At 45.4% G+C, this 52253-nt stretch overlaps 1 protein-coding gene across 1 annotated transcript; it reads right to left on the reverse strand.

Annotated features, from left to right (window-relative positions):
• Positions 1-470: 470 nt before the first annotated feature.
• LOC132407056 (fatty acyl-CoA hydrolase precursor, medium chain-like) lies at positions 471-51198 on the reverse strand. The gene is made up of 13 exons (XM_059993302.1): positions 51048-51198; positions 46307-46511; positions 36299-36440; positions 28414-28547; positions 26834-26987; positions 24934-25038; positions 22891-22995; positions 20055-20189; positions 15508-15582; positions 12541-12685; positions 8546-8695; positions 4668-4740; positions 471-3614 (listed from the first exon to the last, which is right to left on the reverse strand). The coding sequence occupies exons 1-13, from the start codon at positions 51106-51108 to the stop codon at positions 3377-3379; spliced, it is 1722 nt and encodes a 573-aa protein (XP_059849285.1). The 5' UTR covers positions 51109-51198; the 3' UTR covers positions 471-3376.
• Between the last annotated feature and the right edge of the window lie 1055 nt (positions 51199-52253).

Below are 52253 nucleotides of genomic sequence, written 5' to 3' on the forward strand. Positions count from 1 at the left end.
CTTCTGCCCATTAGAGTTGTTCCTCCTTCGTAACTATTATCTGATTATGGTTAATGAATCACCTATGTTAAGTTAGTAAAAAGAATCATGATAAAAGAAACTGCAAAGGTGACGACAAACCCACAGATGGTTTCCAACACCAGCTTTGAAAGTAAGTCGGCAACAACACTGCAGAAGACATGAAGCTTCTAAAGCTCACTTGATCCAATTGGATCTATTTGGAAAATCTATTTGAAAAATTGCACAACTTTACACACTATTGAAGAAAATTGTTTGAGAGAGCAGACAACAGAGACTGGTAAGCTTGGTATCTGTGGTCAGGAAGTTGTTTATCAGACCTCCATGATGATTTTCAGGTGATCAGCGAGAGGCTACAGAGGTTGTTCTGCCTCAGTAAAGTTTTTGAAGAGATAACCAGAGCAGTGAATGATACTGTGGTGAGCATTTAGTCGATAATAACAGACAACGAATCTTGTTAAACTCAACAACTGTTTTATTGTGATAAATTGAAAACAGACTGAGCACCATGACCCAGAGAGAGAACAGCTCAGTCTAATACAGACAGGGGAGGTGTCCATCGCAAACCCCAGTTACATTTTGGGTGACCCACAAATACACAAGCAAATAACTGTATAACCCAAGCTAAAATGTAATAAATGAATTTGAACTTCACACCATAATCCCACAAAAGCATTTTAACATAACATTAAGCAGCACTGATCATTAGAAATGCAGGGGCAGGCTGTCAACCATACCTCTCCCGAAGCGTCACAATATTTAACGGACCTCCACTGGCACTTGATAAAGTCCCCCTCAAAAATGCTGTTTCTGTGACTTGCAGCAAATGAAAATTAATGCAAATTATTCACTTGGCTACTAAAATGGTGGAGGATCAGTTGTTTGTGGTGAGCATGCTGTGTTGCGACTGGAATTGTGGCGACACTTGCGGGCAGCCCCCAACACGTTTATTTACTTATTTATTGATTGATTGATTTGGCCCTTCAATCCGCACTGCCAGCACCCCACTGATCTATCCCCAGCCTAATCACAGGGTAATTTACAATGTCCAACTAATCTTCTAACTGATACGTCTTTGGACTGTGGGAGGAAACCAGAGCACTCTACATCGAGGATGTACAAACTCCTTACAGAGGACACCAGAATTGAAATCCGAAATGCACGCCCGAGCTGTAATAGGGTCGCACGAACCGCTACGCTACCATGGCGGCTCATCCTTAGATTGTGTTGGTTGTTAAATGATGCATTTCCCTGTGTGCTTCCATGTCCATATGATAAATAAATCTGAATCTGAAATACGGATTGGGATTGGTGAACGGGTCAATATTCAGGTTACAGTGACACCTTTAAATTATAAAGAAATATTTAAGCAAATAGAGGAACAATTATGGCAAACAGATATTAGTGTAGGAAAATTCAAGCCTGTTGAAGAATAGAACTTTGTACCTTACAATCAGTAAAAGGATAGCAGCAATTACACTGGAGACTCACTGGACCATGTACATAGACTATTAAACTCTGGAAAATTACAGAAAAACTGATGAAATGCTAGCCTTTACAGAGAGGACTGGAGTGGATAGGTTGGAGGGTGTGTCACACTAATATACACACTGGTTGGACCCTGCCCAATCAAGGAGAGACTGGCCTCTGTAGAAGTTCAGATTTATCCAAATGAAACTTTGACCTCAGGGACTACACGATAAGGAAACTGGAGTTTTGGCATTGGGGCTGATCTATGCAGGGTGTTGAAGGAAGTGACAGGTGTTATGAAGGTATCACAGCTCTGAGGGGCCGAAGGAGCGGGAGCAGCCCCCTCCTTCCGGAGAATCGCAAGATCGCTATTAATTCGGGACTTGGAAGCGAGAGACAATGCAACGGTTTTGACCATTGTTCGTAGGGGCACCTGTGTCACGTGCATGTCCCGGCTACGTGACAACTATCATGGGCATGAATACCCTCGAGCAATGTGGGGGTGGAGATTGCATCACCCTACTTTGATGGACAGCCACAACTCGGCAGGTAAAGATAAAAGGGGGCTGCAGGAGGCGGTACCCCAGAGAGAGAGACGCTCCCGAAGAACTCGATCGCTCAACGCTCCCAAGAGAGCTGGAAGCCGCGCAACGCCACGTGCGCTCCTAACTCCTTTGGCCTAGGGAGTGGGTGACTGATGATACCGAGAAAGACAACACACTAACAAAGGGGAAAACAACGCTCTCCTGATTTAACGGAGTGGCTGCGTAAAGACCCGGGCAAGTTCTCTTTTCGTTTTCACCGATCCCTCTAAAACACGTGAAACCCAGCCGGAGGGCAAAAGTCTGCAGACTTCTGAGTGACTTTTATATTTCCAACGGACAATATATTATCCCCTAGACAACAGTCGAGATTATTTCATAATGATGATTATTGCTATACCCACGTTTTAGATTGAGTTTTACTTACATATTCAATTTGAATGTTTGTATTAACCCTGTTTTTTGTGCTCCCCTTTTGAATAAAACGTTTGAAAATAGTGCCATCAGACTCCAATGGACCTCTCTATCTTTGCTGGTGAGTTATCTAGTTACAGGATACGTAACACAGAGTAAAGAGATGAAAGCTATCCTTGTGATGGACACCCTCATACTGAGGTGCAGAGATGAGAACCAGACCTTTCAAGAATCTAGTTAGGAAATGGATCCAGGAGGTGGTGGAGCTTGGATCTCTTCAACAGGGAAACAACTGTTGTGAAGTCAACTGTTAACTTTAGTTAGAGATGCAGTGTAGAACAGGCCCTTCTGCCACTAAGAGTTGCATCGCCCAGCAACCCACCTATTTTACCACTAGCCTAATCACAGGTCAATTTACAATGACCAATTAACCTCTTAACCAGTACTTAACCTCTTAATCGTTGGTTTGTAGGAGGAAACTGGACCAAACCAAGCACGTGTGAAGTCAGTCAGTAAGGCAGTGTCCCTGGAGAGAGAAACTGGAATGTTTCAGATCAGGTGACGCTTCCTCCAAACTGGGCAAGAAATCATCAATACCAGAGATTCCAGATTCTGTAGCATTCTAAGTGAAGGATCTCAGCCCAAAACTTTGACTGTTGTATTCCTTCCATAGATGCTGTCTGTCTGCAGAGTTCCTCCAGCACTTTGTGTAAGGGAAAGCAAGCTGTTGTCAACTGCCTATAGAGGTGATGGGTTGAAGAGAATTTGTTAGTGAATGAGTTGGGTTAGATCAGCTGAAAGGCTTCTGCACCCCTCATTTTGCTTAACCGGATTGGCGTAACCATTCCAGTGGCATTGAGGATACCCAGCTGGAAGCAGGCTCACAGAGTTAGTTCATTTAAGCCGGGGGTTTAACATGTGCTTGCTGGAGGCTACAGTTCTACTTTCTGGCCTTTATCACCTGTTGAGCTTTGCTCGGTCTCTGCCCCAGCAAGGTTCTCTGGGGTTTGTTTGATCTCGCTCCCAGCTTGGGGATTCCAGACTTTGGTCAGGATTTTCATTCGATGTTCCTTCAGCTTCATCCCAACCGTCGGCTTCAGGTTCAGCTGCAGGTAGCTCTCACTCTGATCATAGAGTGGCCACAGTGCCAGTCCCTCGCCATTGGGGTTCCTGCAAGCAGTAACCTACACATTAGGGGTATGGTTCACTCAAGATTCAACAGGTAGTCAGAACTTCCCAATGCATCACTGGCACCAGCCTAACCACCATCAAGGACATATATACAGAAAGGTGCTGGAAAAGGGCCAGTAACATCATGAAGGGCCCTACCCACCCTGCTCAAGGACTGTTAGTCCCACTCCCATCAGAGACGAGGCTACATAGCATCCACACCAGGATCACCAGACTCAAAAACAGTTACTTTCCTCAAGCAGTAAGGCTGATCAACACCTCCACCCGCTAACCCACCCCTCCACACCCCCCACCACCACTACTTTATCATTTCCAGTCAGTCACCTGATGTACAGACATTCCTGTGCCAAACATCACTTTATGGCCACGCAATTAATGTATATAAGCTGTCTAATGTATTCATATTTATTGTGTTTTTTTTATTGTTCTTTATTTAATTGTGTTTTTTTTTTGTGCTACATCAGATCTGGAGTAACAATTATTTCATTCTCCTGTACAATTTGTGTACTGGAAATGACACTGAACAATCTAAAATCATGAAGATTCAGTCATTTTCTTCTTCCACCTATCACCTCCCAGCTTCTCATTTCACAGCCTCTCCCATCCACTCCCCTTCCCCTTCACTAGCTCTGACCTATCACCTGGCAGCTAGTACTTCTTCCTTCTTCTCCACTACCCTCCCTGCTTATTCTGGCTTCTTCCCCCTTCCTTTCTAGTCCTGATGAAGGTTCTTGGCCCAAGAATGTTTATTCCTCTCCGTAGAGGTTGCCTGACCTGTGGAGTTCCTCCAACTTATTTTGTGTGATTTACTGTGAAGCACTCAACCACGGCAAACAGCTCAGGTTCCGCAGACGTTCCGCCACACTGCACACCCAACACTGCCTACAAAACGCACTGCGGTTTGCCACCCAGGGGACTCTGACAGTAGCTGCCCAATGAGAGGGGAGCTGAGAGCCTAGAGCACTGCAGTATAGAAAGAGACCCCAGGTTGTCCTTCCCTCCAAGCCCTCAAGAATCAAACATGTTGCTTACCCAGTCTTGGCAAAGTTGGCCCAGTATTTCATTATAGTTCTGCTCAATGCCATCTCCTCAGCAGTCATACTCCCTGGAAAAGTCACACCATCAATGAGATCTCTGAGGCTCGGGCAGAGCCTGACACTGAGAAACTGATAGCAATCGAGGTCAGTCACCTTTAAGCATATCCGCAGGGGATAACATTAACACAATGTGGGGATGCTAGGTCCCGCAAGTGAAGTTAGGGTAAACAAAGTCATGAGGGGTATAGATTGGGTAAATGCAAGCAGACTTTCTCCAGTCAGGATGGGTGAGACTAGTACTTGCTAAGAAAATTTTACAGTGGTGTCGCCAGGACTTGAGGACCCAAGTTATTGGGAAAGGCTAATTTGGTCTGGACATTATTTGTGGAAGAATGAGGGAGATTAGACAGAAATTATGTGGGTTATGTAGTAGAGAGGGTAAACGCAAGCAGGCTTTTCCACTGAGGAGAGTCTGAGGATGTGCTGGGGGCAGCCCGCAAGTATCATCATGCTCCCGGTGCTGATGTAGCATGCAAACAACTTATTCACCTTTACAAACCCGTACATCTTTGGAATGTGGGAAGAAACCGGATCACCTGGAGGGAACTCATACAAACTCCTTACAGACAGTGGTAGGAGTTGAACCTGGACGCTGGCACTATATAAGTGCCCCCCTCTTCTTCTTCTATTTCCCATTCTGGTTTCAGTAGACAATAGACAATAGGTGCAGAAGTGGACCATTCGGCCCCTTGAGTCTGCACCGCCATTCTGAGATCATGGCTGATCATTCACTATCAATACCCAGTCCCTGCCTTGTCCCCATATCCCTTGATTCCCCTATCCATCAGATATCTATCTAGCTCCTTCTTGAAAGCATCCAGAGAATTGGCCTCCACCATCTTCCGAGGCAGTGCATTCCACACCTCCACAACTCTCTGGGAGAAGAAGTTTTTCCTCAACTCTGTTTTAAATAACTGACCTCTTATTCTCAATCCATGCCCTCTGGTACTGGACTCTCCCAACATCTGGAACATATTTCCTGCCTCAATCCTATCAAATCCTTTAATTATCTTAAACGTTTCAATCAGATCCCTTCTCAATCTCCTCAATTCCAGTGCGTACAAGCCCAATCTCTCCAATCTCTCTGCATAAGACAGCCCTACCATCCCAGGAATCAACCTAGTGAATCTATGCTGCACTTCCTCAATTGCCAGAATGTCCTTCCTTAAACCTGGAGACCAAAACTGTACACAATATTCCAGGTGTGGTCTCACCAGGGCCCTGTACAAATGCAAAAGGACATCCTTGCTCTTGTATTCAATTCCCCTTGTAACAAAGGCCAACATTCCATTTGCCCTCTTCACTGCCTGTTGCACTTGCTCATTCACCTTCATTGACTGATGAACTAGGACTCCTAGGTCTCTTTGCATTTCTCTCTTACCTAACTCTACACCGTTCAGACAATACTCTGCCCTCTTGTTCCTGCTTCCAAAGTGGATAACTTCACATTTATTCACATTGAATGACATCTGCCAAGTATCTGCCCACTCACCCAGCCTATCCAAGTCTCCCTGTATTCTCCTAACGTCCTCTTCGCATGTCACACTGCCACCCAGTTTAGTATCGTCAGCAAACTTGCTGATAAAGTTTTCAATGCCCTCATCTAAATCGTTGACATAAATCGTAAAGAGCTGTGGTCCCAATACAGAGCCCTGTGGTACCCCACTAGTCACCTCCAGCCAGTCCGAGAAACACCCATTCACTGCTACCCTTTGCTTTCTATCTGCCAACCAGTTTTCTATCCATGTTGAAACCCTGCCCCCAATGCCATGAGCTCTGATTTTACTCACCAATCTCCTATGTGGCACCTTATCGAATGCCTTCTGAAAATCTAGGTACACAACATCCACTGGCTTACCCTCGTCTAACATCCTTGTTACACCCTCAAAAAACTCCAACAGATTAGTCAAGCATGATTTGCCCTTGGTAAATCCATGCTGGCTCGGCCTAATCCTATTACTGCCATCAAGATGTGCCACTATTTCATCCTTAATAATGGACTCAAGCATCTTCCCCACGACTGACGTTAGGCTAACAGGGCGATAGTTCTCCGTTTTCTCCTTCCCTCCCTTCTTGAAAAGTGGGATAACATTAGCCACTCTCCAATCTTCAGGAACTGATCCTGAATCTAAGGAACATTGGAAAATGATTACCAATGCATCCGCAATTTCCTGAGCCACCTCTTTTAGAACCCTCGGATGCAGACCATCTGGACCCAGGGATTTATTAGCCTTCAGTCCTACCAGTCTACTCATCACAGTTTCTTTCCTAATGTCAACCTATCTCAATTCCTCTGATTTCTTATGACCCTGGCCCATCCATACATCTGGGAGATTGCTTGTGTCCTCCCTGCTGAAGACAGATCTAAAGTACGCATTAAATTCTGTTGCCATTTCCCTGTTTCCCATAACAATTTCTCCCAATTCATTCTTCAAGGGGCCAACATTGTTCTTAACTATCTTCTTTCTCTTCACATAGCTAAAAAAGCTTTTGCTATCCCCTTTTATATTCCTGGCTAGACTGAGCTCATACCTGATTTTTTCTCTCCATATTGCTTTTTTAGTCAAGATCTGCTGTTCCTTAAAACTTTCCCAATCATCTGTATTCCCACTCAACTTAGTCCTGTCATACTTCTTTTTCTTTAATGCTATACAATCTCTGACTTCCTTTGTCAACCTCTGTGGCCCCTTCCCCCTCTTTGAATCCTTCCTTCTCATTGGAATGAACTGCTTTTGCATCTTTTGTATTATCCCCAAGAATATCTGCCACTGCTGATCCACTGTCTTTCCTGCCAGGGCATCCACCCATTTAACTTTGGCCAGCTCTTCCCTCATGGCTCCGTAGTCTCCTTTATTTAATTGCAACACTGACACCTCTGATCTGCCCTTATCCCTCTCAAATTGTAGAAAACTTATCATGTTATGATCACTACTTCCTAATGGCTCCTTTACTTCAAGATCACTTATCAATTCCTGTTCATTACACATCACCAAGTCCAAAATAGCCTCGTTCCTGGTTGGCTCAAGCACAAGCTGTTCCAAAAATACATCCCTTAGACACTCCACAAACTCCCTATCCTGGGGTCCAGCACCTACCTGATTCTCCCAGTTCACCTGCATGTTGAAATCTCCCATAATGACTGCATTACCTTTAGCACATGCCAATGTTAACTCCCTAATCAACTTGTACCCAATATCCACGCTACTGTTTGGGGGCCTGTACACAACACCATTAGGGTCTTTTTACTCTTACTGTTCCTCAGCTCAATCCACACAGACTCTACTTCCCCTGTTCCCAAGTCACCTCTTGCTAAGGACTGAATCTCATTCCTCACCAACAGGGCCACCCCACCCCCTCTTCCCATATTTCTATCTCTACGATAGCACGTATACCCTGGTACACTCAATTCCCAGGCCTGATCCCCTTGCAGCCATGTCTCCGTTATCCCAACAATATCGTAGTTCCCCATTTTGATCTTAGCTTCAAGCTCATCTGTCTTATTTCCCTCTTACACCTTCTCTTTTCCTTAATTGCCCATCACCTCCCACTGGTTCCCCTCCTCCTTCCCTTGATGCTCCTGCAAGCAAGTTTTTCTCTGTACCTGGATTTCACCGTACCTGTGCATGGCAATAAACTAGACCTCATCATTTATTTGTGAAATTATATATTAAAAATCCACAGGTACAAAGCAGTCTGCAAACTCTTTACAGACAGCGGCAGGTATTGAACTCACGTCGCTGGTGCTGTAAAGCGAATGTGCTAACCGCTACACCACCGTGCCATCCATTCAATGTCACTGAAGGGTTTTCTCACCGTTTATCAAAATGTCTCCATCCCAGAAAGCACTACCAAAGACATATCCAATCTCGTCTCCATGGTCAGCCTTCACAAAATCAGGGCGCTTCTTTCTAAGGGCACTCGTCCTGTGCTGGAACTCATACAGATAGACAGGACACCTTGCATCTGAGGAGGGAAGACAGGAAAGTTAGAGTGTTATTACAATCGCTCATTTCTCTCTGATACAGCAATCTTGCCCTCAGGTCCTCAGATGTTGTTCTCCAGTGACTGCGAATTTACTAACCAGATGCTGGGTAGAGGTTAGATCAGTGATTAAGAGATTCCCTCTGCTGTCACCAAGGAGTTTGTACGTTCTCCCCTTGCCTGTGCTTATTTCCTCTGGGTCCTCTTTACTATGGACAAGATAGTCATGGAGATATATAGCATAGAAACAAGCCCTTCTGCCAAACTAATCTGTGCTGACCGAGATGTCTCCCTTATCTGGTTTCATTTGTCTGCATTTGTCCCAAGACCCTCCAACCTTTCAGGTCCATGTGTGCCCATAGGGAATGGTCTGGTGGATGACCTGCTTCCTAGTCAATTTCATAAAATGATGTGTCACGGGAGACTGAAACGTCGAGATGACAGCAGGCCATGTGTTTGCTAATCGGCGGCTGCTGTTGGAAGAACTCCTCCCTCCTTCCCTCAAGATAAGGTCTTGGATAAGCAACAGGGAAGATTGTAACATTGGAGCAGCGACTGCTTGTCTCTGATCTCATTGGTGCAGAAGTAACCCCTCTCTCCCTTACTGGAGAGAGCCTGGCTGAGATACTGAAGTGCTGGGTTATGGACTGCAGTTTTGATGGGCTCTGGACCAAGATCTGTTTGGGGGCATTGGCTGCTGTTTGCATAGTGGGGGGGGGGGGGGTTGGGGGGGAGTGGTGCTTTTGCTGGTGTGTAGGGAGGAAGAGGGAGGAGTTGATGCTTGCTGCTGCTTCTGCAAAGGGTGGGGGGAGAGGGGTTTTAGGGCTTTGATGTTCTATCATTCATTGAGGGGGGTCTCTTGTTTCATTGATGTCTGTGAAGAGTACGAATTTCAGGTTGTGTACCGTATACATTCTCTGACATTAAATCTAAATCTAAACAGACAGATAATAATGAACTCTTGACCTCACAATATACTTTGTTGTGGCCCTTGTGCCAAGCATACTGCCCACCCTGTATTTTCTCTGTAACTGTGGCACTATATTGTGCATTCTCTTTTTAGAACTAGAAATTGTTATTACCCCTCAACCATCAGGCTCTTGAACCAAAGGGGATAATTTCACTCAACTTCACTTCATCATTGAACTGTTCTCACGAGCTATGGACTCACTTTCATTGACACCTCATCTCATGTTTTTGATATTTATTGCTCATTTATTTGTTAATATTCTTTCTTTATCTTTGAATGCACCATTTATCGCTTTTGTACACTCATTGATCGTCTAAGTTGGTGCAGCTGATTCTATTATGGTTATTATTCTATTATGGATTTATTAAGTATGCCCTGGGTTGTATATGTAGATACATTTATACTTTAATAAACTTACTTCGAACTTTAGATTTCTTTTTGTACTTCCTTGAGGTTCTTATGTTTTGAAATGATCGACAAGTGGAAAAGTTGACAAGTCACGTATAAAAGTTTGGTTAGGCCACACTTGGAGTACTGTGCACAGTTCCAATCATCTCATTACAAGAAGGAAGTGGAAGCTTTGGAGAGGATGCAGGAGAGGTTCACCAGGATGTTGCCCGGATTAAAGGGTATAAGTTGTGAGGAGAGGTTGAATAAATGTGGATAAAAATTCCTCTGAAGTGCCAGAGACTGAGTGGAGACACTCAGCTTAGTGTAATTAAATTACACGAGTGAAGTTTAAGAGACTACTAGACAGGTATATATAGACAGGAATTTAAGGTGGAGGTTACATGGGATGCAGGGTTTAAGGGTCAGCACAACATTGTGGGCCGAATGGCCTGTACTGTGCTGTATTGTTCTTTGTTCTTTGAGACAGTCAGTGCTTTTCCCAGGTTAAATTCCCAAACGTTAAATATTAGAGGTTTTAGGCTTCGGGTGAGAGGGGATAAGCTTCATGGAAGTGTCTGGGGTAAGTTTTTTTTTAATAAATACAGTGGATTCCAAATAATTAGCCATTGATTAATCAGGGCAACTGCTCATTTGGGAGAACTTTTAAAGAACAAACACAAATTGAGAAAATAGCCAGGATTCCCTTTGTTTATTTGGGACACTGTGCCACTGAATTGTGTCAGGAGTGTGTTGCTGAACAGTTTCTAACTACAGTCATTTGCATGTATTTGTGTGGCTGTTAGGTACTATGCTATACTTAGAGCAAACTGTTTAAAATATCAAAATAATACACAAAACATTGGAGGAACTCAGCAGGCCAGGTGGCATCTATGGAAAAGAGTTAACAAGCAACATTTTCAGCCGAGACCCTTCATCAGAACTGGAAAGGGAAGAGAAGAATTCAGAATGAGAAGGTGGGGCAAGAGGAGGAAGTAGTACAGGGTGGTAGCTGATAGGTAAAACTGGAAGAGGGGGAGGGTGTGAAGTAAAGAGCTGGGAAGTTGCTTGGTGAAAGAGGTAAAGGGGTGAATCTGATAGGAGGGGGTCGAAGACCATGGAAGAAAGGGAAGGGAGAGGTTCACCAGAGAGATGATAGACAGGTTAGGAGATCAGGTGAAAGGGGAAACAGGAATGGGGATTAACCCATTTCCATTGTATATGCAGAGAGTGGTGGATGCAGATATGATAGCAGTGTTTAAGAGGCATTTTGGAATTTTAAAAAAGTGTCAATTGTGTTCAAGAAAGAGTGATTTCTGTCACCAATAGCTGTTGAGAAATAAACAGACAGTCCATTCAGAACTGTTTTGCTCACTGTGGTTCCAAGCATTCAAGGTTAGAGATGCTGGAAAAGGCCAGGAGTGAAATTGAAATGATTTCACTACTTCAACAAGTTAGGAACTGGAAAATTTGAAGGTATTAAGAATTATCTTGAATGTTGCAATGAAAGTGAAGATTTGGAGGATGAAATCTTCGATAGCGTTGTATAAAGACAGTTGACTATCTATTTGATGTCTGCTCTGACTTAATTCATTTACATTCAAATCAAAAGAATAAGGCAGCATACACTGGATTAATTGCTCTATAACTATTAGGAACTAATGCAGTTTTATAGTACTACTGGTACTGTTCTAATTTATTCTGTATTTCATCTAAATACACAAGTTGTTACTCAGTTAAATAATAGCTTTTTTAAAATATCTTTTTAACTATTTCCATGAACCTTCAGCTAATCAGGCCAAAATGTGTTCCAATTAACCAGTATCCACTGTATACGCAGAGAGTGGTGGATGCCTGGAACACATTGCCAGAAGAGGCGGTTGAGACAGATATAAGAGCATTGTTTAAGAGGCATTTAGAAAGGCCCATGAACAGGTGAGGTATGGAGATATACAAGCCAAGTCCAGGCAGAGGGGACCAGTTTGGACTGTTAAATATACAATGTCACAGGTAATAAAATCTATAGGATGTCGAAGAGGATAAGCGCCATAGATCGCTTGGACAGCCAGAGACCTTTTTCTCAGGGTGGAAATGGCTAATATGGATTATAATTTTAAGGTGATGGGGGTGGGGTGACATTAGTTGTAAGTTTTTACTCAGAGAGGTAAGACAAGGTAATTTCAAGGGTGATATGAAGAGCGAGTTTTTTTTAAATATACAGAGAATGGTGCGTGCCTAGAATGCGCTGCCTGGGGTGGTGGCAGATACATTAGGGACATTAAGGAGACATTTTGTGTTAGGATGAATATGAGGAAAATGCAAGGATATGGACATTGTACAGACAGAAGATATTTAATGATTTACATAATTGGCTTGGCATAACATTGTGAGTCGAAGGGCTGTACTCTTTTGTGTTCTATGTATTCACAGTGCGAGACTTAAAGACAGGATACTTGTTTGGATCTTTTACCTCTGAAATATCTTGCAGCTCGGATTGTAGGCTCTAACATAAGCACATCTCCCAGCAACTCAAGGTGTAGATCTCTGATCTCTATCCTGTCCTGTGTGTCTCCCATGTACTCTTCCTGGACTCGTTGCACCTCCTCGTCTGTCAGCTGCCCTCAGAAAGGGAACAATACAGCCACAGTTAATTCTAGCAGAGCAAATTCACAAAACAATAGTGTACATACAGCTGAACTGCCATCGTACAGCAGAACTTTGTAAATCTCAGTCTCCTAACAGACTGGAGCACAGACGGGCTGGATGCATGGCCTTTCTCCCAGCGAAAGAGAACCAAAAACTAGAGGGTGTGATTTAAGAAGGGATGAAGATTGAAAGAAGACCTGACGGGCAACTGGGTGCCACGGTGGCGAAGTGGCTGGTGCAACTCCGGAGTTCGGAGTTTAATTCCAGCCCCATCTGTAAGGAGTTTCTACGTTCTCCCTGTCACTCTGTCGGTCTTCCTCTGGCTGCTCCTTTTCCCTTCCACAGTTCAGAGACGATTAGTAGGTTAACTGGTCATTGCAAATTGTCCTGTGAGTATGCTAGGGTTAATAGAGGTGGGCTGCTGAGCAGTGAAGCTCATTGGGACAGAAGGGGCTGTTCCTCTCTGTATCTCTAAATAAATAAACAAACTTCTTCATGCAGTAAATTTATGATCAAAGTATGTACATGTTTCCAAATACCTCCTTGAGATTCACTTCCTTACAGGCATTTATGGGAAAATTAAAGACAATAGAATTTATGAAAAACTGAACATATATAGTATAGTTAAGGTTTTGGACATTTTATTTAAGAAAAAATGTGCTGGCTCTGGAGAGGTTCAAGAGGAGTTTAATGAGAAATACCCTGGGACTGAAAGGGTTAACATGTGAGGAGCAGTTGATGGCTTTGGAGTTTAAAAGAATGAGGGGGAATCTCACTGAAACCTATCAAATATTGAAAGGTCTGGATTGAGTGGTCATGGAGAGATCTCACTGAAACTATAGAGTCATATGGAAGTAAACCAGAGAAACAGACCCTTTGGCCCATCTAGTCCATGCTGAAACCATTTAAACTGTCTACTCCCATGAACCTGCAGCAGGACAATAGCTGTCCATATCCCTACTATCAGTGTATCTATCCAAATTTCTCTTAAACATTGAAATTGAGCTTGTGTGCACCACTTGTGCAGGCAGCTCATTCCACACTAGCACGCCCTACAGAGTGAAGATGGGTTTCCCCTCATGTTCCCCTTAAATGTCTCACCTTTCACCCTTAAACCATAATCTCTGGTTGTAGTCCCACCCAAACTCAGTGGAAAAAGCCTGCCTGTATTTACCCTATTTATACCCCTCATAATTTTGTACACCTCTATCCAATCTTCTCTCAGTCTTCTATGTTCTAAGGAATACACTCCAAACTTATTCAATCTTTTTTTATAACTCAGACAACTCCAGACCCAGCAACATCCTTGTAAATTTTCTCTGTACTCTTTCAACCTTGTTTACAACCACACATAATACTCCAAATTTGACATCACCAATGCCTTATACAACTTCACCATAACATCCCATCTCCTATACTCAATACATTGATTTTTGAAGGCCAATGTATCAAAAGCTTTATTTACAACCCAATCTACCACACTCCTTAGTGCCCTTCTGTTCACTGTGTAAGATATACAAACGTACTTGCACTTGTAAAACCTTATACTTGTCAGCATTAAATTCCATCTGCCATTTATCAGCCCATTTTTCCAGTTGATGCAGATCCCTCTGCAAGCCATGATAACCTTCCTTAATGTCCACTACACCTAGAATCTTGTGTCAACTGGAAATTTGCTGATCCAGTTAACCACATTAACTGGTCATTAATACAGATGACAAACAACGAAGGACAGCATCAATCCCTGTGGCACATTACTAGTCACAGGCCTCCAGTCAGAGAGGGAACCCTCCACTACCACTCTCTGGTCTCAACACAAGGTTGATGTCCAATCCGCTTTACTGTTAGAAGCTGCAGTTGCATGCACTTCTTTCAGCTGTAGTCACCACATCCCGCAAGAGGAGCATTCAACTGTCCTGCTTGGCATCTTTACTGTCCAAACTGAGCAGATATAAAGAAGGGAAGGAAAATAAAACAAGGTCGAGTTTTTCTATACTTTGCTTTCTCTGACTGAAGCCCCTTTTTGCAGAAGCCTCGAAGATCTGATGCCTCAAGATCACCACTGTGACTCTGTCCACTCAGGTGATGGCCGCTGTGCTTGATTCTGCATTCCTTAAATTTCCTCCTGCTAATCAATCCCAAACATGTTTTGGTCATTGGCAAAAGCTCTATTACGCTGGCATGATCCACTGCTGCCTTTTACTGCTCAAGCAATGGAAATGAGTGAAATTCCCTTCTCTCAAACTTCTAATGTCTGATCAGTTGCTGGTGAAAGTTCCATTACAACCAATGAGAGATCTCGCTGAAGCCTAGTGAGTATTGAAAGGCCTAGTTAGAATGGACACGGAGGGGATGTTTCCTATAGTAGGGGGAGTCTAGGACTAATAGGTATAGCCTCAAACTAGTGGGAGGTCCTTTTAGAATGGAATTCATTGCCACAGACAGCTGTGGAGGCCACGTCATTGGGTATGTTTAAAGTGGAGGTCAATAGATCCTTGATTCATCAGGATGTCAAAGGTACGAGGAGAAGACGGGAGAATAGGATTGAAAGTGATAATAAATCAGCTATGATGGAATGGTGGAGCAAACTTTACGGGCTGAATGGCCTAATTTGCTCCTACACCTTATGCTTGAAACAAAGACTGACATACTAACTTTGTGCAAAACACGACAAATTGCACAAATAGAAAAAAATACTGAGAAGGTGAGTTCCAAGTGAGTTTGTAGGTTATGGAATCTGTTCAGAATTGAGGTGAGTGAAGTCCAGAGATGAGATTGGATAGAAGCTCACAAAATTTGTTGCATTTATGATCATTCTGGAGGTCTCCCTGTCCAGTCCGTCCTCCCAGCCTGGTGGATTCAGCATCTGTAAGGAGAGAACGGTGAAAATTGATGACCAGTGTGTACATTGCTAACTTCAACATTCAAGGATTGTTTAATGTCATTTCCTGGACAGAAGTGCAAGGAGAACAAAATAATTTTTACTCCAGAACTGATGAAGCACAAAAAAAAACAAAAATAAGATTAAAATACGATAATAAAAAAACACAATAAATATCAATACATCAGATAGCTTATGCACATAGACTAAGTACAGGAGTACATAAGGTGACTGACAGGAAATGATAAAGTAGTGGTTGTTGGGGTGTGGAGGGGTGGGTCAGTGGGTGGAGGTGTTGATCAGCCTTACTGCTTGGGGAAAGTAACCATTTTGAGATTGGTGGTCCTGGTGGGCATAGATGACAGAATGCCGCCGGTGATCAAGGACAGTGGCTTGATCCAAAGCTGGCTAAGTTTCACTGCCTCAGCCGATGAAAGAACTGTGGGGTGGGAATCACAGCTGGGCTCTCAGGAAAGATTCAGCAACAAACAAAGAATTCCTGATGAAAACTGCAACAAAATTCCCAATAAACTCAGATTCAAATTTATTTATCACATGTACATTGAAACATACAGTGAAATGCACCATTTGCATTAGCAACCAACACTACTAAGGATAAGAACATAAGAAATAGGAGCAACATGCACAACATGCTGGAGGAACTCAGCAGGTCAGGCAGCATCTGTGGAAACGAGCAGACAACATTTTGGGCCGAGACCCTTCGTCGGGACTGAAGAGGGAGGGGGCAGGGGCCCTATAAAGAAGGTGGGGGGAGGGTGGGAAGGAGACAGTTGGTTTTTCCACCTGGCACTTACCAATTAGGAAAGATCAAGGGGTGGGGGAGGGGAAGCAGAGATGGGATAGGCAGGAGAGGTGAAGAAGGAACGTAAGGGGAAAGCACTATGGGTAGCAGAAGAAAGCGGAACCATGTGGGAGGTGATAGGCAGCTGGAGGAGGAGGCAGAGTGAAACTGGGATGGGGGAAGGGAGGGGGAGGGAATTTCCAGAAGTTGGAGAATTCGATGTTCATACCAAGGGGCTGGAGGCTACCCAGACGGTATATGAGGTGTTGCTCATCCAACCTGAGTTTGGCCTCATCATGGCAGAAGAGGAGGCCATGTATGCACATATCCAAATGTGAATGTGAAGCAGAGATGAAGTGGGTGGCAGATGGACCAGAGGTGCTTGACAAAGCGGTCTCCCAATCTGCATTGGCTCTCGCCGATATAGAGGCCGCACTGGGAGCACCAGATGCAATAGATAACCCCAACAGTCTCACAGGTGAAGTGTTGTCTCACCTGGAAGGGCTGTTTGGACAAGTACATGGAGCTTAGAAAAAATGAGGGCTATAGGTAAGTCTAGTAATTTCTGGGGTAGGGATATATTCAGCACAATCTTGTGGGCTGAAGGGCCTGTATTGTGCTGTAGGTTTTCTATGTTTCAAATACTACTGGCATTCAAATAAAGTGCCCTTACACTCACTGTGTTTTTAAAAATTTGTAATCTTTTACTCTTTTGCACTTGACTTTTCTTCATTCCACTCTTACTTTTCTCTTTTCTATCTTTTGCTTTTTCTTTATCCACACTTTTTTTTTACTTTATCCATACTTCTCCAATCTGTTGAACCCACCCCACACTATTTAGTTTAAAGCCCTATCCACAGCCCTAGTTATGCGATTCGCCAGGATCCAAGTCCCATCACGGTTCAGGTGGAGCCCATCCCATTGGTATAGCTCCCTCCTTCCCCAATACTGGTGACAATTTCCCATGAATTCAAACCCACTCAAATTAATCTGACGGGTGATGTATTGGAACATAATCTGACAGGAGTATGTACTTGAGGGTGAATCTGACAGGGGTGATGTACTTGGGAGTTAATCCCACAGGGATAATGTACTTGGGAGGATGAAAAAGGGTGGAACGCGAGTCCTTAGTTGAGTGTATGTTGATATTCGAGAAACTTCGGTGTGTGCTGGGTGGTATGTATGTATATCGACTAGTTGCAGCCTCAGCTAAGTCACTGTGTTGTGTCCTTGAGCAAGGCACTGAACCACACATTGCTGTGCAATGGCACCGGTGCCAAGCTGTATTGGCCCTTGCCCTTCCCTTGGACAACATCGGTGGCATGGAGAGGGGAGACTTGCAGCATGGGCAACTGCCAGTCTGCCATACAACCCTGCCCAGGCCTGCACCCTTGAAACTTTCAAAGGCGTGAATCCAGGGTCTCTTGAGACTAACGGATACCTATTATATATTACTTGGGTGCCAGGGACCTTTGCACAGTACTGTACTAATTTTATGCGTTGTATGATACTTTTGTCACAAAAAAAAATTTCATGATAGATGCAAGTGATGATAAACCTGATTCTGATATGGGTCTCCACTGTGGACTGAAAGTGGGAAGGGTGCCAGGCCAGGGGACTCATGGTAGGAAAAGAAGGAGAGAGTGGTGAAGGAGAGACATTCTCTCTGATCAATAAACCGATTGTCTGGAATCAAATGACCTTGCCTGGTGTTTCAGGGCAGGGTGTGTTTGCACCTGCACTGCCCCCACCCCTGGCACTCCTTCTCTGCCACCTGTCCCAAACCCTCCCGCAGCGATCCACCCTCACCATTCCCAACATCCTTTGCTCCTGCTAGATTTACAAACTTGCTCTCTGCTCCATGTTGATAATTACAGGACTGTGCAGAAGGTTTAGGCACCCTAGCTATATATGTGCCTGAGACCTTTGCAAAGTACTATCCATCGAAACATACATTGAAATGTGTTATTTATGTCAATGACCAACACAGTCCAAGGCTGTGCTGCGGGCAGCCTGTAAATGTTACCATGCTGAACCTTAGCAATAAGGCATGCCCACAACTTACTAACACTAATCCATAAGTCTGGAATCTGGGAGGAGACCGGAGAACCGAGAGGAAACCCATACGCTCACCGGGAATGCATCAACTCCTTACAGGCAATGGTGGAAATTGAACCTGGATTGCAATTGCTTGCACTGTAAAGTGTTATGCTAACCATACTGCCCTCACAGATATTGGCACAAAGATTTGCCTCACATCACCCACCCACATTTTTTATCCAAAGTTTTAAACCCATCCACCCAATCCTTGAACCGCTCAGTAATATTGACATCCCCATGACTTGGCCTGCAGATCATCACCATTGAGATATTATGCATCTCTGGAAGACACTTCCATCAGTCAGCTTCTCAGCAGAGAGTCTGAGAGTCACATAGCATGGAAACAGGCCCTTTGGCCCATTTACTTCATGCTGACCAAGAAGTCCCATCAAAGTTCTTCCCATTTGCCTGTATTCCACTAAGCCTTTCCCATCCAGGTATCCACTCAAGTTCCTCTTAGGTGCTCTTAATGTAGCTGCCACAACCACCTCCTCTGGCAGCTTGTTTCATATATGGACAACTCTGTGTGAAAAAAGTTGCCCTTCAGGTTCTCTGCCCTCTGTGCCCCCTTGTTCTTGATTCCCCAAACCCGGGGAAAAATTAGTGTATATTCACTTTATCTCATGATTATGTTCACCTCAATAAAGTCACCTCTCATTCTCCAAAGCTTCAATAAGAACAGTCCCAGCCTGCTCTACCTCTCTCTGTAACTCAGACCCTCGAGGCCCAGCAACCTCCTCTGTACTCTCCAGCTTAATGGTGTCTTTCTTTAGCAGATGGGCCAAAACTAAATAGAATACTCCAAGCCAACATATTATTACAAAAAAAATTACTTAAACTCAAAAGACTCTGCACTTGCCAGAAAGCTTGGGACACGGACACACACGAGGAACTCAGCAGGTGAGGCAGCATCTATGGAGGGAGTAAAAAGTTGATGCTTTGAGCCAAGACCTTTCATCAGGATTGGAAAGGAAGAGGGAAGATGCCAGAATTCGAAAGTGGGGGAAGGGGAAGGAGTACAAGCTGACAGGTAATCGGTGAGACCAGGTGAGGGGGAAACTAGATGGGTGAAGTGAGAAGCTGGGAAGTGATAGGTGGAAGAGGTAAAGGGCTGAAGTAGAAATCTGATGGGAGAGGAGAGTGGACCATGAGAGAAAGGGAAGGAGAAGCAGCAGAGAGAGGTGAAGAGGAAAAAAGGTGTGAGAGATTAATCAGAATGGGGAATGAAAAAAGAGAAAAGGATGGAGGGGGTAAAAATTACTGGAAGTTAGATGAGTCAATGTTCATGCCATCGGGCTGGAGGCTACCGAGGTGGAATACGAGGTGTTGCTCCTCCAAACTGAGTTTGGCCTCATTGTGACAGTAGAGGTCAGACTGCATCTGGACTTAAACTGATCTGGAGATACAAAATGCTGCAGGTGCTGAAACGTAGAGCAAAAAAATGCTGGAGGAACTCAGTGGGTCAAGCAGCATCTGTGATGGCAGAGGGATGGTAAATGTTTCGGGTGGCAATCCGTTAAACCCATCAAGGTTAAATTGACAAATTTGATCTTACCATTGATATTAACCAACCACATTCGTGATTAGTGATTCCCAACAAGTAGGGGACCACAGTGATTTCTTTGGCTTCAAAGAGCTGCTCGGCATTTTTCGTTAGGAAGATCCCATCTGCCACTATAGGTGCAAACATCTGTTTGGAAAAATAAGGCAGAAAAGTTTAACTGGGGCAATCAGTGTCAAAAACAGTGAGATGGAGTTACACACTTCCCTGAATATGAAGCTTCCTTTGGTCAAGAAAGCACAATAGCATGCTGAGGAGATTGAGACATAGAAGGTGCCTTCCCCCCACCCATAACACCATTTGAACCACTTTTCACAGGGGCAGCATCGAGACTGTCCTGACCAGCTGTACCGCCGTCTGGTTTGGGAATTGCAAGGCACCTGAACACAAGTCCCTACAAAGGGTTGAAAGGACTACTGAGAGGATCATAGATTGAGCTCCTCAGCGATACACTGTGGATTAGGCCCTACAGACCTTTGAACCTTGCCGCCTGGCAACCCTCAACAAACCCGAGCTAAATCATGGGACAACTTACAATGACCAGTTAACCTACTCAGTACGCCTTTGGACTGGGGGGCGGGGGTAGAGAGAACCTCCTCCGGGAGGACGTACAGAACTCCTTGCAGAATGGCACCAGAATTGAACGCTGAACCCCAGAACATCCCAAGGTGTAATAACATCCCACTAACAGCTACGCTACATCGATGTCTCATTTCTACCCAGCAGGAGCGCTACGTACACAGGGCACTGAACATTCTGAATGATCCCTCCCATCCATCCAACAGTCTCTTTGACCCCCTACCATCAGGCAGGAGGTACAGTAGCATTAGGACAAGACCTGTTTGGATGGGAAACAGCTTCTTCCCCCAGGCTGTGAGACACCTCAACTCACTACCACCACTCAGGCCTCAGCACAGTCGTGTTAAACTGTTTACTTTTCAACTTCTGTCTTTAAGCATCTTATTATTTGTTAATACATTTGTGGTAATATTACTTTGTGTTGTGTCTGAATTATAGAGAGAGGTAGTTACACCCAAGGTGCAGAGACACAGTGGGAGGGGGATTGACCTAACAGAGGGAAGTCACAGTGGTTGTGCCTCTGTGACTCAGAAGGGAAGGAGACAGAAGAGGCACGCTGTGGTGATAAGGGATTTGTTAGGGGAGCAGACAGGAGGTTCCATAGGTGAGAACAAGATTCCCAGATTGTATATTGCCTCCTGGGTGCCTGGATATCTCAAATCGAGTCCTCAGCATTCTTAACTCAGAGGATGAACAGCCAGAAGTCGTGGTCCATGCAGGTACCAATGGCATGAGTAGGATGAGTGACGAGGTTCTGCAGAGGGAGGTCAGGGAGTTAGGTGCTAAGTTAAGGGGCAGGATCTCTGGATTCCTACCCATGCCACGTGCTAGTGAAGCCAGAACTAGGAAGATTATACAGTTTAGTACGTGGCAAAGGAGCAGGTGTAGGAAGGAGAGCACAAGATTTTTGGATCATTAAGCCCTCTTGCAGGGAAGGTGGGACATGTACAGAAGAGGCAGTTTGCACGTTAACTCTTTATTCCTCTCTATAGATGCTGACTGACCGGCTGAGTTCCACTAATGTACTTCGATTTGTTTTTTGCCTCCTTGTACTCAGTTCTACCACCGAACCACTCACCTCAGCAGATCAATAATTACTGATCGTTTGCAAGAGAAACAGACATGCTTGCAGAATGTCTGCAAGGCCAAGAAGAGGTGGAGCTGAGACACAGTTTGACGTGGCCTCATAGGACATAACAGCGCAGTACAGGCCCTTCAGCCCACAATGTTGTGCTGACCTTTTAACCTATTCTAGGAATCTAACCCTTCCCTCCTGCATAGTCCTCCATTTTTCTTTCATCCATGAGCCTATCTCAGAGTCTCTGAAATGTCCCTAATGTATCTTTCTCTGGGAGGCAAGGTTCCCTCTAATGACCAGTGTGTAAAAATCTCATGCTGTGCAATTGTTTTCCCAGTGAAAACAATATGTGCACTGAATAATTTCTTCAATAAAAACAGTATAACTAAGCCAGTTCTAAAATCTGCAGTGAAATCCTTGCAAACTCCACATTATCAACATCAGAAACCAGAAAAGGAAATATGATTGTGTACTATCCTGAAATATACTTAACACGTGCACACCTAAAAGGGAAGACTGCTGGCAGGGTGTTCCACACATCCACCACTCTGTGCAAAGAAACCCGACATCCTCCCCATACCTTCCTCTGATCACCTTAACATTATGTGCTCTTGTATTAACCATTTCCATCCTGGGAAAAAGTCTCTGGCTATCCACTCAATCTATGCCTCTTATCATCTTGTACACCTCTATCAAGTCACCTCTCATTCTCCTTCACTCCAAAGAGAAAAGCCTAGCTTGCTGCACCTATCCTCAGAAGACATGCCCTATAATCCACACAACATCCTGGTTAATCTCCTCTGCGCCATCACTAAATCTTCCACATCCTTACAATCAGGCAGTGACCAGAACTGAACACAAGTGTGGTCTGACCAGAGTTTTATAGATCTACATTACCTCACTACTCTTGGTAACGTGGCAGTTCTATATAACCTTCAGGAGGTAGGAATTATAGTAGCAGCAGGACTCGGACTGTGTGTCAGGACACACAATGGCCATCGGTCCATTTTCATCCACCCCACATTTTCCTGACACACCTACCCAGACCTGGACAACCCATCTCAGAGATAATCCTCTGCAGACCGAGAATGTGTGAGCCTGGTGACGTTACAGTAGATACACAACTGAAAACATTCACAAAGCAAAGAGGCTGAGAGAGTGCCTTTCACCTACCGCACTCCCAGTGAAGTTAAGTATTTCTACTTCAGACTTGCTCCTGAGGCAAGTCACAACCTCCAGTGAGGTGCTCAGACCACAGCCCACCTTGCCTGCGATCTCCTGCAGAGAGATTGACAGTCAGTTTGATAAAGGACAGAAACTTATCTGTCAATAGGTTTGAAAGAGTACAGAGGAAATTTATGACGATGTTGCCAGGACTTGAGGACTTGAGTTAAGTGTGAAATGTTTAAGAGGAATACGTGATGGAAACTTCTTCACTTAGAGGTTGGTGATAATCCAGAAGGAGCTGTGAATGTGGGGTCAATTTCAACATTGAAGAGAAATTTGGATAGGTACACAGATGGAAGGGTACAGAGGGTTATGGTCTGGGTGCAGGTCACTGGGACTGGGCAGAGTAATAGTTTGGCACAGTGAGGGTAAGAATAGGATGATTTGGCAGATGAAAGCGTGACTGAGGCATTGGTGCAGGGGGCAGGGTTGCAGATTTCTGGAACATTGGGATGTCTTGAGGAAGGTGAGACCTGCCACAAGAAGATGGGGTACACCTGAACCCAGTGCCCTTGCATGCAGGTTTGCTACAGCAGTTGGGGAGGGTTTAAACTAAATTGGCAGTGAGATGGGAACCAGAATGATAGGGCTGACAATGGGGCTGCATCCAGGTGCGATCTGTAGCGAGACTGTCAGGAAGCACAGACAGATGATAGGGCAAAGTTGCAGTCAGTGGGATGTTAAAGTTTAACAGGGGGCAAAATCACAAAGGGTGGAGGTAGAATGTGGAATAAGGTGATCTTGTTGCGCCATTAGCAGGTTACCTACTGCTGTTGTAGTAGGGATGAGACTGTGGGCAATTCTGAGTCACGGCTGTAAGACGACTATATTTGGAAGCTTAACATTCAACATGTACATCTTATCAAAAGGACAGGCAGATAGGCAGGTTGTGTGGCACTATCGGTAAAAAATAAAATCAAATCCTTGAAAGGGCTGATATAGGATCAGAAGATATAGAATCCTTATGGCTAGATTGAAGAAACTGTAAGGGTAAAAAGACCCTGATGGGAGGTATGCACAGGCCTCCGAATGGTAGCCAGGTTGTGGGCTACAAATTACAATGGGAGATAGAAAATGCATGTAAAAGGGGCAATGCTGTAATAATTACGGGGGATTTCAATATGCAGGTGGATTAGGAAAATCCAGCTGGTGCTGGATTCCAAGAGACGGAATTTGTAGAATGTCTGTGAGATTGCTTTTCAGAGTAGCTTGTGGTTGAGCTCACGAGGGGAATGGCAATTCTGGACTGGGTTTTATGAAAAGACCCAGAATTGATTAGGACGCTTAAGGTAAAGGAACCCTTTGGAGTCAGAGATCAAAATATGATAGAATTTGTCCTTCAGTTTGAGAAGCAGATAAATTGTATGTATCAATGAGGGCATATAATAGAGCACAAATTAGTGCGAAGTTGGGGGATGGGGAAGCTTTTAAAAACCAATAGAAGGCAACTAAAAAAGCCAGTAACGGAAAAAGATGAAATATGAAGGTAAGCTGGCCAATAATATAAAAAAGATACCGATTTTCTTTTCCAGATACTTAAAAGGGAGATGAGAGTGGATTTAAGACTGATGCAAAATGACGCTGGAGAGGTGGTAATGGGGGAGAAAGAAATGGTGGAAGAACTTAATAAATATTTTGTGACAGTCTCTGTGGAAGACACTAGCAAAATGCCAGAAATGTGAGAGTGTCCACCATCTACATCAGGTTTGTTTGATCTCTGGTTTCTGATTCTGCAAGTTCTTCTGGATTTCAGTTTCTTTTAGAGTACAAACAAACATCAGATACTCTGCAAATGTTAAGAGGTAGAATGAATACAGACAAAAAGAATAAAATAGTGTCTCTGAAAAATGTATCATTTTTATAATAAGACAAGGCAGATCTTTGGATGGGTAGAGGAGACCACATTGGGAGCACCGGATGTGTGTGTATTTTACTGAATGTACCTGTGAGAAATCAATCTGAACCTGACCTCTGAAAGAAGTTACTTACCTGAACTGTCGCATTTGGATCAGGGTTAAAAAGTACTTTGTAGAGAGCAGTGCCACTCTCGGATATCGCCTTGTGGAACAGACCTGTCGCCAAGGGGGAAGCAAGCTGTGGAAGCAACAGATGTAATCAGTTCAGGTGGTTCTTTGTCAGCCAGAGCGGTGGGTGGGGCAGTGGATAGTGGGGATAAGTTCACTCCCTACTAAATGCTCCCAATGGTGTCTGCCTCATATAGCCTCTGACAATTAAATCCAGCTCCTGGATGAACTACCAAGCCCAGCTGAACTGTTTCTATAGACAGGAGAAGTGGCAAAGGCAGGTTACCGGCGTCTTAACGCAAGTTGCTTCAGGGAGATGGGGCTTGTCAGCCATGATTGGCAGCTTATCAAGGAGAAGGACAACTGAACTCAAACCTCTGCAGCCTTCCAACTATATCAACTCATGGGGAAGGCTTCAGGAGCAAACCCCGAAAATAAAACCTGGAGCTGGAGAGCCTCAGGCAGTCATACATCGCGTTCAACACTGACTAGCGACTCCTGTGACACTGCTGGTGCGAAACAGAGATTTCTCTGCCATTCGTCGGCTGCATGGAGAAGGGCAGCCCTCTTGCTCTCCATGTTGTACTGCCCTGGCTTGTGTACTGGCCTGTATAAGGCTGCTAGGCTGCGGCATCCATTGTTGAACCCAACCAGGGAGCCTCGAGCAGCTCAGACTACACCGAAAGTGTCCCTTCCCAGCCTGGGGGAACAATCGCAGCAGGATTCACAACACTGCAGTGGTGATGGGATTCAGGTCGGCTGCTGTCAGCGGAATTTCTCCATATGGAATTAGAATATGGTGTTTTAATCATTCTCTTATATGACATGACATTTTAAACACAAGAGATTCTGCAGATGCTGGAAATCCAAAGCAACACACACAAAAATGCTGGAGGAACTCAGCAGGTCAGGCAGCATCCAAATCAACATTCAGACTGTTTGTTGCTTTGCAGCGACAGTACAATGAGGCGTAAAATTATTATAAATTACAAAATAAATATTGCTAAAACAAAGGAGTAATGGGGTCATGTGCAATGGTTCATTTAGAAATCTGACAGCAGAGGGGAAGAATCTGTTCCTTGAACATTGGGCGTGGGTCGTCAGGCTTGTGTACCTCTTCTCTGATGGTAGTAATGAGAAGAGGGCACGTCCTGGATGGCAAGGGTCCTCAGTCAATGATACTGGTGAAATATTGGTTCTTACTGTAGGATGAATCTCACAGTGAGTGGCTGGTGTGAGGTGAGACATCAGGCCAGAAACTGGGTCCCAGCCTCAGACCAGCAGAAGCTGACTTGGGATGTAGAGCTGTCAGGCTGCATCGCTGTTCCACTCACGTTAAGTTGGTTTACTGCTGTACTAAGATACACTGGAGCAGGATTTCCCAGTGGCTGTAATGGGATATATGTGATAGATAATGGAATCTTAATTGGAATCGACTGAAATTGCCTTGATTCTGGAGAGGTGTCAGAGGAGTGGAAAACTGCGAACTCAGTGCTACTACTGAAGGAAGGAGGGAAGACAAGAAGAAGAAGAACTGCATTATTAAGGAGTTAAGAGCAGGACTTTTAGGAAACAAAACACCAGAGATGGTATTTTCACCGATTACCTTCCGGTTTGTACTGCTTTCTCTCACCAACTTTCTTGTTCTGGCATCTTCCTCCTTCCTCTGCAGTCCGGACTGAAATGTCAACTGCCTATTCCCCTCCATAGGTGCTGCCTGACCTGTGAAGTCCTTCAGCATTTTGTGTGTGTTGTTCAGGAGTGAAGAGAGAGTTCAGTGAGAAAGATTCCAGTGAACTCCCTTGGCCTGGGCCAGTCAGGGGAAATGTCAACTAACTCAAAACATTGGAAGGCAAATAGCTTACGAGCAATGATACAGAAATTCCTCCAGCAGACTCCCCGAATATGGTGACCGAGTTGGGATCTCCTCCGAAGCTCTTGATGTTTTCTTGGACCCACTTCAGCGCTTCAATCTGATCCATCATTCCCAGGTTTGCCGGCATATGCTCGTCCGCTGAGCTGAAGGAACAACTTGCCGTGTCAGTAAGTGTATGGTCAGGCACTTTGGTCGAAGAAAAATAGGGTAGAATATTTTCTAAATGGAGAGAAAATTCAAAATCTGAGGTGCAAAGGGGCTTGGGGGTCCCTGTGCAGGACTCCCTAAAGGTTCATTTGCAGGTTGAATCTGTGGTGAGGAAGGCAAATGCAATGTTGGCATTCATTTCAAGAGGACGAGAAGTTAAAAGTAAGGATGTAATGTTGTAACTTTATAAAGCACTGGTGAGGCCTCACTTGGAGCATTGTGAGCAGTTTTGGGCCCCTCATCTTAGAAGGGATGTGCTGAACTGGAGAGGGTTCAAAGGAGGTTCATGAAAATGATTCCAGCTTTGAACAGCTTGTAATATGAAGAACGTTTGATGGCTCTGGGCCTGTATTCACTAGAATTCAGAAGAATGGGGGTGATCTAATTGAAACCTATCAAATGGTGAAAGGCCTTAATAGAGTGGATGTGGAAAGGATGCTTCTGATGGTGGGAGAGTCTAGGACCAGAGGACATCGTCTCAGAACAGAGGGGTGGAATGAATTACTTGTTTAGCCGGGGAATGGTAAATTTGTGGAAGCATTGTCACAGGCAGCTATGGAGTTGTTTGTATATTTAAGGCAGAGGTTGATCGATTCTTGATTGGTCAGGGCAGGAAGGGATATGGGGAGTAGGCAAGAGATTGAGCTGAGAGGGAAATGGATCAGCCAAGATGAAATATCAGAGCAGACTTGATGGACCAAATGGCCCAATACTGCTCCTATGGTCTCATGGTCTCTTTAGTGTGCATCTGTCGTCTCCTGTCCCTCCACCCTGATGACAGCAATGAGAAGAGAGCTCATTCTGGGTGATGGCAATCCAGAATGATGGATGTTTGCTTTTTGAGGCTTCGTGTTTTGAGGGTGTTCTGGATGCTGGGGAGACTATTGGCAAAGTTTACAACTTTCTTCAGCAGGGAATACTGGGGGGGAAGGACTGGAAAAACTGTGTGGAAAGGGTGGAGGTTATTGGAAGTGGTTTATTATAGTCACATATTGATACAATAGAAAAACCTGCCTTGAATACTGTTTGTGCAGATCTCAGATCATTACGTAGGGGGATAGAACAAGGTAATACATGACAACAGAATAAAATGCTATAGTTACAGAGAAAGTACAGAACAGGTGTACACCATGGAAAACAGAGGGAGCTTCACTCTGGGTCTGACTCCAGGAGTGTGTGATTGGACAGTGTAGAGGGAGTTTTACTCTGTGCCTGATCCCGGGAATGTGTGATGGGAGGATGTGGAGGGAGTTCACTCTGGGTCTGACCCCAGGAGTATGTAATGGGAGGATGTGGAGGGAGCTTAATCCTGTCTCATTACTTGAGAAATGAAGAAAGGGTTGCAGACGAGAGGCCATTCACCTGAGGAATCCAAGAACTCCCAGCCGATACTGGATCACCACGACCACCACGTCCTCGTACGCTGCAAGTGAAGATCCGTCGTAGAGTAATGTATTCCCCACCACAAAGGCCCCGCCATGAATCCAGACCATAACCTAGGACAAAGCAGCCTGTGGTTAGAACCTGGGCCTCCACTAACTGGCTGCAGGAGCAGCTGAGAGCCAGCAGAGAGACAAGGCTCATTTGATTCAAATGGCTTTGTTTCTGCACAGTGATCCTTCACAGGTATCTTGGTTTAGGGTGAGAGAGGAAAGATCTAGAGGTGGTCCCAAGGTCCCACACTGCCAGGTTTGGAAAAAATTATAACCTTTGGCAATTGTGAAGCAGTTTGGATTACTTTATTCAACTTATCTCTGAACTGGTTCTACAAACTCTACAACCCTTTCTCAGTATTATTCATTTTTATTTTCACAATTTGTATTATTTTGAAAATTGGTTGTTTGTCAGCCTTTATGTATAATTTTTCATAAACTATTGCATTTCTTTATTTTTCAGTAAATGTCTGCAGGAAAATGAATCTCAAGGTATAGTCACTGACATTTACTTTGAGAATGAATTGATGTTGAACTTCAAGGGGCAAGTTTTTCCACAGACTGTTAAAAATATACACTCAGTGGCCACTTTATTCGATACCTACTGTACCTGATAAAGTGGCCGCTAAGTGTATGTCCGTGGTCTTCTGCTGCTGCAGCCCAGATTCATCGTACTGTGCATTCAAAGATGTTCTGAATGCCACTGTGGTAATGTGCGGCTAACTGAGTTACTGTCAGCCTGAACCAGTCTGGCCATTCTCCTCTGACATCAGAATCCGGTTTAATATCACTAACATATGCCAGGAAATATTTTGTCTTTGCAGCAGTAGTAGATTGCAATGCATAATAATATGAAAAAACACAAATTGAAGTATATATTAAACAGTTAGACTAAATAAGTAGCGTGAAAATAGAAATAAAAGAGTAGTGAGGGTTCAATCGGTTCAATGTCCTTTCAGAAATCGGATGGCAGAGGGGAAGACATTGTTCCTAAATCACTGAGTGTGTGCTTTCAGACTTCTGTACCTCCTTCCTGATGGCAGCAATGAGAACAAGGCATGACCCGGGTGATGGGGGTCCCAAATAGTGGATACTGCTCTTTTGAGGTATCGCTCCTTGAAGATGACCTGGATGGTGGGGAGTCTAGTGCTCATGATGGAGCCAATTAATTTTACAACTCTTACTTTGACCCTGTGCAGCAACCCCCCACCCCCACCATACCAGACAGTGATGCAGCCAGTTGGTATGCCTTCTCATCACTATATGAAAATCTGCCAACAATAGTTGTATCATGGGTAAATTTATAGATGGCATTTAAAGTGTGCCTAGTAATGCAGTCATAGGCATAGACATAGTAGAACAGTGGGCTTACACATTCTGTGGAGCACCAGTGTTAATTGTCAGTGAGGTGGAGATATTATTTCTGATCCACATAGGTTATGGTCTTCTGATTAGGAAGTTGAGGATCCATTTGCAGAGGTACAGAGGTGCAAGTTCTGGAGGTTCTTTTTATCAGAACTGTTGGAATGATTGTGTTAAGCACTGAACTGTAGATGACAAATAGCATCCTGACATAGGTATTTGTATTGTCCAAGTGATCCAAGACTGTGTGAAAAGCCATTGAGATTGCTGTTGACCTATTGTAGCAATAGGCAATTTGCAGTGGGTCCAGGTCCTTGCTGAGGCAGGGGTTGATCCTAGCCATGACCAACCTCTCAAAGCATTTCACCACCATGGATGTGGGTGCTACTGGGCAATAGTCATTAAGGCAGTTCATACTGTTCTTCTTGGGCACTGGTATAATTGTTGCCCCTTTGAAGCAGGTGGAAACTTCCAACTGTAGCAATGAAAGATTGAAAATGACTTTCAACACACCCACCAGTTGGTTGGCTCAGGTTTTCAGAACCCTACCAGGTATTCCATCAGGGACTGTCACCTTGTGAGAGTTCAACCTCTTGAAAGACAGTCTGACATCAGCTTCCAAAACAGAGATCACTGGGTCACCGGGTGCCGCAGGGATCCTCGTAGCTGTTGTTTTATTCTCCCTTTCAAGGTGTACATAAAAGGCATTGAGCTAATCTGGGAGTGAAGCATCACAACCATTCATGTTAGGTTTTGCTTTGTAAGAAGTAATGGCCAGCAAACCCTGACGGAGTTAACATGCATCCAATTCCTTATTTCACCTCATTCTGAATTGTTTCTTTGCTGTTGAGATAGCCCTACGAAAGTCCTACCTGGTTTTCTTGTACAGTCCTGGGTTGCCAGTCTTGAATGCCACAGATCTAGCCCTCAGCAAACTACCTGCTGTTTCATCCGCAGCTTTTGATTTGGGTGTGTACGGTATGTTCTCGTAGGCACACACTCATCCACACAGGTTTTAATGAAGTCAGTGTCAGCTGTGGTGAGCTCATTCAGACTCCAAGATGAATCGGGGAATATAGTCAAGTCCGTTGATTCAGAGTGGTCCGGTAAGCACTCCTGTGGCTCCCTTACCCATACCTTCTTGATATCATCACTTCTGGTGCTGCAGTCTTCTGTCTCTGCCTATACTCAGGGAGTAGAAGTACAGCCACATTATCAGACTTTCTAAAATGTGCGTGTGGGGATAGCATGGTAACACTCTTGATGGTCTCTCATTAACAAGGCATTTCCATCACAGAACTGCCACTCACTGGATGTTTATTGTTTTTTGCACCATTTTCTGTAAACTCTGGAAACTGTTGTGCACTAAAGTCCTAGGAGATCAGCAATTATAGAGATACTCAATCCACCCCATCTGGCACTCACAATCATTCCACAGTCAAAGTCACTTAGATCACATTTCTTCCCCATGCTGATGTTTGGTCTAACCAGCAATTGAACTTCTTGACTATATCTGCATGGTTTTATTCATTGAGTTGTTGCCACATGATTGGCTGATTAGATATGAAGACCAAAATACATAGGAGCAGAATTAGGCCATTTGGCCCATTGAATCTGCTCCACCATTCCATCATGGCTGATCCCGGATCCCACTCAAGTCCATACACCTGCCTTCTCGCCATATCCTTTGATAACCTGACCGATCAGGGAACTATTAACTTCTGCCTTAAGTATACCCAAGGACTTGGTCTCCACTGCAGTCTGTGGCAGAGCATTCCACAGATTCACCAGTCTCTGGCTAAAAGAATTCCTCCTTACCTCCATTCTAAAAGGTTGCCCCTCAATTTAGAGGTTGTGTCCTCTAGATCTAGATACCCCCACCATAGGAAACATCCTCTGCATATCCACCTTATCTAGTCCTTTCAACATTCGGCAGGTTTTAATGAGATCCCCTGCATTCTTCTAAATTTTAGAGCTGTCAAACACTCCTCACATGTTAACTCTTTCATTCTCGGAATCACCCTCTTGAACCTCCTCTGGACTCTCTCCAATGACAGCACATCCTTTCTGAGACAAGGGGTCCAAAACTGTTGACAAACTCCAAGTGCAGCCTGACTATTGTCTTACAAAGTGTCATTATCTCCTTGCTTTTCTATTCTATTGCCCTTGAAATGAATGCCAACATTGCATTTGCTGTCTTTATCACAGAATCAACCTGTGATATAAAATTAACCGTCTGGGAGTCTTGCATAAGGACTCCTAAGTACCTCTGCACCTCTGATGATTGAATTTTCGCTCCATTTAGATCATATTCTGCACTATTTTTCCTTTTACCAAAGTGCATTACCATACATTTCCCACTGAATTCCATCTGCCACTTTTTTGGCCATTCTTCCAATTTGTCTAAATCTTGCTGCATTTGCATTGCTTCCTCAGCACCTCCAAACCCCTCCACCTATCTTCGTATCATTCGCAAACTTTGCCACAAAGCCATCAATTCCACCATCCAAATCATTGACAAACAATTGAAAAATACTGTCCCCGAGGAACACCACTAGTCACTGGTAGCCACTAGAAAAGGCCCCACTCGCTGCCTTCCGTCTGTCAGCCATTCCTCTATCCATCCCAGCATCTTTCCTGTAACACCATAGGATTTCATCTTGCTAAATAGCTACCTTGATAAGGTGCTAAACATGCAAAACACCTTATCAAATTCATTCTGAAAGTCCAAGTAAATGACATCCACTGCCTCTCCTCTGTCCACCCTGCTTGTTACTTCCTCAAAGAACTCTAACAGATTTGTCAGGCAAGATTTCCCTTCAGACGAACCTTGCTGACTTTAACTTATTTTATCTTCAGTCTCCAATTACCTCAAAACCTCATCCTTAATAATAGACTCCAACAATTTCCCAACCACTGGGGTTAGGCTAACTGGCTTATAATTTTCCTTTCTTTTGCCTTCCTCCCTCCTTTCCTTGGATCTGTGGGGCTGAAAGCCTGTGTTACATTATGATGTATTAAGCCAGTCAGTGCTTTCTTGAATTAGGGTGGAGAATTGTTATTTTGCTTGTATTTTCCTTATGGTTTAAGATTCTGAAGTTTGACTGTAATTTTTATATAATATTAGATATACTTAAAAATTATAATAATTAAATATAATTCTTTTTTTAATTTTTTTTAATTAGTTTTTCAAAACATTTTACAAATTAAAAACCCCAAATCCCAATGAGGAACATTAAAACAGTGCAAAACTAAGTATACAATAACAATATGCTACAAAGGAAGAGAATTTAGCAAAAAAAAGCACCTAAATTAAAGATAAGTAAGCTTAGTGTCCTCCCCAAGCCCCACAACACAAGAAAAAACAACAGCAACTCCAGACCAACCACAACACAATATAAATATAATTCTAGCAATATTAAACAATGATTATAAAATCACACAATATGTAACCTTAATAAGTGGTAATTGTTCAGTGAATTTTCTAGTAATTGTAGTTCAGTTGATTGGGTAGTTTTCTGGAAGCTTCTTGGTTTTACTGTAGCAGATGTCATGCTACCTGAATCTTAAATGCAAATTCTTATCACTATAATGTTGATAACTTCATCCGTGGAAGAGGGAAGATCTTTGATTTGGCTACACCTGGGGACAATGTGAAAGACCAGCCCAGGACAGAGCACCCTGTCAGAGGCCTACGCCCCAATAGGGGTGAGGGGAGAAAGTTAAAGGAATGTTGTTATCTGTACTCTGAGTCTGAGGCCACCACAACTTCCTTTCTTTTTGTTTATTTTGTTCTTGTCACATTTCATTAAAACAGACATCCCCAAGGACCAAGGAATTGACTGTCGACTTCAGGAAGAAGATATGGAGGGAGCACACGCCAGTCCTCATCTAGGAAAGGGTGAGCAGCTTACAGATGCCCCCAAAGACTCTAGCAAATTTCTACAGATGTGCTGTCGACATTGATGGATATATTCTCACTCTCTTTCTCGGTGGAAGTCTGAGTTTCTGCCAGTCTTCACAAGCACATCTGCGTGCTCCATCTCTCTGCATTTATCTCTGAGTGATTCTCTTTCTCTCAGTGTATCGCTCTCTCCCCCTCCGTCAGCCTCCCTCTCTCTCTCCCCTCCCTGTCAGCCTCCCTCTCTCTCTCCCCTCCATCAGCCTCCCTCTCTCTCTCCCATCCCTGTCAGTCACACTCTCTCTCTCCCCTCTCCTCTGTCAGCATCTCTCTCTACCCTACACCCTCCCTGTCAGCCTCCCTCTCTCTCCCCCTACTCTCCCTGTCAGCCTCCCTCCCTCAGTCAGTCAGTCTCCCTCCTTCTCTCCCCTCACTCAGTCAGTCTCACTCCCCATCTCTCTTCCCTCCCTCATTCAGTCTCCCTCCCACTCTCTCCCCTCCCTCATTCAGTCTCCCTCCCTCTCTCTCCCCTCCCTCAGTCTCCCTCCTCCTCTCTTCCTCCCTCCCCCCTCCTCATTGGTCCTATTCCTATTCCCATCCCTCATCAGCCCCCCCTCCTCCTCCCCTGTCAGTCACCCTCTCTTCACTTTTAGTCATTCTCTCTCCCCATCAGTCACCCCCTCTCCCCATCAGTCACCCCCTCTCTCATTCCCTGTCATCTCCTCCTCCCGTCACACCGGTCAATCATCCCTTCTCCCCTGTCACCCCTTCGTCACTCCCTCTCCCCATCTCCCCAGTCAAATCCCATCCCCTCTCCACCGTCAGCACTGCAGTCCTCCACCTCCCCCGCCAGGCCCCCTACTCTCCCCCCTCCCATCAGTCACCCCTTCTCCCCCTCCCCTGCCAGTCAACCCCTCTTCCCTGTGCTCATTTCCCCCCTCATTGGTCCTCCACTCTCCCCCTCCCCCACCAGTCACCTCCTCTCACCATACCCCATCAGTCTCTTCTTCCCCCTACTCTGTCAGTCACCCCCTCAGCAGTTCCCCCTCCCTCTTTCCTGTCAGTTCCCCCTTTCCCCTCCCCATCAGTTCCCCTCACCCACTCCTTCCTTCAGTCCCTCTTGTCAATTCCCCTCTGCCCCTCTCCCTGTCCTACACCCCCCGCCCCCACCACACACTCAGTCTGAGGCACTCACTGGCTGTCTCTGAAGCAGGATGTACTCCTGGTCGGCGCCCCCGACACTCTTCCCCTGTGTTGTGGTGTAAACTGTGATGGACGTTCACTTCCTGGGGTCGGGGGTGGGGGGGGGGGTGCCTCTTCTTTCCAAACACAAAACATGCCACTTATAAAAATTGAACAGTCTCAGGTAAACCTCCAACTAATATTCTTTGTTTAGCATCTGCTGTCAACGGGAGCCAGTCTTTAGTTCTTAAAATGTAGATGAAAAGCAGTAATCAGATTGAAGTTGAGAAAACTCATCTTTGCAAACAAGCACTGTAGAAACTGGTGCAGACTTGCTGGCTCACTTGCACCTTCCTGTTGCTGAAGAGGTGCAGGGTAAGATAATGGGTTATTTAATTTGGCTTTATTTTCTAACAAAGAATGTTAATTAATTCCAGGAAGCTTGCAGACCAGAGGGACAATCACTTAACACATCAATAACTCTTGTATTATTAGATTGTAAAGTGTGTGTTCTCGTGGAGTTTACTTCACAGCATTTCTTGTAGGTAGCTGGTAGCTTTTAGACAGTTTGTGTAAAAGGGTATCTGAAAGAATATCACGTGTGTGAGGTCACCCAAGTAGCAACGAAACAGTATGAAAGAAGAGAGCAGTCCAGTTCATCTGCATTGTTGGTATGTCTTTTTCATTTATTGGAATTGTATTTGTGTTTTGGAAATCCTTTGTGTTTATGAAATGGTTTGTAGTTCGGATGTCTTTTACAGTCACAGAAAAGTTCAGCACAGAAATAGGCCCTTTGGCCCATCCACTCCATGCTGAACGATTTAAACCACCTCATCCTATCGACTTGCACCTGGACCATAGCCCTTCATACCTGTCCCATTCTTGTACCTATCCAAACTTACCTTGAACGTTGAAATCAAAAGCATATCCACCATTTGCACTGGTAGCTCATTCTCTTCCACTTTCTGTGAAGAAATTTCCCCTCATGTTCCCCTTAAACTTATCACCTTCACCCCTCACCCATTTATGAGATAGAAATCCTCTGAGTTTTAAATGTGTTTGAAGCATGTTGTCTGAACTTAAACACGTATCATTGAAAATAAATGAAATGTGCTTTAAACTATTATGTTAGCTGTAAGTAGGGTGAGGGGATCCACCATTCCAATAGTGGGTATTGACAGCTGAAGTCAGTGTGGAGAATAAACAGGAAGTGGACTAGTCTTTGTAGATTGGATAGTCACAGTATAACCTCCCGTTAGTGAGGATACCCATTGCTATTTATGTCCAATAGAACGTAAGATCTTCGTCTGAGTTTAGAGATTCACAGTCAGCGGACCCAACAGCATCACAAACCCCATACAGTACTCACGGAAAGCTTTGTCTTGTTGTCACTGGGCTGGACAGGTGTGTGCACATTCAGGTACAGGCAATCTTCACTGTACGTTGCTGGCCATGAGGTAACTGGGAGCAAATCTAACAGAAGCTCTGTTATAGTTGAATTCTGTAGACATCTGGGACATGAGAGAGAGAAAGAGAGGAGTGGATTGAGTACGAGTGGAGGTCAGTAACCCTGACCACAGGAGAATAACCCAGTTCAGCGTGCCAAATAACCAGGAGCTGCCAATCTGTGGCCATCATGTTAACGTTGGCTGGCCATTACAATGAATCATTCATATCACTGCTTTCTACCCAGTCCCCCTCCTCCCTCACCACTTTCCCCCAGAAAGTGTCCCATCCAGATGCTTCACAGCTTGGTTATGGCAACTGCTCTGCCTGAGACCGCAAGGAGCTGCAGAGTTGTGGGCACACTTAGTACATCGAAGAAACCGGCCTCGTCTCCATGGATACGGTAACAGGCCGAGATCTCATCTCTGTTGTCAGGAGGAGGTACAGAGCCTGAGGACTGGGAAATTATTCCCTATCCCGCCAGGCTCCCGAACTGGTGTGGATAACTTCACTCACCTCAACTCTGATCTGACTCCACAAACTATGGACTCACTTTCAACAATTTGACAACTCGTGGTCTCTGTAATATTTATGTACTTGTTTATTATTTTTTTTTAGTTTCTTTTTGTTGTTGCACTAGGCACTAGAATACTACAGCACAGTACAGGCCCTTTGGCCCTCAATGTTGTGCCAAACCATATATTCCTTAAAAAAAATACTAAAACCCACACTACCTCTATTTTCCTTTCATCCATGTGCCTGTCCAAGAGGCTCTTAAATACCCCTAATGTTTTAGCCTCCACCACCATCCCTGGCAAGTCATTCCAGGCACCCACAACTCTTTGTGTAAAAAACTTACCCCTGATGTCTCCCCTAAACTTCCCTCCCTTAACTTTGTACATATACCCTCTGGTGTTTGCTATTCATGACCTGGGAAACAGGTACTGACTATCCACCCTATCTATGTCTCTCATAATCTTGTAGACCTCTGACAAGTCCCCTCTCATCCTTCTACACTCCAAAGAGAAGAGTCCCAGCTCTGCTAACCTTGCCTCATAAGATTTGTTTTCCAATCCAGGCAACATCCTGGTAAATCTCCTCTGCACCCTCTCCATAGCTTCCACATCCTTCCTATAATGTGACCAGAACTGAACACAATACTCTAAGTGCAGTCTCACCAGAGATTTGTAGAGTTGCAACATGACCTCTCTACTCTTGAACTCAATCCCCCTGTTAATGAAGCCTAGCATCCCATAGGCCTTCTTAACTATCCTATTAACCTGTGCAGCGACCTTGAGGGATGTATGGATTTGAACCCCAAGATCCCTCTGTTCATCCACACTCTTAAATAACCTACCATTAACCTTGTACTCAGTCTTCTAGTTTGTCCTTCCAAAATGCATCACCTCACACTTATCCAGATTAAACTCCATTTACCACTTTTCTGCCCAAGTCTGCATCCTCTTGTAATCTTTGACAACCTACAGCTCCATCCACAACTCCTTCAATCTTAGTATCATCCGCAAATTTACTCACCCATCCTTCCACCTCTACATCCAGGTCATTTATAAAAATCACAAAGAGCAGGGGTCCCAGGACAGATCCTTGCAGCACTCCACTAATTACCGATCTCCAGGCAGAATACTTTCCTTCCACAACTACCCTCCGCTTTCTTCTTGTAAGCCGATTTTTTATCCAAATAGCCAAGGTTCCACTGATTCCATGCCTCATGACTTTCTGGATGAGTCTCTTGTGGGGGGGACCTTGTCAAATGCCTTGCTAAAATCCATGTAGACCACATCTACCACCCTACCCTCATCAATTTCTTTTGTTACCTCTTCAAAAAACTCTATTAGGCTCGTGAGGCACGACCTTCCCTTCATAAAGCCATGTTAACTATCATTGAGTAGACTACTTTTCCAAATGCTCGTAGATCCTATCCTTAAGAATCCTTTCCAATAGTTTGCAGACCACCGACATAAGACTCACTGGTCTATAGTTCCCAGGATTCTCCCTATTACCTTTTTTAAACAAGGAAACTACATTTACCATTCTCCAATCCTCCGGCACCTCCCCTGCAGCAAAAGAGAATTCAAAGATCATAGCTACTGCTGCAGCAATCTCTTCTCTCACTTATCCACAGCAACTTGGGGTATATCACGTCCGGCCCTGGGGATTTATCAATCTTGATGTTTTTAAGAAGATCCAACACTACTTCTTCATTAATCTCCACATTGTCCAGCATGCAGGCCTGTTCTATTTTGACCTCACCCTGATCAAGGTCCTTTTCACTTGTGAATACTGAAGCAAAGTATTCAATTAGGACCTCCCCAATCTCCTCCGCCTCCAGGCACATGTTGCCCTCTTTATCCTTTAGCAGCCTCACTTTCATTCTCATCATCCTTCTGTTCTCCACATACACATAGAAAGCCTTGGGGTTCTCCTTACTCCTACATGCCAAAGCCTTCTCATGCCCCCTTCGAGCTCTCCTAAGTCCTTTCTTTAGCTCCTTTCTGGCTGTCCTATATTTCTCATGAGCCCCTCCTGCTTCCGATATCTAACGTATGCTTCCTTCTTCCTTTTGACGGGTTGCCTCACGTGTTTTGTCAGCCACAGTTCCCTTTTCCTGCTATTTTTTCCTTCTCTCAGTGGGACAAACCTATCCTGAACTCAGCACAAGTGGTCCCTAAACTTCCTCCACATTACTTCTGTGCTTTCACCCTTGAACATCTGTTTCCAATTTACTCTCGCTAGTTCCTGCCTCATCCCTTCATAGTTAGTCCTTCCCCAGTTAAGCACTTTCCCATTTTGTCTGTTTTTATCCCTTTCTATAGCTATGCTGAAGCTAAGGGAGTTGCGGTCACTCCACCAAAATGCTCCCCCACCAAGAGGTCTGTCACCTGATCAGATTCATTACCCAGAACTAGATCCAGTATAGCCTCTCCTCTCGTCGGACGGTCCACATACTGTGTCAGGAATCCTTCTTGAACACACCTGACAAATTCTGCCCCATCTATCCCCCTTGCACTCAGGAGGTGCCAGTCAATATGAGGGAAGTTAAAATCACCCATAACTACTACATAACTACCTGTATTTCCTACACCATTCTAAAATCTGCCAGCTTACCTGCTCCTCGGTGTCCCAAGGGCTATTTGGGGGCCTAGAGACTATTCCCAGCACAGTGATTGATCTCTTCCTATTTCTGACTTCCACCCAGACCGACTCAGTGGACACTCCCTCTGCAGCGTCCTCCCTTTCTATAGCTGTGATACTATCCCTGACCAGCACTGCCACTCCCCCCCCACTTTTCTACCTCCCATCCTATTCCTTCTAAAACACCTAAACCCTGGGACCTACATCAGCCAATCCTGCCCTTCCTCCAGCCAAGTTTCAGTAATGGCCACAACATTGTAGTTCCACGTACTGATCCATGCTCTAATTTCATCCTCCTTGTTTCTAGTACTCCTAGTGTTGAAATAGACACATTTCAACCCCTCTAACTGGCTACATTTATGTTTTGTCCCCTGCCTGTCCTTCCTCACCAACTCCGAACACATAGCATCATGCCCTTGTCATTCTACCCTAATCTCTGCACTCACATTCTGATTCCCACCCCTCTGCCAAACTAGTTTAAACCCTCCCCAACAGCTCTAGCAAACCTGCCCGCCAGGATATTGGTCCCTTTTCAATTCAGGTGCAGCCCATCCTTTTTGTAAGGTCAGACCTTCCCCAGAAAAGATCCCAATGATCCAGAAATCTGAATCCCTGCCCCCTGCACCAACTCTTCAGCAACGCATTCATCTGCCGTAACTTGCTGTTCCTACCCTCTCTGTTTCGTGGCACAGGCAGTAATCCCAAGATAACCACCCTTGAGGTCCTGCTTTTTAACTTCTTTCCTAACTCTCTATATTACTTCTTCAGGACCTCATCCCTACTCCTATCTATGTCATTGGTCCCCATGTGGACCACGACATCTGGCTGATCACCCTCTCTCCTGAGAATACCAAGAACTCAATCCAAGATATCGTGGACCCTGGCACCAGGGAGGCAACAGACCATCAAGGATTCTCAATCTCTCCCACAAAACCTCTTATCTGTCCCCCTAACTATCAAATCCCCTATCAGTACTGCTCTCCTCTTTTCCCTCCATCCCTTCTGAGCTGAGTGAGAGTCCAGTCTCGCTGCCAGAGACGTAACCTGTTCCTGGTAGGTCATCCCCATTGACAGTATGCAAACCAGTATACTTATTAAACAAAATATACTTTATTCAAAAATAAAATTATGTACAACAAACCATTCAATAACTTTCAGTCCTTTACAAAGGTTTCCATTACGGTCTTTACATTTCCACACTGTTTGCAAGCTACATGGTACTCTGTTATTCCACATTTACCTACCCTTGTTGAGGGGTAGACATCCCACCCCTCAACTCCCGCGGGAGAAGAGCCCTAGACTGTGGTCCTTCCCCACCGGGCCCTTGTGGTGGCTGCACCAAGTTTGAGTGTGTCCCTCAGCACGTACTCCTGCAGCCGAGAATGTGCCAGTCAGCAGCATTCCCCCACGGACATCTCCATGTGCCGGTAGACCATCAAGTTTCAGGCCAACCAAAGAGCATTTTGTCCCCACCAACAGTATCCAAAACAGTATACTTATTGTTGATGGGAACAGCCACAGGGGTGCTCTGCCCTTTGTGTCTAAATTCATTCCCTCTCCTGACAGTCACCCAATTACCTGGCCACTCTGCTTTAGCTACCCCTCGTTTTATTTGTTTGAGCTTTTCAATTTTCGATTGCCCAATCAAACTGCTTGGTCACCTGACCTCGATTACCCAATCAGCTGCTTTCTGCTGAGTCTGAGCTATTAAAAATCTTGATTGCACAATTCACCTTCCTTTGAATATCAATTGTTTGTCAGTTTTTGTAGATTTCCACTGATTTATTTTTATTTCTATTTTCTACTGCGGATGCCCACAAGAGAGTGAATCTCAGGGTTCTACATGGTGACATAGATGTACGTTGATAATAAATTTACTCTCAACTTTGCTGGAGCTTGCTGTGCACAAATTGGCACTGGGTACCCCCAGCTTGTTCCCCATTGATTCCCATTTTCTGGAATCTCAGTAGGTGTGTCGTTACCCCTCTTCACATCCTTTGCATGCCCCCTGTGACCCTCACCAATATTTATTGAAGCATCCTATCCAGACGCGTCTCAGCTTCACATGGTAATAGAGAGTTGTGCACCCAGCTGTGCGCCTCACAGGAACCGGCCTGCCCTCCATGGACACTGTCTACACTTCCCACTGCCTTGGTCAAGAAGCCAAAATAATTAACGACCCCTCCCACCCTGGACATTCTCTCCTCTCCCTTCGGGCAGAAGATACAAAAGTCCGTAAGCACATACCACCAGGCTCAAGGACAGCTTCTATCCTGCTGTGAAAATGAACTTGATCTCCAATCTACCTTGTTTTAGTGGGAAGGTTTAACACCATCTGCCGGTCCAAAGCCACTGCCGCCATGTTAGTTCTTGAGTGGCCTGTTTAAAGAACACTTCTGGCACCGCTTCCTGCGTCCAAGTACCGCTGTAGTATAAATATAGCGCATGGGAGCACTCGCTCTTGTTTCGGGGGCTCACCATGGACTGGGGTTGCGACCAGTGACACAGAAAGATCAGAAATGTGCTGCAGAGAAAGGGCCCATGTGCACACTTAGATAAGCATCTATGTAACTTAATTTTCAGCGAATGTTTTATTGTTCGTAAAAAACACAAAATGCTGGCAGAACTCAGCAGGCCAGACAGCATCAATGGGAGGAGGTAATGACGACGTTTCGGGCTGAAACCCTTCATCAGGAGTGAAGTAACATGGGATGGTCGAGGGGGGATAAGAAGTGGGGGGAGGGATAAAGTAGAGAGCTGGGAAGTGATAGGCTGGAGGGAAATGGGCTGGGGGAAGGTGGAGAATTATGGAAAATAAAAGAGAAAGAAAGGTAGGGCTGGGGGGAGAGATTATAGTGAGGGGGGAAAAGAGAGAGGGAAAGAGAACCAGACTAAAATAATAGATAGGGATGGGGGTAACGGTTGGGGGGCAGGGGTGTCAACGGAGGTCAGTGAGTTGGATGTTCATGCCAGCAGGAAGGAGGCTACCTAGGCAGGAGATAAGGTGTTGCTCCATCGACCTGCGTGTGGCCTCATCTTGACGGTAGAGGAGGCCATGGACAGACGTTGGAGTGGGAGTGGTCTGTGGAATTGAAGTGTGTGGCCACGGGGAGATCCCGCCACTGCTGGAGGACCGAGCGCCGGTGTTTGGCGAAACGGTCTCCCAGTCTGCGGCGGGTCTCCCCAATGTATAAATGGCCACATCGGGTGCACCAGATACAGTACATCACCCCAGTTGACTCGCAGGTGAAGTGGTGCCTCACCTGAAAGGACTGTCTGGGGCCTGGGATGGTGGTGAGGGAAGAAGCGTGGGGGCAGGTGCAGCACTTCTTCCGTTTGCAGCGATGAGTGCCCGGAGGGAGGTCAGTGGGGAGGGATGGGAGGGGATGAATGGACAAGGGAGTTGCGTAGGGAGCGATCCCTGCGGAAAGCCGATAGTGGGGGTGTCGGGATCCCGTAGGAGGTGGCGGATGTTACAGAGGATTATACGTTGGATCTGTAGGCTGGTAGGGTGATAGGTGAGGACCAGGGGGACTCTATCCCTGGTGGGCTGGCGGGGGGATGGGGTGAGGGCAGAGATGCGTGAAATACGGGAGATGCGATGGAGGGCAGAGTTGATAGTGGATGAAGGGAAGCCCCTTTCTTTAAAAAAGGAAGATATCTCCTTTGTCCTAGAATGAAAGGCCTCATCCTGAGAGCAGATGCGGTGGAGGCGGAGGAATTGAGAGAAAGGGATAGCATTTTTGCAGGAGACTGGGTGGGAGGAAGAATAGTCTAGGTAGCTGTGGGAGTTAGTAGGTTTGTAGTAGACGTCGGTGGATAGGCTGTCTCCAGAGATAGAAACAGAAAGATCTAGAAAGGGGAGGGAGGTGTCGGAAATAGACCAGGTGAATTTGAGGGCGGGGTGAAAGTTGGAGGCGAAGTTAATGAGGTCGAAGAGCTCAGCATACGTGCAGGAAGCAGCACCGATGCAGTCGTCGATATATTGCAAGAGAAGAGGACAGATACCGTTGTAGGGTTGGAACACAGATTGCTCCACATGGCCGACAAAAAGGCAAGCGTAGCTAGGACCCATGCGGGTGCCCATGGCTACACCTTTAGTTTGGAGGAAGTGGGAGGAGCCAAAGGAGAAATTGATAAGGGTGAGGACTAATTCCACGGGGCGGAGAAGAGTGGTGGTAGAGGGTGACTGGCTGGGTCTGGAATCCAGGAAGAAATGGAGAGCTTGGAGACCTTTCTGGTGGGGGATTGAGGTATATAGGGACTGGACGTCCATGGTGAAAATGAGGCGGTGGGGGCCAGGGAACGTGAAATCTTTGAGGATATGTAAAGCATGGGAAGTATCACGGACATCGGTGTGAAGGGATTGTACAAGGAGAGATAAAACAGAGTCGAGATAGGCAGAAATGAGTTCAGTGGGGCAGGAGCAAGCAGAGACAATGGGTCTGCCTGGACAGGCAGGTTTGTGAATTTTAGGTAGGAGGTAGAAACAGGAAGTGCGGGATGTGGGAACTATAAGTTTGGTGGCCGTGGATGGGAGATCTCCCGAGCTGATGAGATGGGAAATGGTTTGGGAGACAGTGGACAGGTGCTCCCTAGTGGGGTCATGGTCCAGGGGTAGATAAGAGGAGGTGTCAGTGAGTTGTCATCGTGCCTCTGCTATGTACAGGTCGGTGCGCCAGACAACAACAGCACCCCCTTTATCAGCGGGTTTAGTGGTAAGGTTTGGGATTGTTGCGGAGGGAATGGAGAGCAGAGCGTTCAGAGGGGGTAAGGTTGGAATTGGAGCAATGGGTGGTGAAGTCGAGACGATTAATGTCCTGACGGCAATTAGAGATGAACAGATCCGGGGCGGGTAGAAGTCCTGGGCGGGGAGTCCATGAGGAGGAAATTAAGTCGTTATTACCTCCTCCCATAGATGCTGTCTGGCTTGCTGAGTTCTGCCAGCATTTTGTGTTTTTTATTTATTTCCAGCATCTGCAGATTCACTCATGTTGCATTTTATTGTTTGTCTTTATTTTCTTAATAAATACAGTGGATTCCAGTTAATTGGGACACATCAGGACGTTCTGACCCAACTAAGCGGCTGACCCAATTAGCCGAAATTTCTTTAAAACAGTTAAAACACAAAGACAAACTCCTATTTAACTGAGTAACAAGTGACAAATCAGAATACTACCTATACTACTACAGTACTATAAACCTGTGCATTAGTTCCTAATAGTTATCCACGGAGGAATTCATCCAGTGTACTCTGCCGTGTTCTTTTGATCGACAGTAAGTGAACAAAATCAGCACAAATACCTCGTACACATATGGACGGCCTTCATCGCCTTTCTGAATAAAGTCAAATAACAAAAAAAGTCAAAAATCGCTGCTTTTTGAATCAGCATCCATCAGCCCAAATGGATAACACAACACAAGCACACACAACAGACACTATTTGAAAATGCACAGCGTAGTGTCAAATAGTCACACGTGGACACCAACTGATGCTAGTTAGAAACTGTTGGCAACAGTCCCCTGTCCCAATTAAGTGCACAGTGTTCCAAACAGACAATGGGAATCACAGACACTTTCTCAATTAATTAATTGCCATATGGGTCTGGGGGCCATGTCATTGAGTACATTTATAGTGTAGATTGATACATTAGGGCATGAAAGGTTACGGGGAGAAGGCAGGAGAACATGGTTGAGAGGGATAATAAATCTGATGTGATGGAATGGCAGACCAGGCACAATAGACCGAATGGCCGAACCCTCCTCCTGTGGTCTTTTTGTGCGTACTGTTAGAACAGTACAACACAACACAGGCCCTTCAGCCCAAGATAGTGTGCTGATCTTTTAACCTATTCCAAGATCAATCAAACACTAACCCCCACCCACCACATGGCCCACGAGTTTTCTTTTATTTATGCGCCTATTTAGGAGATTCTTAAGTGTCTTCACCAGCACCCTTGGCAGAATGTACCATGTAAGAAAACTACCTCTGACGTCCCCCGACACTTTCCTCCAATCACATTAAAATTATGCCCCTCGTATTAGCCACTTGGGCCTTGGGAAAAAGCTCATTCTGATCGGATCACTGCACAGCGCATTGGGTAGAGTGAGGGAGAACAATAACAATGCAGAATGAAGAGTTACAGTTACAGGGGAAGAGCAGTGCAGGCAGACGATAAGGTGGAAGGTCATAATGAGGTAGATTGAGAGGCCAAGATCCCACCTTATCATCTGATTCCTGCTCAGTGTCCGCAACTCTGCAGTTTCTTGCAGTTTCAGGCACATCAGTTGCCACACCAAGCTGTGATACATCCAGATCGAATGCTCTCTATGGTGCACCAATGAAAAATTGGTGGGGTCGACACTGACTTGCCTAATTTCTTCAGCTCCCGGAGGAAGTCGAGGTGTTGGTGAGATTTCATGGCAAGAGCTGGCAATGACGGACCATTCCCACTGCTGCCAACCCTGTCAGCAGGGTAGCAAGGTGGTGACTACAACACTTTACAATGCCAGCTGTAGGACCGGGGTTCAATCCGTGCCACTGTAGGGAGTTTGTACGTTCTCCTTGTGACTGTGTGGGTTTCCTCTGGGCACCCCAGCTTCCTCCCACATTCTGGTTAGGGTCAGTAAGTTGTGAACACGCTACTTTGCCGTAGCATGGCGATACTTGCGGGATACCCCAAGCACGATCCTCGCTGATTTAATTCACTGTGAACAACACATTTCACCATATGTTTTGATGTACATCTGACAAATAAAACTGATCTGTAATCTTTACCCTGGAGCGAAGGTCGTCGCCTTTCGTGTTCCAGTCCACGTCTCTGGAGTCTGCGGGACGGAGAACCTCAAGGGACCAACTGGCGGCTTCGCAAAAGGGATACCGAGGTAGTTATAGACGGGCTTGGCCATTCCCTTCACCGACACCTGCTTCCCCTCCAGGGCTCCGTACTTGGTGATGACAATCGGAGGTCCATCATCTGCATCTGAGAGACCAGGACAGGGTTAGAGACGGACACTTGCACTCTGACCCATCACCCACTCCTTTTTTTAAACAAATTCACCAGAAGAACTCTATATAATAACAGGGCCAAAAGACATCGGAGCAGAATTAGATCATTTGGCCCATTGAGTCTGCTCTATATTCCATCATGGCTGATCTATTATCTCTCTCAACCCCATTCTCCTGTCTTCTCCCCATAACATTTGACACCTTGACTAATCAAGGATCTGTCAACCTCCGTTTTAAATATACCCAGTGTTCAAGGTTCATTTATTATCAAAGTATGTATGCAGTATACAACTCTGGAATTCACCTTCTACAGACAGCCATGAAACAAAACCATGGTAGCCATTCAAAGAAAAACATCAACCCCCCCCTTGCAAAAAAGAAGGAAATCGCCCAAGCAGCAACAGGATAATCAATCTCCACCCCCAACTTGCCAAAAAAAATACAAATTGCAAAAAGAAAGAATGGGCGGAACCACAGAAACAGAAAGAGTCCAACGGAGCTGCAGTCAAATCCAGAACTTCGGTATCATCCTCCGACAGCATTGCGGGAGAGAGAGACCACCTGGACACCGGGGCAGTCCCTTGGGAGTGGCGAGACTGTCACACACAGACACCCTTCCCTAGCAGCAGCGAGCAAGTCGCTGGTCAGTGGTGCTGAATACTCGCTTGCTGTTCACATTCACCTCGATGTCTCAGTCTTCCTCGATACTTTAATCAGCAAGAAGTGGAGTCAATCATGGGCTTGCACCTCATCTCCAGGCTCAGACCTCGTAGGTTCCAGGCCTTGCTGATTTCAAAAATCCCCATAATTCCCATAGAGACTGTGTTTACCTTGTCTCCGTTCACCCTGGTAAGGAGGTAATCCTGGAGGAGGGATAGGTAGTCTGCTCGGGTAGAGCCTACGACTGCCTGCTGCCTGGACCTGTTGGTGGCTACCTCAGAATCAGCTAAACTAAGAGGTGGTCATTAAATTCAGGAAGAGGGAAGAAGTGCTCAAGTTCCTGTCTACAACAATGATACTGAGGTCAACAGGATTGAGAGCGTCAAGTTCCTAAGAGTGAACATCACAAGTCTGTCTGTCCTGTTCCAACACATAGATACCAATGTTCAATAACAGCTTCTAAGACACTGCCACAAGGTCTTAAACTGACCCTAAAACACGAATTCACTCTTGGACCAAATTTCCCTGAACTTCTCGTTGGAGCATAGAATGTTACAGCACAGTACAGGCCCTTCGGCCCACAACGTATTCCAAGATCCATCTAACCCTTCCCTCCCACAGAACCCTCCATTTTCCCTTGATCCATGTGCCTATGTAAGAGTTTCAGTATCTGTCTCTACCACCACCCCTGGCAGGGTGTTCTATGCACCCAAGACTCTGTGTAAAAAAAAGTTTTACCTCTGACATCTCAGCTAAACTTTCCTCCAAACAGCTCGAAATTATGCCCCCTTGTATTTGCTATTTCCACAGTGTGAAGAAGTCTCTGGTTGTCTACCCTACGCCCAATATCATCTTGTACACCTCCATCAGGTCACCTCTCATCCTCCTTCATTCCAAAGAGAAAAGGCTCAGCTCACGTAACCTCTCCTCATAGGAATGTCCCCGTAACCTATATTTTTGTATATTATGTTGTATATGCGTAATTTACGTTCAGTTGATGTCATTTATAAGTGTCATATTTGTGATGTACTGTACTACTGCTGGAAGAAATCAAATTTTTACGGCATTTATCCTATCGGACCATAAGAATTAGGAGCAGAATTAGGCCATTCAGCCCGTCGAGTTTGCTGACGGTAACTTGAATCTGAAATGCAAAGAATAGAATCAGAGCCATTCGGCCTCCGTCCCGGACAGAAGGCAAATACCTTCAAATCTGACCTCATCCTCCCAGCATTCCCGTCAACATGCTTCCGAACTTCCGCAGTGAAACGTGTCTGTCACGTATCGGCGGGACAAGAACAACAACGGTGGTCCATGGGCCTGGCGAACGGGTTAGTTAGTTCAGGCAGATGCTACAGAAGCCAGTTTCCAATTTTTTGAATCAGTGTTTTCATCTACAAAGTTAATTTCATAGTTCAAAGTAAATTTATTATCAAAGCCATCATATTCTACCCTTAGAGGCATTCACATTACAACAGAGAAACACAATAAAATTAATGACATGACACACAAAGACGGACAAACAACCAATAAGCAAAGGACAAAATGCATATAGAAAGATAGATAGACACAGACAGAGAACACGAGTTGTTGAAAGTTCAGAGTAGAGGTGAGAGTTTGTTCTCACAGCAGGAAATTCAGCTTTACAAAGAAGGAAAAGAATGGGATGACTTTTGCACAATTGTACAGCAAACTCCCGGGACTCTGAAATAGTCGCAGGTTTCCCGAAACAGATTGAAACCAATCCTTGATTCCTCCTGTAACTATTGAGGAACTTCCTAAAAATCTAACATAGCAATCTGCTCTCCCGTGATGATGAGTGCATCCTGCTACGTCTGTTCAGTTTTCAAGAAGTGATTTCACAAACTTTCGGTAACAGAAGTCTGGAAACGCGAGACGGAAAGGCCATGATTCCACACTTCATTCACAGGAGGCTTTCGAAGACACTGAGTGAGACGCGTCTTCTTCTCCTGCACCATCAGGAGCCCAGAGAAACACTCAATACTTCAGCAACAAATTCTTCCCCTCCGCCATCAGGTTCTGAATGAAAAATGAACCCATGAACTCTCCCTCACTACTTTTACTTGTTTTATTCTCCTTTCACACCACTCACTTTATTTAATTATATGTATTATTGTATTTAAAAGCTTTTCATTATTATGCGTTGCAAGGTACTCTGTCGCAATACAAACACGTGCTGAACGCTTGCCAGGAACAACAATAACTCCGTGCGAAATGAGAGAAGACGCGGAGCTGCCGAGCGCGGTTCGTCACCCCCTCCTGCATCGATTTTGCGGTCTTGTGCATTCGGAAATAAAACTCTTCACCCGAGCAAGTAACAGGGAACCTGCCTCTTCACCGGGAGAGATGCCTCTTGACCGGGAGAGATCCCTCTTCATCGGGAGACATCCCTCTTCACCGGGAGACATCCCTCTTGTCCGGGAGACATCCCTCTTGTCCGGGAGAGATCCCTCTTCATCGGGAGAGATGCCTCCTCAGGGAGCTTTCTGCTGTTCGTCACCGCCGCCTACACCCTATCCCCCGAGCGCAAACGCCAAGGACACACGGGGAGAACTTCACAGTTTCGACAGCTCTCCACGAAAGCAAACACCCAGATGGTGTCTTCATAATTGCGGGAGAGCTCAATCACGTTAACCTGTGGGGAGGGTGATAAGTCCCACCTGATGACTCCCATCAGGGAGGAGGCTACATAGCATCCACGTCAGGGCTACCAGACACAAAAACAGCTACTTTCCCCAGGCACTAAGGCTGATCAACACCTCCGAGCTCCGAGGAGAGATTGGACAAACTTGGGGTGACTTCTCTGGAGCGGCAGAGGCCGAGATGAGATCAGACAGAGGTTTATCAGCGTATGAGAGGCATAGATAGAGTAGGCAGATAGTACTTTCCCCTGGGTTGAAAGGGCAAATTCGGAATGTTTAAGGGAGATGTGCAGGAACAGGTTAGTTTATTTTTCTCAAAGAAAGGAATCTGGGATTCCATCAGCTTTCTAATCTACAATGATGCTTGAAGTTGAAAGTGAAAGGAAATACAGAATCAGGTTTACTGCCACTGCTAGGTTTGTTTGTGTGACAGTACAGTGCAAGAACAAAAAATACAAAGTTAAAACATCATTATTACTATGTGCCGTGTCGTATGCCGTGACCAATCGTGGTCTTTCCATGACCATGATTATTCAATAGACAATAGGTGCAGAAGTAGACCATTCGGCCCCTCGAGTCTGCACCGCCATTCTGAGATCATGGCTGATCATTCACTATCAATACCCAGTCCCTACCTTGTCCCCATATCCCTTGATTCCCCTATCCATCAGATATTCCCGGCAAAAGTTCTTGGCAAAAGTTTCTACAGAAGGGGTTTGCCATTGTCCCCTTCTGGGCTGTGTCTTTACAAGACGGGTGACATCAGCCATTATTAACACTCTCCAGAGATTGTCTGCCTGGTGTCAGTGGTCACATAACCAGGACTTGTGATACGCACCAGCTGCTCATACCACCATCCACCCTGAACTGGGTGGGGGTGCGGGGTAGGGGCCAAGCAGGTGCTACACCTTGTCCAAGAGAGACCTACATGCTTGCGGAGGGGGGCAGTGTTTTAACCTCCGCAGCCGACTTTGGCAATGAACTTGAAACTTCTCCAGAGTAAACTGTGTGCCATCCCGGGCCCGTCAGCTCAACACTAACCCCCTCACACCGCTGTACCGTAGCCGCCTCGGTACAGCAGGATCCAAACCAGCAACGGGACTGCCCGAACCAGCAGGACGACTGCCTGTAGACAGAGGAGCAAAGGGGTGAGGGTGCGCACGTTCCCGCGGGGGTCAACCCCTCACCTGCGGCCGAAGCCACCACCAGGACGCCGAGCAGGGACAGCACAAACCAGCCCGACGGCATCGCGCTTGCTGGAGGTGACGGGCTCCGGCGGCCGCTGATATACCGAGCCGGGAGGGAGCGTGGTGACAATCTTGTTCTGTCAGCCGGGAGAAAAACGCGTGCGCTCACCACGGAGCATTACACGCTGCACACTTAGAGACAGTCCCCAAAGCGGCACCCCGGCAAAGTCCGAGCCCGACGATTGTGAAAGGGGGAACGGACTTTGCAAAGCGATCAACCTGTTCGTTTTTATTTCAAAAATAACCTTTAATCGGTTCATACACATAAAAAATTCAGGCTTCAAGATTGTCTACAGCCACTTCCAGTACACAAAAGTAAAGGAGAACGAAATAATTGTTACTCCGGAATCGACCATGCACAAGAAACACAAAAAGATAAAGAACAACATAATAATAATAAAACACAGTCAATGTAAATACATCAATTAGCTTAAATACACAGTCTGATTGTATGTCCATAAAGTGACGCTGGGCGCAGGAGTGTCTGTACGTCAGGTGACCGGCAGGAAGTGATAAAGTGGTGATAAAGACCACTGACACCAGCCAGGCAAGAGGGATGTCTCCTGGTGAAGAGAGATGGTGGTATCTGGGGGTGTGGAGGGGCGGATTAGTGGGCGGGGGTGTTGATCAAAGTAACTGTTTTTGAGTCTGGCCATCCTGGAGTGGACACTACGTAGCCTCCTCCCTGATGGGAGAGGGACAAACAGTCCATGAGCAGGGTGGCTGGGATTCTTCCTGATGGTACTGGTTACTGTTCGAGTCTGGTGGTCCAGGCGTGGACGCTACGCAGCCTCCTCCCCGATGGGAGTGGGACAAACATGAATTATCATACATTCATGGACTTTGCCACCACAGATCTGAACCAAATTCAGGTTTGTCACATGTACATTCAGACATTCAGTGAAGTCTGTGGAATTTGTTACCATGGGCGGCAGTGGAGGCCAAGTCATTGGGTGTATTTAATACAGAGTTTGATAGGTTCTTGATCCATTAGGACACCAAAGAAGGCTGAAGAATGGGGTTGAGAGGGATAATAAATCGGCCATGATGGAATGGTGGAGCAGAGTCGATGGGCTGAATGGACCATGTCTTCTGGGAAATGTGTTGTTTGCTTTAACAACCAATACACCCAAGAGTGTGTTCGGG

The sequence above is a fragment of the Hypanus sabinus genome, chromosome 17 (assembly GCF_030144855.1).
Source record: "Hypanus sabinus isolate sHypSab1 chromosome 17, sHypSab1.hap1, whole genome shotgun sequence".
In the NCBI taxonomy this organism is placed as follows: Eukaryota; Metazoa; Chordata; class Chondrichthyes; order Myliobatiformes; family Dasyatidae; genus Hypanus; species Hypanus sabinus.

Excerpts from the sequence above, each read along its gene's own strand:
- LOC132407056 (XM_059993302.1), bottom strand. The coding sequence starts at position 51,108 with ATGCCGTCGGGCTGGTTTGTGCTGTCCCTGCTCGGCGTCCTGGTGGTG. Across the intron at positions 12,686-15,507 it reads TCATAAATGCAACAAATTTT|CTGACAGACGAGGAGGTGCA; the intron begins GTGAGCTTCTAT and ends TTCTGAGGGCAG. Across the intron at positions 3,615-4,667 it reads GCCAACTTTGCCAAGACTGG|GAACCCCAATGGCGAGGGAC; the intron begins GTAAGCAACATG and ends TACTGCTTGCAG.